Below are 64,677 nucleotides of genomic sequence, written 5' to 3' on the forward strand. Positions count from 1 at the left end.
TTCTCACAGGACTTCACGGAGTCCAGTAAAAACTTTCTTTTTCACTCATAATCCTCCATCCACTATATCCACAGATCTCTAGCTGAACCACATGTGTACAGATTCAGTGCACTGTATCTGAAATATTTAGATATTCAACATGGACAGATTTCTCCATTTACTGTTAAAGCTTCTCTCTCTGTCTCATCAGTTCAGTCGTGCATCTGCACTGCTTTCCTCAGCTTTTTATTTTTATTTAATTTCGCGTTTTTCCTTTCAACAAGTGCGCTGTGCACCACAACTGCATTTCCATATATATTTCCTACTGAACAATCATTCCCCCATCATTACTAAACTGATAAACCATTATCTCTTCAGCATTCGGATAATGATCTCACACCTGAAACCTCCTGTCCCACAATGGCCTCATTAGCCATTTAAGACATTATCTGCGTGAAGGTTGTGTAAATGAAAAATCTGGTCGCTTTTCACAAGGCATTCAGCACAGGCAGATAGATAGAAGTGCAGTCACATGGTTGGAGCGCCTCCCCTGCAGCTTGCTGGAACTGAAATATTTGAATATTTCCCCCTGTCTCAAAACTTTTTTTTTTCCTCGGCACTGCCCTCAGTCGGAGCGCTGTGTGTGATGTCGCTGAACGCGTGGTTGCAGTGCCGCGGTCGGAGCGCTCTCTCTGCGGTTCCACAGCAATAAAAAAAAGAAAGAAAAACGCGTGAGGTGAACAAAAGGACAGGAGCTCCATGATAAAGGACTGTATCTTGGAGAAAAGTGGCTGGCCGGAGCCCGTCAGCATGCGGGTCCTGTTGAGCGTCCTGTACCCGGTCCTTTCCCTCACCATCTTCGGATTGTATCCCTCTATGGTGAGTTTGATTTTTTGACACTTGTTCCGTTACAGAGCGAGGATGTCGTTTTCCGCGCACTAGCCTGCTAAGGGGTGAGGATGCACAACCTGTAGTTTCTCCACAGTAACGCTCGCACTGATAGATGCCACAGTTTGTTCTACGATGGTATGCCCAACTTCGCTCTAAAGTCGCAGTGCTTTAACGGGATTTAATGAGGTTCACGAATGTGCAGGAAGTACAGCACGTCGGTTTGGGTTTGGTGCGCATAGCTGCCCTTATTTCCATGAAAACTTTGAATAAATATAATGCCTGGAGCCATTCTCTAAAATGTAAACTGAAGCCGTCCCACATTTTTTCTAAATGCAGTGCTAGTTAGTAGAAAATGCGTATGGCTTATTACCAAATACACCGTGCGTTCTTTTCTTTCTTTTTTTAAATTCACCTGGGTCTGTTTTCCCAATAAGCCAAAAAAACGGCCACTTAGTTAATTTGTTCAATTTCTTTATGAAAATAAAAGGAAATCATTCTTTTGTGAATAATACATTTTGGTTCGTCACCCATCTTGGCCACTTGTGGATGTCATTTCGTTTGAAAGCTGAACAGGTTGTAATGCAGTTGTGAGAGAAGGTGCACAGCATTTCACCGTAAGCTATGGGCTGTTTCCTGTCTAATAGATGTGAAGCTTCAGCCCTAAGCCACCATCCGTGCCCTATATGGTGAATACTTCAGCAGCAAAATCTTCCACAAAGGAGCGTCTCGCTCTTTTGTCAGTGACGCTGTTTCTGTCAGGATTTGTTGGTTTGTCTTTGCGTTTAACCTTCAGAAAATTGGAGGAAAGTAGAATTTCAAGTGTAGTTTTTTTGCTCAAAAATTCAAGTCTGAAGCTCAGTTTATCGAGCTCAAGGTTTTCTGTGGAGCTGTCCACTCTGTGGTGCTGAAACTGTGGTTCTTCCCAACTGGAAAACCAGAAAATCGACTTCATCCAACATTTGTATGCAGTTTCCAAAAGCGCAATAAGAACACTCTATGCTTTATTCATAGGGGTGAGTTCCTTGATCCTTTACTAGTCTTGGAACAATTAGGTGATTAATCAATTAGCGCACAGACAGAAAATGAATAGGTGGCAGTTTTTTTAATGAGTTCATTCTTTATGTCATCAAGATGACAGTGTCTCCTGCATATACGTCCTCAAAATACTGCCTCATTTTTCTCCTTCACATGATTTCATGATTCCTCTGTTCTTCATCTCTAACTTTTATCTGTATACTTTATAAGTTAATCAGTTGATTAGCTCATCCCTGCTATATACTGCATATGTTTTCATTATTTCATCACTAGTGAACTCTGTAAATCTGCTCGTTGGTATTCTCTCTATATTTTAGACGTTTTTTCTGCAAAGGCAGTTGTGGTTTCCTCTGACTATCATTCAGTTCGCTCTCTATCTTTTATCTCTTTGTGATTAAATCGATGAATACACCGTTGCCATTGAGGAGATATTGTGCTTGATCAAGAGCTGCATGCAAATTGCTTGCATGGCCCCAAAGGCCTTTCAGCTTCAGTGTTTAAAAATGATCTGGAAAGGGAAACCTTTTATGGTATTACACTAAGCTGGAAATTATTAAGCTGTCACTCACATGCTTTCAGACCTTATACATAATGCTTTCTTCAGTGTAGTAAGTGGTGGCAGCTGTTACTTCTTGGCATTTAAGTTTATTTGTTCATTCTGCCTTCATTACCCCTCAAATGTTCAGTTGGGCAACTTGAAAATAACCTTTTACAAACCAGACCTTGGACAAAGAGGCTAGAACTAAGGCTAATGGTATGAATTTTCCTTTGTGGCACAATCTGGTTTGGCAGATATTACCTCTGCAGTGTAGACAATGGATCCCTAAAGAGCTTTTGTGAGAAAATGAAATATTTGCATAGTGTAGTTTTCCCTTATGGTCTGTGCCAGCCGGGTAATTACACAGTGGCTGCTAACGGCACAGTGTTACTCTCATTATGATCAAAATGATGACTGGGATTTGTGTTTTATGATTACACGTGATAGTCTGCACCCAGAGGACGTATCGATTGAAGAAGAACGAGAGACGTAATTGACCTGAAGAGTCTGACATCAGTCCTGATACCAAAAATTAAACTGCCCACTTCAAATTCAACACCCATATCTTTCCTCATAGTCCAAGCTAATAGCAGCAATTTTGTCTATAAATAATCACACAGTGCTTTTATGTAAGGTGTTACGTGTTAACATGTTTTAGCGAGTGCTTAACACGATAGGCTTTTTTTTTCATGGCGAGGCTTAAAGTAATCAATGACTGACATGTCTTTTGCGACAAAAGGGGCAATGCTGTTTCCTGTGGAAAGTTTTTTCTTGGTGAGACAAAAACAGCAAATCCCTGTCAGTTTCCTTAGAATAATTAATTCTTCTTTGGATATAAATGACAAATGATGTGCACGACTGCACAAAACATAACTGGTGTGAATAATGTGAATTTTTCTGGGGATTTTGTTACAACACCAGTGGGATGGAGCTTTGTGTAGGCACTTGCCCTCTCTGGTAGCCATTGTGAGTAGGTGGCAGGCAGGAGTACACAACCTGCAGGAACGCACACACACACACACACACACACACACACACACACACACACACACACACACACACACACACACACACACACACACACAGAGTCCAAATAGTCCCTTTTATTAATATAAATGCCAGGTTTGTCAGTTTACAGAGATGCTGTTTTCAGCCTCAGTTTTGGCTGAAATGTTTCAGGTCACTTAATCAGGTTTTGATCACATATGAATAATATGAAATGAAAAATGATCATGGGTGCATGGGAGAGCATACTGTGACTGATCCAACACTGATCATTAATCATCTTAAACACAGAAAGGCATTTATGTAGCTATTGTTTTGCGGGGCTGAAGGAGGCTATCTGTCAGGAACTGATGTTGTCTCTTGCTTGTTTGAAATCAGTTTTTCAGCTTGGATTAGCATTTATATGGATGATACACTCCGGGAAATTTGTTGAGCACAGATGCCATATCAAAAGATGAGAGGTGCCATAGGCACACACCTACTCATATCCACACAGTGGTTAAACAATGGAGGTTTTACACTTCACATGACTATTTCCACCAGGAGCTAAATTAAAAATGACATCTTCTAACTATGTGTCAACATAAACCAACCAAACTGTTAGCCACAAGTCGGCACGCAAAGTCATTAGTCTGATGCTGCTTGTTTCATGATGGAAGCAGGAAGGAGGTTGTCAGGGCTCTTGGACTGGAAATAAAGAAAGCAAGTCACCGATGATGGATGGGGACAGTTTGTGCAAACAGCAGGATAAATATGAGGCACTTTTTGGACTAAGAGATGTTAGACCCTTTGAGTCACTGAGAGGTTGTAATGACTTTTCTGTCAGTTTTTAAAAAAAAATAAATAGTTTTGTACCTGTCTGTTGAGAAGTATGTGGCAGGCTGACGGAAGAATTCAGTTGACCTTGTGTTTGTAGCGGTTGAATTCATCCTTTTGTTTAGCAGCACGGTGTCTAAATACAGACAACTATAGACACCCACAAACAAGCCCTGAAGAAGTTTTTACTTTTGCACCTTTGCTTCTCCCTTTTCTGGCGACTGGCCATCATATTCACTCAAAAACAGATACTTACCAAGAGATTGCAGTTATGTGGGCAATTATCAATCGCTTAAAGTTTCCATCTTTTTTTATATAGGTGATGATTATAACTCTTGAAGTGACATTTCCTCGTTTTATTTTACTTGTAGTTTTTTTCCCCTCTCATCTGAGTGACTGCAGCTTAGTTAATAATAAGTCTAAGCATAATTACAGGAGTTGAAACATGATGTTGAAACTACCAGGGGCATAGTTACAGCCCTCTCACTGTTCCCCTTTTGATTACTATAATTACAGCCCAAGCGGTCTGTATATCAGCTGCATATTACTGGATAAGAGCTGAAAGGCTTAACATGAGAGGACTGGAAGACCTTTTTAGCCTGGAAAAATGGATCTTATACTTTCAGAGGTATTTAGAGCCAGATAAAGACAATAATTCCTGATGTCTTACTTAGATGCTGACAAACTGGAGCAGAGTTGAGTTTTTAGACTGATGTCAATAATTTAAATAGTCATTAGAGTCAAAGTAAACATGCATCAGAATGCATGAATTTCTTTCTAAGCGGTGTTTACCAGATGTGTTTCTAAAATGGGCCAATAATAGGATTGTTCTTAGTAGAGATAGGCATGTCTCCAAAAAGAACATTTTTGAAAGAGCAGGTTTGAAAGGTTGCCTCTGAACAAACCACAAGATATTTCAAAAGACATTTGGAACAACATCCTTGGGCAGAAAAGAGCAAAGTGGAGATGTTTTAATGTGCACCACCTCATACCAGCTGTCAAGCACCGTGGTGGAGGGGTAATGATTTGATGAGAATCTGGGCATATTGCAGTCGGTGACTAAGCCTTGAACTCCTCTGTATACCAGAATACCAATGCTACAGCCAACTGTGAGGCCATCTGTGACAGTTAAGGCGTGATCTAGAGTGGGTCTTGGAGGAAGACAGTGATCCCAAGCACAGCAGCAAAAATCCAACAGCATGGCTGAAAAAGAGAAGAATCAAAGTGTTGCAATGACCCAGTCAAAGTCCAAACCTCAACCAAACTGAAATGCTATGGTGGGACCTCGAGAGAGCTATGTGCAAACAAAAGCCCTTAAACCTCAATGAACTCAAGCATCCATCCATTCGCTTCCGCTTATCCTTTTCAGGATCGCAGAGGATGCTGGAGCCTATCCCAGCTGTCATAGGGCGAGAGGCGGGGTACACCCTGGACAGGTCGCCAGTCTGTCGCAGGGCCAACACACAGAGACAGACAACCATTCGCTCTCACATTCACTTCCACTTTCACACCTATGGGCAATTTAGGTTGATCAATTAACCTAACCCCACTAATTGCATGTCTTTGGACTGTGGGAGGAAGCCAGACTCAAGCACTCAAGCAATGCTGTAAAAAAAAAAAAACAGTCACAACAATCACTTTTAGTTTTTGCTGTTACGTTTAACAGGGTTCTACTAGCTTTTGAGTCAGGGCTTTATTTGGCTTAATATGTTTTCATATGACTGTTGCCTGCTACAACACAGCTGAAACTTTCATGGACCTCAAATGTGCATCATTATAAAGCCACTCATGTGCTTTACTGTCAGTGTTTATTTAATACACTTGTTCACAAGCGTTTTGCCCAGTACATAGGCACTGGAGCAGGAGGAATAAATGTGCCGTGAAATTGGTCTTTATATTTTTGGAACTTGAACTTGAACGGGTGCTAATGTTGGAATCCAACTGGGGACCTTTTGCTTTTTAGGTAGAGATGTAAACTACCTTACAGCCTTTTGTTCAAAGTGCAAAAGAGCTGCAAGATCAGTAACATTACAACAATGAATCTGTACATTCTTTAGTACTGAACAGAAAAGATAACAATCGTTTAAAAGGTATTTCCCCATTCATCAGGTATACGAGTTTGCTCTTGGTGCAGATGCTGTAACATCTAGAATCCAGAATGATGACTCCTTATGCACGAATGGGTCACACAGCAGGTTTCTGTAGTTGCTGTGGTGGTTTGAGTGCAGTTCCAGCTCCAGCATCAAAGATGGAGAAGTGAGGGTCACCGTTGAAGCCTCTAGGTGCCACCTTGTCTTCTGTGTATCAGAGGATTCCTTTCATGGGTTCCTCAGCAGCAGCCTCAGCAGCATTCTTAATGTTGCTGTACTTAGCGGGCTTTTCCAGATAGTGTGGTTGATGACAGACCCTTTGGGAAAAGATACATGGGAATTCATATCAGTCAGTTAACATTCAGCTTGTAGATAACCTTGCCAACAGCTTTGGTGGCTTCAGTGGAGGTGAGAATGATTTTATCGGAGACCGTCTCTCTGTATTTTACCAGATGAAGTTAAATTCCAAGCCTGATTCAGCATGTTTGTTATAGTCTGCAACCAATGTTGTGCATGTAACTGATAACAGATGTTGTAGAGCGCATTACAGCAGACAGGCACACAATCAGTGTTACATGCTTGCTCTTATAATATAATTCCAGAAACTCTTCAATATCAGTGACTGATCTTAGTACAGTTCAGTGTACTCATTTTTAACATGCAACAAAATACAGAGTTTAACAGGTTACGCTATAATAGGACAAAGATTGTTTAGGGTTAAGGTTAAGCAAAGAGTCATTTGAATTAATTGTGTACAAAATAGATCAGTACAAGTCCAAAGTCTGAAGTTTAACCATCAGGTATTGCTTTTTTTCTTCAAAATCATTTCTTTCTTCTTCCACTCGTCAGCACACACACCCAGCTTTCATAAGAGAGAATCTCACCAATTCCTTCAATGGCAGTGGCCTCAGACAACCTTAAAGAGTTTAAAAAGTATTTACCAAGCTACATACTGCTATACACTGGCAGTACTGTCCATATCTATATATGCTGCTTTATTGGAGCCAACTAGTATAAGCATATTCCCAAAAAGTTGTTAAGAGACATTTTAAGGAACTCATTAACTGAAGTAGAAATGTTGGAGTTCAGTTTAAGGAAAGTAGTTAGAGCAAATAAATTGCAACACAACTTCAAAGAACCGCCTGAAATGCACTGAACATACTAATATGATGGTTTTTGTGGGTAAAAGGCAGTTTTTAGACTTCGTGCTCTCTTGCTTTTACATCAGGATTTGGACCAGAGGCGGACATTTCTCTTCCCAAGGGGTCACATGAGAAACTGGGAGTGTTATGATGGGCTGCATCAATAAGCTGAACTCAGTTCTGCTCAATGTTAATTTTATCTCTTTATAAACAGTTACTGGTGAGAGTAGATGTTACAATAAGCAAATAAAAATATGAACTAAGCAAAATGTTCAAAATTTTGAAGACTTTTAACTTTATCCAGTGTGCTATTGCTATAGTTCTTGTAGTTTAATTACTTCATCTGCTGTTTTTCAGTTCCCTTTCCTTTGTTACTGAGTAAAATACAGTCTTTTTTGGGACTGAAAAGTTCATTGTCTGAACAATATCTGCCTTCCATTCTGCATCTGAGAGCTCTGGAAATCCATAATTTCTTTCTCACAAAACTGAGGTCCTATGCTCTTTTTAGTACTTTGCCCATCCTGAGCTACCTGACAGATATGTGGTGGCCTATGTCACCATGTTCAATCTCGTAGTGCAACAAAGTATTTGTGATTCTCTTGCCCTGATTAAGTTAATTTGTTAACATCAGCGACATGCACGACACATCCTGGTGTATAATAGAATTAAACAATACCAATTTCAGGGTTCACTTCAGTCCTTTTATCTTCTATTGTATCTGCTTCAAAAGTCCTACATTTTCCAGTCAGATTCAGACACCCAGCAGTTGTAAAACCTACTAGTTTGTCCCATTTCAGCCCAAGCCTGTCCATGCATGCAGTTGAACAAATTACTCCCTGTCCTATTCTCTTTCACTGATCACACTGCTGCTAGCTCTTCCTAAAATCAAATGTTTTATTCTCCTATGTACGAAGATGAGTAACTGGGTTGTGTAATGGACACTACATCACAGCTTTCATCCAGAGACGAGAAGAAAAAGACAACATTTTCAGCTAAAGCTCCTTGGACCACCTTGTTACGCTTTGCCTGGAGAGGCAAATACATTAGAAATTCTTCTTTTTTTTCTATTAGCACATCAGAGTCCACCAAATACTCTTTGATAAATTGACCGCTACATCCCTGCAGTGCAAAGCTTGGTAAAAAAAAAAAAATAGTGCTTGCTGCTTTTACAGTTTTGCTAGCAAAGATTCAGATCTCTATTTTTGCTCTACATTATTGGTCAACTTATTCTGCTTCTCTGTCTTTAGTCTTGTAATGGAGATCCAGATTGTAAAATCCTTAAACACACAATCACACAGCGTTACCTCTTGCTTCTTTGAGTGAGTACTTAGGCCAGTGTTTCTCAACCACTATCACATAGGTGTGCCATAAGAAATGATCAGGTGTGCCGATGAAGATTGTCTGGTTCCAGCGGTTAGTACTCTAAGCGACCAGTGTGGGTAGCGGGAGAACAATTACATTCTCTACCACTAGAGGGCAGTACAACTACCTGCTCTAATTCAAGGGGATGCCAACTGCCACTAAAACAGAAGAAGAAGAAGAAGAAGAAGACGATATTACATAATTGTCATCCTGTGAGTGAGAAAATACATTATAGCAATAGATAAATATTTGAGAAGAAAAATTAGTCAATATGACCTGGATGACCTGGAAGAAAATTCCGACCCAGATGAAGGCCCGAGCTTGAGTAGTGGTCAGCAGAAAGCAAAAAAGGTACACTGGGGACAAACCGAGCCAATTCCGCTATGCCTGGTGCACGTGGTTTATCAGTATGCTTTTTGTGACATTTTTGTTTGGTGGTGTGTTTTACAAAAAAAGCAGAAAAAAATAGTAAAGCATGTTATTGTTTTGATAAATATGCAAAATTACAGTTATTTGCTTGCATTCCTGATCAGAACCATTTGGGTTAGTGGTTGAATATTAAGCTTGATTAATTTCTGACTTTTTACAGGAATCCAGTGTGGCTGCTCAAATGTTGGTATGAAAACGTAGTTCAGTGAATTCACTTTTTTGTACGTTTTAAATATATTTCAAAATGATTTGAAATCATATAAATTTCTAAAGCACAGTATGGCGAGCTCTCACCTTCAAAATAAAAGCAACATAACCATATTGTGATTGGGATTTTCCACAAAACTGCAAATAACAGTATAGGCATTCTCTGATGGGGAGTTTTTAAAAGAGTGTTTGTTGACTGAAATGGGACAAACTGCTTGATGTATACTTATTTACATTTTAATCCTAATTTTCCTGACTACACACCGACTGGTTATGGAGAATCAGAAGACCAGATGTGGTCTAGGGGCTGCACAGCACCCAGGTCTAAATTTGTACTAGAAGAATCTGTGTTGTAGCTTCAGCATCCTACCCATCCTACTGACACCACCACCACCGTAGAGCATAATTAGGAGGCGAGAATTCAAAGGGTACTAAAGAGCAAGAATTCGTAAAATGTGACCATCTACAGATTCTGTGACATTAATATGGCAGCAGTGTCCTTTTTCAAAGATTCAACCTTCTTATGTAATACTAATGAGCATGCTCTCATTTTTACCCTTAGAAGCTGCCAAGACATGTAATTGCTAATGACACAGATTTGATTTGAACATCAATTAAATGGAGATTCTTTTTGTGGCAGACTGCTTTACAAGATTTACTACACATTAACTTTAAAATAATCCTCGTTGGGTCCTGAGACTGGATGTGAGTGGCATTTCAAAAAGGCTCCATAGCTTTAGCTCTTATGAATCAGCTGAATGTGGACACTCCTGACAAAGACCGAAAGAACAAAGATTCTAGTCTTGGCACCCAGCATCCGCATGCTTTTCTCAGCGTATCCCAAAATAAATTTACATGGGAGATCTCCTTAGTATTCTGCTTGTGTATGCATGTGCCATTCACAGTGGCCTGAAGCTGTCCACTGGCCTTACTTCACTGATAATGTTTGATGACCGTTTCATTATCATCCTCCGTGGTGCCTATGACTGACATGTCATCATATTCAGTAAGAAGACTCATCGAAGTACCCCCCCGGAGAAGAAGCACAGGCGTGTGAACAAGATAATGCTGTGGTTCATTCAGAGACTGTCTAGGGCAAAATGTGCAGAGCGCCTGCAAAATTATCTATTCAATCGTCTCTTCACTGGGGTCAGAAAAGGCAAGAAGGTAGCACGCCTCTAGAAAAAATAATCTCGCTGCCTTTCACTATAGTCACATCTGAGAGAAAAGATGGCTTTTGCTTTTTGCTGCGTCTTCTTTTCCTCCCTTTTTTACTCCACAGTATGCGGCATCTCTTTGTCACTATCTTTCCGAAACCCTTTTTTGGTTTTAGGATTATTGCTGCTCTTTCTCCTGTGTTTTGGGGCGTCACCATTTGTCAGCGCTGTTTTGGATGTCTGCATTAGACTGCTTACAGACTGCACATGCAAGTTCATCTTCCCGTGCCATTAGAGTTAAAATGTTAAGTCATTTAAGCCGTATGATCATCAGTTACAGCACCGACATGCGCATTCCACTCCACTTGCCTCCAATACCCTGGTGGCTTTTTGTTTGGACAGGCTGATAGATGACTGGAGAGATAGCATCTGTTTAGGTCTCTGTCTTGTCGCAGGCAGAACGGCAGCCTTATTGTGATATGAGATTTAGCTTTGCCGGTATCACTGGCAGCTAGATTTGTTTCTATACATATTTACGGGTCTTTTAATGTCACACAATGCCAGCTTTAATCTGAGTTTAAAGACAGGAAATGCAAAGAATATGGGAAACTTTTCAAACATGTATGTTTGCCGTAACTTCGTGGAATTCAAATGTTCGACAACATAATGGACAAAGACGAGCTATAGTGACAACTAGTAAAGTTAAGGTGTGTGACAGTGAAGGGATTTCCAGTCTGTCACCTTCTTCTGTCAAGACTTCACACTGTGGAGATGGAAGTGCCACTTCAGACATTACCATCTGAGAATGAACCTCATATAGTCATAACTCCATATTTTACAGTACTGTGACAAACAAGTGATGACAGCTTATCAGAATTAGACTATTTGTGGCTTTTCTGCAGCTCTGACTGATACTGTTGAGGGAGTCAGTTACCTTGCTATTAATCTGTATTTATAACGCATTGATTTCTGCTGCTGTCAATGACAAGCTTTTAATTTTTTCAGCCCCAGCATCTCACCTGGTTTATTCCTCTGAGGGGTTGCTCACAGACTCATACTGCTAGAGCGTAGCAAATAGAATAAGCCATCATGAAAATGGCTAAAGAAATTATATCAAGAGACCAAAGCGATACACAGCAGGGGGAAGGGGGGTTCATTTAGTGCAGACAGTCAGCTATGGTATATAGACTTGCTGTGAATCTTGGCAGCGGCTAATACAGATCTACTCAGCACTGAACAAAATCATTCCGCTGCTAGAGCCCAGCTAGTTTTGCACACAAGGGTGCACTTGAAAAAGAGCTACAGTATCCTCTATCAAGTTATACCTGCTGTGACTTTATAGAAATGCTTGCAAAGAAAAAAAAAGTCCAGAATTCAACGTGCAAATTTATCCGGATAAACTGATCACAACTCACAAACAAGGGGAAAAATTTTTTAAATGCAAAAGAAAAGTGCAAGAGGGCAGAGACCAGATCAGGACAGAAATGCAATCATTAATGGAAGTGATTGAAATCTAATGACTCTAGCTAAGTCTCCCAAATCTTTTGAATTAAAAAGGTTAATGAAGAAACAGTTAAAGGCAAATGAGTAGTAGCCAAGGTGGAGGTTCAGTTAGGTGTGAAGCTGGCAGAATGTATGATTACACTATTCATGGTTATACCAACTAAACTCAAGATGAACTCTGTTAAGATGGAATCAGTTTTGCTCAAAATTATTTGATCTCTTTAAGTTTATTGGTCCAACCACAACAGTCCCAGTTTCCCATATGGCACTTGTTCATCCATGACTTGATATATTTACAGCACAAAGGGAGCAAGACAGAAACATTCACAGACAATGCAGAAAATACTTCAAGTAAGACAGGACTATCTACACTGAAGGCTAAATTGAGAAGAGGATATGGGGAATGCAATCAATAAAGTCCAACAGGGAGGTGTGTGGATCTGTCAGTTACCCATATACAGGGGTTAAGGTTAGAGGGTTAGGGAAAAGTGTGGACCGGCTCTCTATTTAAAGGGAATTTCTGATTCCAAGGGGTGTTCTTCCTTGGCAGGCCATGCAGAAACTGGTTAAAGCCAGTGCTAAGGTGAGTCTACCTCTGACAGTCTACCTCTGGATGCTGACCCCGCTAATCTTTTGGCGAAACTCTCCCAGAGTAGCCTTGCTGGTGAAGTCCAATGCATCAGTTCCTCTCCATGGCTGCAGCTCAGGAGGTAGAGCAGCTCTTTCACTATTTGACAGGTTGATAGTTCAATCCCTGGCTGCTCCAGTCTGCATCCTAGATCCTTGCACAATACTGAACTTCTACTGCTCTCTGTTATGTGTATCAGGGTATGAATGTTAGGAAGCAAGTACTTGGGCATTGAAAAAACTGCTTGCATAAATGGGGGGCAATGAAGTATGTTGTATTGAGTGCTTTTTGTAGGATAGAAACGCACAATACTATATGAGAACCAGTGTATTTGGCTAGCTTATTACTTTAGTGGCCAGGAAAAGAATAAGCCCCAGGGATCTGTTTCTTTTTAAAGGGAATCTATAAAGACCATTGAAGATATGTCATAATTATTTGGAATCATTTAACCTTAAAGGGTATCCAAAAGCAAAATGCAAGAGAATACTAAATATTAAAGGAAAACAGGGAGCATTAAACTAGTACTCAAGCAAAAAGTCACAAATGCTAAAAATGAATGGGGAACTCGTTATAAAGACAAAACAGAAGAGAAGCACGTAAAACCAGTCTAACGTAACCTTCGTAATCATAAAGTAATCAAGCAGGAAATAAACAAAAGATAACTGACACCAGAGGCTAACCTAAGAGTGATAACAGACAGTGTCGCACAGAAGACACAAACAGACAAACGAGGCCGAGGAAACACAAATAGGGAGATCTCACAAGGCTCGAATGACAACAAGAAGCCAAACAAACATCAGAACTCAATAATTTCACAAGAACTAAGACTCAGAATCACTAAAGTCAAAAATCATCATTAGAATGACAAACTAAAGCAAGAATCAAAATTCTAAAACTATTTGAAACACTAAATCCACAACTGAGAACCAAACAGAAACCCAAAACTCGAATACAGTGTATTAACCAAGAATCCAACAGCAAAGCCCTTGGACCATGAAAGGACAATACAATTACGCATTTCAACATACAAACTTGATTCTGGTGGTGCAAGGCAACAAACAGGCAATTACTTTTTTTCTCTTTGTGATTTCTCGTGAATTCCCCATGAGGTGTAGAACAAACTGTATGCACTAATGTGAGATGTGACTGGAGGTTTGTGTTGAATCATCTCCTTGTTTACTCACTCACTGTTCTGTATATAATGGACACACATTGGTTCACTCAGCAGCGACAAGTAAATTGAGATGTATTAACCATGATTAGTTTATATCATTACTGTTTGCAATTTGGTGGTCGCGTTGAGCTTTTGTAAAGCACAGTGTATTGTACTGAGGTATTTTAGGCAGATGACACTGACCTGCTTTTTCTGTGTATACATTAACCAATTACTATAAATATAAAGAATCATATTAGAAGGTTGTTGACCAGCATATGTTCAGCCTTTACTGAAAGCCTTGTTTTTCTCAAACTCACAAATGTCAGTCCCACAGTAAGAAAAGGGCAGGGGATCATTAACGTAATAACTAAGATTCATAATCTACATTACATTTTAAGAAATCCCACCATTCTTCCATGAGATTGTGAGATGTTTTGTGCTGAAATTATCAAACCATTGTAATTTCACAGCCCCTTGCATGAGCAGCAAGCTTTGTTTCAGCAGAAGATGCAGCTGTTCAGGACCGCTGGGCAAAAATAAATATTGGTAGCAATATAAGTGATAAACAAGCAGTTACAGTAAACTAGTCAATAAACCATAAAAACAACAGACAAAACAATCAACATGAAGCTGGTGAAATGACATCAGTATTGCATGTCATATTATGTGAGGGGTGCCTCCATTCTTTTCCTGTCATCGGCTTATTGCTTGTTGGCCTGATGACGGATCCAGTACTGTAAATGTCACTCTGGAATTCACTAAGACATAAAAGGTTTAGGGGCAAATTCACTGTTCATTCAGGCAGCCTGACACAAGTCCAACAATAAAGAGGACCAGAAGTGAGACTGATTTTGTGGGCGGCAATAAAAGCAACGAAAACAATTCATTCATTACTTAGGTGTTGTGTAATCTTTGAGTCAGTAAATCAAGACCAGCAAACATTGTTTACATCTATGTTGAATGAACACATTTGTAATAAAAGTTAAAATATTACGAGTTTTGATGATTGCTGATCTGACTTGGAGACAGGTACATAGTTGTTAAATGGGTCCAGTAAAGGTTTGTTCTTTCATTTCACTGTGTTATTATGTCATGATGTGTTTTCTGCATTGAAACACTCTTCTACATGTTGTGTTTTAGTGCAGAAACTTCCAAATCTCCCAGGAAGCAGGAAGCTGTAGTAAACAGTCTAAATCTGTCAGTAGACACAATAAAATGTCAAAAGGGGCTTTCTTTCAAATGACATGAACCGAGATTTGCTATTTATTAAGGACTTTCTTTGGATTTGTGAGGTCACTCAGAGAGTAGGAGGCTATAGAGACAGTTTCATATTGAAACATATTATTTAAAAGCTCAGATATTATTGAAAATCCTCAATCTTAGTCACATAGAAAAATAAATGTTTATAACAGGTTTGTTAAAAATTGAGTGCTTTCACAAAATCGTCTGTGCCTATGTTAGCATGTGTCATAGGTTTTTACTCCGGTTTGTTATAAATCATGGGGAAATAACAAACTCTGGGCTTGCTTGCTGGTTTCGACTGTAAACATATTGAAAGCTGGCACAAAATAGTGTCTGTTGGCAACCTAACTCCAGAAATATTGATGACTGCTGTAAATCATCCTTTCAAAAATCCATGAGTCAAACCTTGGCAAAGACACATAGGGAGATCAAGTATGAGAACAACTGCAGGAAACAGTTGTTCTCATACTGTGTCTTGTGTGCGTGTTAAATACTGCATGTGACCACTCATGCAATTCTGCGCTCATGTCTATGATTCCTGCAAGGAGAGCGATACCTCGCTGGATGAGCGGGCAGAGCTTTCGGCTGCTGGATGCTGTTTTGTAAGGATGATAAATGACTGAGCTTTGGTGTGCAGAGCTGTGAAACCCCATGTAGCCTTGGAGCAAGATCTTCTTGTATTTAGTGTTTTGGAGGAAGAATATATCGGAAAATTAGTGTTTGCCTCATCGGCTACACGGCAGCACAAGTAAAACACAATGTCACTGTGCTGAACAAGCTAAAAACATCGTCCCTTATTAATGATACGGCACCCCTGGTGTCGTTGCCCACCTCTCAATTTTAAATACACGTAGACGTTGAGGCCTATCAGGAGGGGCTATGCGCTTACCTGCTGCTCTCTGGCAGGTAGCTCCATGCGCTCCTGGGTTTTAAATGCACCTTAGAACACACATGCATCAACACTACAATGAGCGGGTGGAGGGAGGTTTGGAGTCTTCACACACTCCCATTCTCTGCGGCCTGCTGGAGCGGGGGGGCTGGGAGGAGGAGTTGGCCATCCAACTGGGATCTGGAGTGTGGGGCCTCCCTGCTGCTGCGGAGTCGGGGCGGTCTGCCTCTCCCCACTGCAGGGAAAAGGGTAACACCACCTGGGTCTGGGTGCAGTTCCCCCCTCCAGGGGCAAGGGTACCTAGACCCGGTTTGTAGAGTACGCTTGGGGAGTGTGATCGTGTGTACAGCGTCTCTTTATGTCTGTCTCCACGTTGGTTGAGTGTGGAGTAAGTGCATATGAGAGCATGAGGGTGGGAATGGATGTTTGTATCTGTGTGTGCCTGTATGTCTGTGTCTATATGTCAGGTTGGGTATCAGACGCCACCTCTCTGGGGACATCTCAGGCCCTCCAAGGTATGGAGGCCTATCTCCCCCCACCACCACTTCCCCTGCCGGTGGCAGACGCCCTCAGACATCAGTGCGTTGGTGGTTCTTGGTGTCCGGGGATGGGCGTCCACAGGTGTACACACGGGGGACTCACACACACATACACCCTTTTGGGCTCCTTCCTCAAAGCACACTGTGCACTGTCGATCTTACGTGCTGCACAATAATGTTTATTATTTAGTATTTACTGTTATATTCCCATAAATCATCATGATGTTGTTTATTGTATTGCTCTCGTTTTCTTCTGCTTGTTTTCTTTTTTCTTTCTCAACAGGTGATCCAGGTGATTGATATATGTATTTTTTTCTCAGCTTATTCTGTTGGTTTTTGTTTTTTGCCCTTTATCCCCGTCCCTCTTCTCCGCAGTTTTTCCCCCTCTTCCTTTCTCCCCTTTCTTTTCCTCATTCAAGTCTGTCCCGTATCTAGCAAGTGAAAATAAAAAATAAATAAAATAAACAAATCAAATAGAATCAAATAGACCATCCCAGGCTGGGATGGTCAATTTGGTAAAGTAAATAAAGTAAATCCGTTGGGCATCTTTCTTTGCCTTTAGACAATAATTCTGATGGCAAAAGAACCAAACGGGACAGGCAAAAAAAACCCAACATTTTAATGATACGGCAGTAGCTCGCCAGGTTTAGATATGTACATCGTGTTGGACGTTACTGTAAAAGATTTGTCTTGCATTAGTAGGCAGCTTTAATAAATCAATATTTAGCAATCAATAGTTAAGCATCAGTGAGATGGACTGCACTGCCCTAGTTTTTTAATGTTTTTGCTTTTGCAACTTTTTGCAATTTTCTTTCATTTTTCCTCAGTACATTTTGAATGCCTACCTGTTTATTCCTCATCTCAGCATTTTGTGCTTACTGTACAAAGTACTTCTTTGTCAGCAATGTTCTGTTTTCTTTCCCTTTTTCAGATGTTGTTTACCTACATAACCACCTCTTCAACTCTTCTGTCTATTCATATCCCTCCTCTTCCCATTTTTTTTTCTTCAGATGTCAGATTACAGTGAATGAGAAGGTTTACAAGCACATAAATATTTATATCATTACAAATGCATCTTCTGGCTCCTCTGTCTGTTTGCTTTACTGGAGAGTCAGCTAAATCTCTATAGCTAGAGAGTGCATGGCCCCGAGTCCTATGAATAATTGAAAAAAGGTACTTGAAGCTACGTAAGTTACACACAGTTCAAAGCTGTCAGAGTTTCATAGATGACTTTTAGATCTGTTGTGTTACTTTATTAAGAGTATTTGATTCTGGTCATATATTATGCATTATACTGAGATATTCCCATAGTTTAAACATGATAACATAACAGTTCAGTAAAAACTTACTTAAAAGTTGGGGAATAGTGTCAAAAAATGTATCCACGCAGAGATTAAACAAGAAAAGACCGAAGGGATTGCTGACAAATCGATGTGTTAGAAGCTATTCTGACAGATGTGGTGAAAAGTATTGCACTCAACACAGGTTAATTGACATCCTTGAATTGCCTTATCCAATCATGGCAAGCATGACAGCAGGCTAGTAAGGGCTTAAGTTTCTCCACACATTGATGTTGACGTGTGCACAGGCGCAGGAGCAATACTCTGAATACTGTACTGTGTGTATAGGAACCTTGCAGAATAGAGGCCTTTCTTGACCTTTCCAAAAAAACAGAGTTGCTATGTGTGCTCTAAATGTAAGTTACTAATGTTTAGCAGTTTTATTTACTAGCTTACTGCTACCAATAGTGACCAAACCCAGTATCAAGATTAATTCCAAAGCTAAACAGCATTTCTTTTTGATTTTCAGGTGTTATTAAATTCAGAGTGGATTACTATACTACACACCAGCGTAGCCAACACAAGCTTTAGGTGTGCGACACCTGCTCAGACTGGCCAGACAAACTGCACATCCCCAAAAAATAAAAGTCACAAATCTGATTACTGATATTGGTCCATAAAATCACAGAAAGTGCAAAAGACTGATTTAGCAGCTTTAGTTGATGAAGCAATGGACACATGCCTCTTAAACTACCTCTTGTAAAATTATAAAGTAATATTTAATATTTTTAGGCTTTCTCTCATTCCCTTTCATTCTACAACTACCTGCACTTGATTACAAACTTACATTTCTATAAATGTTCGTAAAAATCAAGCTGAGCGTCACTTCGGGCAAGTCATGTAGTCATGTATCATATACTGCATGGGACATAGGTAGTTACAACAAGTGAAGGATGTCAGACCTTAGTCTATACATATTCCATATATATACTAGAGTATATGTAATATATTATCCATCCTTAGACTCTACATATATTTGTTGGGTCTTACAGACTATCGGTCCAAAGGAGGGCTGGCAGGTGTACAGCTCAGCCCAGGATGCTGATGGGCGCTGCATCTGCACAGTGGTGGCACCAGAACAAAGCCTGTGCTCTAGAGACGCCAAGAGCAGACAGCTCCGCCAGCTACTAGAGAAGGTAAACACACGATTTTACCACACACCTGCACACACACGTTGTTTTATAAAGGATAGGAATAAAGACGTAACAAGTCTCTATAAGCTTTATTTTCCTTTCATCTCCCGATACAAGGTATTTTATTGTGAAATTTAACTGAAGTGGGGTGCTGCTAGGCCTTTCCAGGATTTTTTTTTCTCTTTTCAACAATAGCCCATTACAAATTTCAGGCACACACAGGCTCACCAGGGAAACCCATCAAAGTGCCTTTCAGTTAGCTGCGCTGGCTGGAAAGAAGGAAAGAACAGAAGACGTCATATATTTACTTTACAACCATATCATGGACTGTAGCTAGCGTCTCAGTTTGTGCATTGGAACCCCCGTTCCAGTTTTAACGTGGCTTCTTTTATTCTAGGTGCAGAACATGTCTCAGTCCATTGAGGTGCTGAACCTGCGCACTCAGAGGGATTTCCAGTATGTCATGAAGATGGAAAACCAGATGAAGGGTCTGAGAACCAAGTTCAGACAGATTGAGGATGACAGGAAATCCATCATAGCCAGAAATTTCCAGGTGTTTTATTTTTACCTGGTTAATGTTCAGTGGATCTTTGTGTTTTGTTTTCATTTATGTGAATTAGTTGTTTTTATGCCTTTCTGTACCATGAATCTGTTAAAGTGTAAACAGGCTCAGTATCTTTTCTCATGCAAGTCTTTACATAAGTTCAATCTAACAGTTCTTTTAACTTAATATATTTCAAAGAAGAGAAAACCAAGAAATACTAAGTCATGAAAGGGTTTACTAATTGAGTTAATTGACACTGTGAATAGAAAGCCACTGTTGTCCGAGGCTTAATTTAGTGCAGTTGGCTAATAACTACCCTACAGATTCCCTTGAATTTTCACCATAATAATAAAAATGTATAGCATATTTACCACAAACCCTTCAGAAATCATTCAGAAAGGGTTCAAATCTTAGATTTCTTTTCGCTGCTGTCACTGCCCCGTGTGGATTGTACTGGACAGCTGGTAGGGGAGTAGGATTATTTCTGGTGTGGCAAATTGTCTGACACCAAATGAACTGAAAGATTCGCAACAAGCAGCTGGAAAATCAGAAATTGAGCTGTTGGTTGACCACCAACAAATTCCAATGTCATTGTATCATTGCAAATAGGAAATTGGTCCATTTCCTTGTGTTTAATAGTACTAGATGTCAGTGCTAGCATTACTTTATTCTTTCATGTAAGGCTGACTGTTCTACTACAGTACAATAAAACTCTACCATGGACATTTCCTGACATACAGTAATTTCGTTTCTTCCTAACTTTTGCACCTATCCGCGATCTCCCACCTCTTCCCCTTTGTTTCTCATCTCTGCTGCTGTCATTTCTGTAGGAGCTTAAGGACAAGATGGACGAGCTGAAGCCGTTGATCCCTGTGTTGGAGCAGTATAAGATGGATGCTGCACTCATCTCTCAGTTCAAGGATGAGATCAGAAACCTGTCTGCGGTGTTGACAGGCATACAGGAGGAACTTGGGGCGTATGACTACGATGATCTTTATCAGCGAGTCCTGCGACTAGACAGTCGGCTCCGCAGCTGTATGGGCAAGCTGAGTGAGTAGTGTGCACTGCATTTTGCTGATAGTACAAAAAGTTTGAATTCTTCTTGTTATCACAATAAACTAAAATAAGAAGCCACATGTGTACTGAGAAAACTGTGCTCATCTAAAAATAATACTACTGTGTGTGGTAAAAACAATGGCATTAGTATGTTGTAACAAGTTCACATAGGAGTATTGATGTTATAGGTGTTGCCATTAGGGCTGCCACAAACGATTATTTTGATAGTCGACTAGTCACCGATTATTTTTGCGATTAGTCGACTAATCAGATCATCATCCATTGGACGTACAGCGTACAGCTTATTGCACCAGCAGCATCTGGTCTTATATAACTATCATTAGCTTACAGCTTGAAGTGTTTGTGCTAACTAAAAATAAAGACAAGATGGTAGTTTATTAATTTTTAATGAAATTTGCAGATTGTTTCGGTGAAGTTTAATAAACTCCTTGCTTTCTAAAATATAACAGGACACCAGAGTATATTCTCCAGCGTCTCACACTTCTGATAATCAGCTGTCTGCTTGACAGTTTTAGCTGTGCAAAAACTATAACTTTAATCTCAGCCAAACCGATTTACTCAGGAACAAATAAAATACTAAAAGCCAAACAATAACATTTTTAAGTTATCTAAGTGACTTATATATATGTTTAACCTGACTAGCGAAAGACGGCGGTGGGTTTGAAAACGATTTGCCGGGAGTCCGGTGTTCTCACGGCTCTAGTTAGCCTTGCCCCCGCCTAGCTAACGAGCTAGTGGGTAACAGACGTCTCCGAAAACGTCGGAGTGCTTTTGAAAATATGTGGTGTCTTGATAAACTGAGCAGATATTTGAGGTTTACACAGCTACATTCAAGCCTGAAAATATGTTAAACGTTTATTTTGTGACCCAGAAAGAATAATAAGAGTAAAGTTAAAACTAACTAGCTGCCGCCATTGTTGACAACTGCGCTGGGCTGCGCTATGAATTCTGGGACACAGCTTCTTCTTCTTCGGGGTTTAACGGCAGCTGGCATCCTTGTACATGCAGTGCTGCCATCTTCTGTTTCAGTCCGTTATTACACTCTTAAATCCTACTACCGGTACTCATTCCTGCGTCCTTTGTGATCTTACAAAGCTTCAAACGATGCGTCGACTATTAAATTAGTCGTCGACGATTTTAATAGTCGACATAATCGTGACTAGTCGACTAATCGTGGCAGCCCTAGTTGCCATCATGGTGTACTTGTGAGTAATCCTGCTAAAGAAATTAACCACCTAGGGAAATGCACAGTGCTGTGCTTAAGTCTAGAGCCATCGCTCATTTCTGTGTATGTTGCTAGGACAACAGGAAAATAGTGCAGCAACTTATTCAAACATGTGGAAAACAAAAGTAACTAGTTCTATTTGGTATGACCACCTTCATTTTTCATCACAGTCTGAACTGTCTTAGACAAGTTTTATTGTAACTTCTTTAAGTAGTCTTCTTGAACTAATACTGTTACTGTTTATGAGAAAGACCCGAGATGCAAGCACAGGCTGTGATGCGAGTGAACTTTATTCCAAAAGGTGAAAATGCAAGCAGAAGCAGAGAATGTCCAGGACAGAACTAAGAACACAGCCCATTCTCACTCCTGACGCATAATATACCAACGATTTGTCACATTCCAAGGCGTTCCATGGAAATGCGAAAGGTGACCTTCTGTGTTCCTATGCTACGCGCTGGATTGTGGATGAAATCGAACAGAATGACACTCCCGCAGTAAAACACGTTCCAGCCGTGTAACCCTAACCATAACCTTATCCCTAATCTTAACCACCACATTAATCGTGTTAGATAGTGTTTTCCAAAGTGATTTAAGTAACAGAAACGTAAATGTGTAGATTCATTTCTCTCATGTTTCCTCATTTTTCCGAACTCGTAAAATAGGGACCTGTTGGGTGACCGTAAGCGCAATATACCGATGATTTGTCACCTAGCGTAAAATGTTACGCTTTGGGAGTGAGAACGTGTTGACAGACTGACAGAAATCAGAGACAAGATACTGACAGGGAACAGAGGGAACATACGGGCAGGGATGACTAGACTAGACTAAAGAGAAGAAGCTCAGAACCAAAACCGAAGAACTAGGAAAATTTTACCAGAATACATAACCAGAATAAACAAGAACATAAGATAATGTTAATTAATACAAAACACACAGTTACATTGTGTGTTTTCTTATGCAGACATGCTTTTACAGCAGTTTTAGAATCACTGTCATGTTGAAAAATGAAGCCTTTACCATTTAGATGTTTTCCAGATGGATCAAAATCCAGCATCACTTGCCTGCATCAATGATTGCATCAGTTCTGAAAAAATCCCCAAGACCACTGAAATGCAGCCCAAATGACAGAGCCCCCACGGTGTTTTACAGATAGCTGTACCTCTCTTCTGATCTCCTCCATATATATTGACAACATATTGAACCAAAAATGTGGATTCATCACTCCATCACCTGTTGCGTGAGATTTTCAGTCCAGTTTTTGTGTAACGTGGCATACTGCATTTTCCTTCATTAAGAAAGGCAGTCACTCTTCCACTGAGACCATTGGTGATGAGGCTTCACCAAACAGTAGATGGATCAGCTGAACTGCCAGACGCAACTTGAGGGTTGTATCCTGAAACCCTAGAAAATCAGTGAGGTGCAGGAAATGGACTGAAAATGAGTGGGGGGGAAAAACAGCCAATGTCCAAAGAAAACCTCCCGAAGGCTTTAAGAGAATCTGGATTAAATTGTTCAAGATCACTTAAAAATGACACAAACATCTGGCTCTTTGGAAGCAAAATATATAAAAAATGAGCAGTGGCTTTACACTTGCACACAGTTTCACAAAGTACTTTAATATAATATAATTAATATAACCAAAGCTTCAAAATCTTTGAATGTCCAACTTCAGATACTTTTACTTTTCTTTGCTTATTTCTTGTTACATCTCAGAGTGACAAATGTTGCTCTGAGATATAACAACTGTGAGAAATAAAAAACCTTGTGAATGTCAGTGTGTTTCATCTAGAATTCATGCTGGTGAAAGACATTTTTTAAGGACTGCTGTAATGTTTGGCCTTTAACATTAAATGTTCTAAAATCTCTAACTGAGGGAAGTGAGAGTAATGTGCCATGCCTAATTTCTTCCTAATGGGCCAAAAAGGAAGCACTTTGTGCCTTTAATATCTACAAGCACAGTTTCTCCCGGGAAGTTAAGCTATTAATTAGTGCAGTAGGCAACATTCAAATTACATGGTGACTTTCAGGGATCTGTTTTCTTATGCTTTGAGTGGGGGGGCAAAGTGAACAAGCAGAAGATGGATTTCTTAATATGATGGCAATTTTAATGACACTTGTTCCGTACTTGAAGATCAACCATCCATTACTAATTGTGCTTAAATCAAGCCTGTTATAACTTACCAAAATAACAGGTGGAGGAGGTCTGCATAGAGAAAGAGATGTGTACATTTTTAATCTTCAGATACTCTAAAGAACTGTGCACTAGACATAAGTTGAGTTTCCTTTAGCTACAAACATCAGTTGTGTAATTCTGTTTTAAGTTAAATTAAGCATCTTGCTTCCACTGCTACCTTAGTATGCACGGAGGGCACACTCTGTGGTGGAACAGGCATGAAATTGGCTTCAGAAATCTAGTTAGAGACAAAAAGCACCACAGCACATCTTATCGCTGCATTTCTTTATTAACAGCGTGTGGGAAATTAATGAAAATCACTGGACCTGTTACAATAAAGACATCTGGAACCCGGTTTGGGGCATGGATGACTGATCCTCTCGCATCAACCAGAAACAACAGGGTGAGTTATGAGAGCATGAGGGTGCGATGCATTTAATATCAGCGATGTGCTCTGTTGTTAAAGTGGGCAGAATATCACAGCAATTTAAGAAGAGGCTTGCATTTATAGATGGGGTTTTGATTTATTTATTTATTTTTGGGAGGGGTGATTTTAAAAAGATGTACGATGTGGGTTTTTTTAATAATATCAAGAATGATTCAGATTTGATTTTGTATTGCTGATGGCTGATTCTAACCATCTGTCCTCTCCATCATCTCTTGTTAGGTTTGGTATATGGACAGCTACAGCAATAGCAAGATTGTACGTGAATACAAGACAATGGAAGACTTTGTAGCAGGGGTGGTTTCTCGAACCTACAGCCTCCCCTTTAAATGGGAGGGAACAAATCACATGGTCTACAATGGATCGCTTTATTACAACAAGTACCAGAGCAACATCATTGTCAAGTATAACTTCGAGACGGGCAGCGTGCTGGCCCAGCGAGCTTTGGAATTTGCCGGCTTCTACAACATGTACCCATATACGTGGGGGGGATACTCTGACATCGACGTCATGGCTGATGAACTGGGAATGTGGGTTGTGTACGCAACCAATCAAAATGCTGGAAATGTTGTCATCTCTCAGATCGACCCTGACACTCTGCAGGTCCTAAAGACTTGGACCACCGAATATTCCAAAAGGAACGCAGGTGAATCTTTCATGATCTGCGGGACACTTTATATTACTAATTCTCACCTGTCGGGAGCAAAGGTTTACTACGCTTACTCTACCAAGACTTCAACCTATGAATACATAGACATTCCTTTCCACAACCAGTACTTTCACATCTCCATGCTCGACTACAATGCCAGAGAGAGGGCGCTGTACGCTTGGAATAATGGGCATCAGGTAATATTTAATGTGACCCTTTTTCATGTCATAAAAACTGATGATGATTCTTAAGTGTGATACTTTTCAACTACAACTACAGCACCATCGTTTGTGATACAAGGACCTCCTTATTGACCATGTTTTCTTCTATTTGAAATGGACTGTGGTTTCTTTACTTCGCATTACTTGAACTTTTCTAATTTTTGCCTCTGGATTCTTGGCTGACTTGAGCATGGACTTTAATGCTTTACTGAAAAACATGCTATACAGTTTATACACATTTCCGTTGCTGCTGATCAGACTAGTATGCCTTATTTGCTAAGTGTCAGGTCTGCCAGCACAAGACGCTTTTGCATGAATGTTAACATTTTGTCCACAGTGATTTGCTATGACATGACTGTGTTTTGTTGCAAAATTGTTACTTGCTTTACATACAGTGTTTGCTTTCTTTGTCTTATTAAAATTCTATTTAAAAGTATTTAAACCTTGAAAGTAACGTATTAATGATTGTAAAATGTAGTTGCCATTCTTTTAAAGATGGCCCTGTAAGATATTATTGTTATGTATGTCTCTGTGGAAGAACATTTGTAGTTTTTATAAAACCAAAACCATGAGACGATATCGGCGCATTTTCATTAAAACGAATTATTGTACATTTCATTCAAATTATTTTGTCTGCTAAAAATGAATATCGCCCCTGATCTGATGAAGAAGCAGTCAGCACCCTAGTCTAGTCATTCGGCTTATTCCAATCAGGAAACGATGCATCCCACAGTGGAAGCCATTTGCCTTGTTTGGTTTGTGTCCATCATAGGCATGCAGTATTCATATTAGCATATGAGCACTCATCTAAAAGAGTTTGAGGTATGCTGCAGATGACTCTCCCTTTTGAAACCCAACCTGTATCATCTTAAACAGGACAATTTGATCAAATGACTTCTCCTAAAAGGTGATGGAAAAATAGAAGTATAGTACTGCACACAAGTCTTAACCTTCCTGCCTTCTTGGGACCTTTTTGTGCCACTGCTATGTGTTAAATGGCTGCCATTTCCACTGTGTTCAGTGGAATATAACCAAACTTGCCACAGGATAGTTTTTACCTGTCAATGTTAATATTCCAGTGTGAATTCCTTAAATCAGCCTAAAATGGCTGAGCAGCAGAAATCCCCACACCCATCACCCTGGGGACCATTTTCTGCCCATTGACTTCCATTATAAACGCTATTTTTCAACCCCAAATTATCATCATATGATTTTATTTTTTCTTCTTTTCTTGGATGTCAATGAAGACTCAGGGCCTTGAAGTTTTAATTTTTAAATTGCAAAAAAAATGCAAAAAAAATAATGGCAGGTCAAAATGTATGTTGGTGCCAATCTTTGGTCCATCTAAAGGCCTACTTATAATGACAATCACATATTACTTCAACTGGTTTTTTGTGGAAATATTTAGTTTCGTTTTTTGGTTTTTGGGGCTTATAACACAGGGCGCTCATGTAATAACACTGGGATTTGAAGGGTTAAAACAACGAAAATATAATTAAAACTTTACATGAATATTTCAGGGAGAAGTAGTTTTACAAGGTTGGCTAATTTAAAGTGGAATAAAATATGGATATATGGTCTTTTTATGGCGTGGCTGAGAATGGTCCCTAGGGTGATGGGTGTGAGTTTTTTAAAGGATGGCAGGAGGGTTAAGCCGTACCTCATTTCTTTATACTGTATTTTTTAAATATACATGGAAATACAGAGTATAAGGCAAAAACAGTTTGTACAATTCTTAAAACCTTGAAATTCAACGACCATCTTTATTCTTTATATTCTGAACTTTCTTAGTCTGCTTTCTTGTTATTTCTTTAAGTAGTCTTCAGAAACAGTTCTCCAAGCTTCTTGAAGGACATTCAAAGCTTTCCTTTGGATGTTGGTTCCCTTCTGTTCCTTTCTATGTCAAAATGATCCCACACTACTTCAATAAAGTTGAGATCCAGGCTATGGGGAGGCCAATCCATGACTCTATTGTGTGTTTTTCTAACCAGGTATGTTTTGTTATCAGCAGTGTGTTTGGGATCATTGTCATGACTAGAAGAGTAGAATTTTCAAGTATCTGCGCTTTATTTGAGTAGTTTTTCTCTGACAACTTTTTACTTTCACTCCCTAAATTTTTAAACAAATATCTGTACTTTCTACTCCTTATATTTTCAAAATGAGCTAGTTACTTTTGGTTTAACAAATTTGCAGGGAGTTATTGTTTCACATCACTGAGAGCCTTCAAACATGAAACCGATTTGAGCCTAAACAGAAACACATGAAAGGTAGTCCTGTTTGTATATTAATCACCAGGGTATGTCACATAAAGACAAATGACGTGTTGATAAACTGGAAATGTAAAGCTTACATGTAAGTCCTCATGGTTTTAACTCAGATATTGAGTCTGTAAATTTGAACCTAGTTTTTCATATTGTGAAACATGCTGCAAAGCAAACTGAGGTAGATCAACTGTGTGCAGGTTAGTGCAGGATAAACAGGGTAGTTTGCTGTACTGTGATGGATTTAAAGTAAAGAACAGTGTGTGACTGAACAGCTGCCTCTTCTTCTCTCATTCTCCCCCCTCCCTCTCCTGTTGCTACTTCAATCGTGAAACTGATCAATGATCAGCTGATCGGCTTTTCTCTCTTGTTTGTTTATCGCCTACTTTGCGCCAGAAAGAAGAAACCAGCGGATGTCGCGCTAAACAACAGCAGCATGTTTAAGCTTGATCAGCTGTTGTTAGAATTTATTTAATCTTACTTTCTAGTATCAGCTGATGTTTGTTGGAGCCACAGCTGTAAAAGCTGCTGGTCATGATGTCGGTTTGGTTATCTGGTGAGAGGGAAACATGAAGATGAAACCAGGAGATGTCCTTACTGAATCAGAGCTGTGATGGAGAAACAGGTTTACCTTTTGGGTGACATGAATGAGTTGAAGGGAAGTTATGAACTGTTTCTGAGAGACAAATAACACCAGGATCCTTTTTCTATGTAGCTGACAGCTTGTAACTGTGCAGGGGCGGGTCTAGCAAAGTGTTGCCAGGGGGGCAGGTAGGGCATTAACAGGGAGAGGGGGCACAAAGTACTTTTCTTTCTTATTCTCATTTAAAATGTCTCGCTTTTAAAAAATAATTGAATCTTACAACAAACGATTGATAGATTGATACATATATACCATCAAAACAGTGTACATCACTGTCACAACAGCGTTTGTTTTCATTCAAAGGCTTTATGATTTTTCCTATAATGGTGGGCCAGTCTCTAGTAAAAATGCCTGGGCCAACTTTTTGTCCCACTCCAGCCATGTAAGCAGCTCATCTGCAGTCTGGTGTTGCCTACATCTTCCTATTCAGAAGGCAGAATTTTTGAGTTCCGAGTACAATCGAAAGCACCACGACTGCAGTTTTCGTGTTGGATGTAAAAAGCGCACATGACGCTATGACGTAGGCTAGAATCATGGCGGCGGTCAATGGCGGTCTAGGCGTGGGATTTCTCTTGTGGAAATATGCAGATTATTTTTTCCTTTCTATTGGTAGGTGGCACAGTGCACTTGTGGCAAGTAAGCAAGCTAGAAGACTGGCAATCTTGCTGGGTATCCAGTTAAAGAAGCAACACATTAACAAGAGAATTCTGAGTAAAACCAAAGTTACTTTCCCTAGTAACTAGTTACTTTGAAAGTAACAAGTAACTTGAAGTAACTGAGTTACTTTTGATAGAACTAGTAATGTAACTAAGTTACTAATTTAAAAGTAACTTACCCAACACTAACGGTTTTACTTCTCTCCTAACCTCCCTCCATATATATTGAAGTCTAATAAGGGTTTGGCAAACACTAAATGGATCAGCTGACAGGCTGCATGCATCTCTTAGCTCCTGTATCAGGCCTTTGCTGGATTTCTTTTCAATTTCTTAAGGACTTGACTTTCAGATTGTCAGGGGGCCGAGTGGCCTGTACTGAACAGGACTCAGGTGCAGAAACCCAGAGCAGAGACAGCAGATGATGTAACAATTTATTAGGCTTAAGTGCAAAAAAAGAAAACGTAGCAAAGACAAAAAAACAATAAGACGTGGAGTTTGACGAGGCGTGGCCTTGGGAACGTGGCTAGGGCGAGGGAATGAGGCCTGAGATGCAGAGTGGAGCTGAGCAGGGAACAGTCACGCTTAAGAGAGAAGATAGAGGAGTTAGGGAGGTAGTGGAGGCAGCTCTGAAGTGGCCAGTTGTAAGAGTAGCAATTCTTACTTGCAGTAGGGGACATGGAGTGTTGAGAGGGGGGTGATGAGAATCCAGGGGAAGCGGAGTGGCGTGGAAAGGCTGGCCTGAGATCCGGGGCTTCAGATGGAGTGTGATGGCAGGAGGGCAAGCAGGTGAGGCACAGAGAGATTTTCAAAATGATTGCTTGGTATCCTGAGTCCAGAGGTGGAGCATGAGCCAAGGTGAATACAGCAACTGCAGCACAAGAGAGTCCTGTTAACAAGATAGAGCACAGCAAGAACTTGAAGTATAAGGCCTGTTACCAACATGTGTTGATGACGAACTGGCAGTGAATGAACATAAATGTGTGGTTTAAATCCCTCTGGCTTGATTGCCTGCAATAGGCTCCAGGTGTGCAGGAGCTGGAGTTGGCCCTGCCCAGGGGCGGATCCCAGGTCAGTTCAGGAGCCTTATGGAAATTCCAGCCACCCACCGCAGACCATGACACAGATACTGTTCAGTTGCTGTAGATAGTTTTTTAAGCCTGCCACTTCTTCTTTTCTTTTTTTTGACCTTTTACAGTTTTTTATTGACAGATACTGTAAAGAAACAACAAGAAAGCAGAGGGAGAAAGAGAGAGGGGAAGATATGCGGCAAAGGGCCATGTGTTGGACTCAAACCCAGGTTGGCCACTCCCAGCCATATGGCATGTAGTTGAATTCAACCAGCGCCCCCTGCCACTTCTACTTTTGTCCTCGTTTCAGTTTCCTCAAATATTTTTAGAACACACTGTACACCATGTTGAGATACTATATGACAAGTTTTCAGCTAATAACTAACTACTACTTTATGCCTGTCAGACTTCATTATCTTTGCCATTTGTATTACTTAACTATAGAAATAGGAATAAATTAAGTAATTTTGCAACAGAACACCAGCAACAACCTGCCTGAAGAGGCAATTTAAAATTTGCTCTTTGCTAAGTTGTCTGTTACATGTGGAAACAAGACTGGTTTATTGCTTGTGTTTGTTGCCTTTTTGTGCGATTCATAAGTCAGTATTAAATGGCTTAACAAGCAAAAATAACTAAATAAAACAAACATTCCTCTGAAAATGGTCCGGTAAAAGAGCTGGACTGACAATGAGTGACAAGCAGCCAAACCTACAAAAGACCTTCAGAATGCCTGGAGAAGTATTGCTGAATACTTCTCCAACAAATGAAAAGAAAATCTGGCTCCTTGGAAGCAAAATATGAAGAAATGAGGAGTGGGTCGAGACTTTAGCACAATACTTTGGATTTTAGTAGCGAGGGAAGGAATTGTTTGCACTTGAAGATAACCTAAACTAGAGTATTTCAGATTGTGTTATAGCTTAAGTGCTTCTAATAGAATATATAAAGTAGCTAAATATGCTTAGCTATTTTACAGAGACACTTGCAGCATACCATTAACTCGTGTGGATCCCACTTCAGGAAAGGAATTGATGGAAGCTGCAAGGTATTGTGGGGCTTAACGTAACATAAAAAGACTCCTTCTTTTCATTCATTATAATGAGGGGTAAAGATGAATAGATATGATGATGCTGGTAATGACAGCATCTCTCAGTAAGAGGGAAGAGGATATTCATGCACTCAACATTAGACTTTCTAATGGCTTAAGAGTTATCCTTTGGCATTTCAAGCAGCATAAAAAGGCAATGAGCTGCTGGGATGTTCACTATCATTTCCTTCTCCTTACCACTGTGTCTCTATCTTCAGTAACAAAGAATATGTTTACTTTACAGTCCCCAATGGTGAGTTTTGAATATGTCACAGTGTGGTCTATCTCTTTTTAATGGGTAAACAAACAGTCATGTTTTCATGCACACATAATGAAACAAGCCTGAGGCAAAATACATTTGCACTGGCACACATAAACAAACACAGACACATGCTTGGGGGTGGACTGCAATCAGTTAATTTCATCAGCAGCCATCAGAAATCACAGGCATCACTGTCATCTGCCTGACACGACCTACAAGAGCCACTGTGTAAGCAGTATGTTTGGACACTACAGGTAATCCATTGTCGCTGTATTGTACAGCTCTGCAATTCACTTCTTGGGTTTTAAAGTGCTGCAATTTAGCTCGAACGTGAGACACAAGAGTCACTCTATATATTACAGCTGGGTCATTAAGGTCTTGAACAATGAAACATGTTTTGTAATTTCACCCCTGTACACCACCAGAGTTAAATCAAACATCAAGATCTGCTTCAAGTGCAGACTTTCACATTTAATTCAAGTGATTTAACACTTTCCCACACCAGAGTAATATTTTGAGCTTATCAGTGACTCATAAATCATCATTGATGGTATATATTCAAAGAGCAGAAAGTTAGATTTCTAACACTACATCACCACCTGAAAACACTGATTGCTGGACTATTTCATCATTGCCCGGGATAGTGTTAAAAAAGCATTGCTTGAAGTCTTTTAGAATTACATTACACATTGTTATCAATGGTCTCCCATATTCAAAGCCTCACAATGAACTGAAAAAATGAACATTGTTATAAGTAAGAAGATTGATTTCAATATTTGGATGAAAATCTGTTGCTCTCTATAACTGTCTAAAGTCTAGAATTCATGGACATCACTGAATGCTATGTTTCTCTCCCAGAGATGCTCTGCTATCCCTTCACTTGAGCCACTTTCGGTTGTTGCTGTTTGAGGTGCTCACTGCATTCAGTTTTATCTCTAGTAACTAGAAACTCTGCTCTGTTAGGCTGAGATCAAGTGACTGAGTTGGCCATTGAAGAATATCCCATTTCTTTGCCTTGAGAAATTGGATATTCAAAAGCAACCCATGGCTAGTATATTGGGTTGCTTTTGCAGTGCATTATCCCTTTTCACAGTGAAGCAGCATCTAATCATTTTTGCAGGATTAGTCTGAATCCAAGCAGGGAGGATAGACCTATACACTTCAGATTTCATTCTGCTACTTGAATCAGCAGTGAACTGAATCAGTTGGCAGGAATACACACCCATGCCATTACACACTCAGCACTGCGCTGTTTGGCTGATGATGTGATGCGCTTTGGATTATGAGCATTTCTTTTCCTTCCTCAAACTTTCTTCTTCATTTTGGTTTCATCTCTCCAAAGAAAAGGTTGGTTTTTTTGCTGGAGGCAGTGGGGGGGCTGACTCTTTAGGAATTTGACTGTTTGTAGAAAAACATTAGCAGTGTGGTTGATTAATCGTTTCATGCTTTCATGTTCGGAAACATTAATCATCAATAATCACATACAGAGCAAGCACTAGTTTCTGCCTTCTATCTTGCCTGTTCTGTGTGCACAACCTCTAGTTGCTGCATGTAAATATCCATATAAGTATTTTGCAGAAAGCTTTATGATTCTGCGATAATTGTAGAAACCCTGAGCAAATTTAAAAAGCATGAATATTCAGTTTAACAATCATTAAATGAAGCTTTCTTTGTCACTACTCCTTCTGGTGCATACACAAGGCATTACCACCAGTTTTCCTAAATGCTGTTTGGGGTGTTGCTATTCGAGGTGATAATGACCACATCACAGGCAGGGGATCTCGTTACGGTTAAGGACCGTCCAAGGATCAGCCAGGGATTAGGTGACTGGATTGGTGTAGTGAGGCAAATTTACAATATATGTCATGGATGGATATAACTGTATATGTACCTTGCAATATGTAACTCACAGTGTATGTATTTAACTACATTACAGAACTATGTGATTGGGTTTTTAATAGCTCTCACCACTGCCTTTCCTCATTTATTGACTGCCCGTCAGGGGTTTGAGGCGAGTGCCACTTAAAAAGAGTGAATGAATCATCATTGTCTACTCAAGTTTACCAATAACAGCAAAGAAAAAAAAGACCAAAAACTTCCCATCAGCGTTTTTTAATTGAATCAAAAATGGCTCATGCAGAGAACTCAATTAGTATTGATCTTCCCACTGTTCCTCGCTGTATACACCATGTGACTGCTTGGACAGCTAGCTGCTTATTCAGAGAGGTACAAACATCAGATCCAAATCTGTATGTTTTACCACACACATCTTTTTCTGTGCTCAGCGGCTGTTACAGGGTACAGGGCACAGAAAGGTCCAGAGGCTGTCATATCAAAGTATATCACAACAAGTCTTCTTTAGCTTCAGACTAGCAGACTGACCGGCGGCGTGTTTTTGATTCTTTTATGGTAAGTAAGTAAGTAAGTAAGTAAGTAAGTAAGTAAGAAAGTAAGAAAGAAAGAAAGAAAGAAAGAAAGAAAGAAAGAAAGAAAGAAAGAAAGAAAGAAAGAAAGAAAGAAAGAAAGAAAGAAAGAAAGAAAGAAAGAAAGAAAGATTTGATTTTTAAAAACACATTTATTCACTCAATAGTGAACCATACAAACAGTCAGCTCAAACCAACACATTGCTAAATACAAGTTCAGAGTTATTTAAAGTAAACAGACTACCTTTACAATCCCAAAGATTTTGAAAAACATCCAGTCCATTCATATTGAAACAATATTTATACTCTAACATCACTCTTGCTCTCGACATACTTTTGAAGAGCTCAACACAATCAGTATTTCGTCCATTATCAATCTTGTACTTTCTACTCAAGTAGTTGTAGAAAGTAGTCCCTTTTTCTTCTTCCCTTAGTCATATGAAAAACCAAAAATAAAACACTGTTGTGTAAAACAATGAAAAATAGTTTCTCTCATTGAACAAAAAGGACATGCATCTGAAGACCCAGGCTTAATTATGGACACAAAAGCATTTACCGCAATGATACCATGTAAAATCCGCCACTGTAAATCACCAGCTTTCTTGGTCAATGGTGGCTTGTACAGCGACCCCCATACAGGGCCCACATCAAAACCAACCTTAAAATGTTCTCTCCAAGGCGTATCAGTTTTACCATTTAACTTTGTTTTGTTTATTGCCTTAACACAGCTTTTATACAACACCTTCCCAGTCACCGAATCCAGTGGTGTCCAGCGGTACTTCTCCTTCTCCAAATAAGGACCAGGGCTGTCAAAGTCCTTGAGCTGCTGTCTATAGCACAGGCCAAAGAAACTGTCCGTTTTATCAGGAATCTTTTATCATCATCTGAGAGTGCCTGCTTGAATCTTGTCAACATCAAGCCCACAATTCGGAGAGAGCGAACCTCAAGTTTTCTTGCCAAGGACACAGCATCTTCCATTTTGGCTCCAGCAAGTTCAAGCAAAAGCCTTACCGTTGTAACTCCCCTTCTCTTCAGTAGCTCTGACATCATTGCTGCATCATCCCAGGATGAACCCAAACGAGACCCTTTGAGAATAGGTTCCATTAAAGCCAATGCAAAGATGTAGACTTCCACCGTCGTTCTGTTTCCATCAGCCCCCAAGCCTTTAGCACACTAACATAGAAAGGTGACAAACACTTTACACCATACCTTGAGTGATTGCAAACAAAGTCTTACCAAACCCCAAATTGCCAACTTTAGAAAATAAGTGTTCTGTAACCTGCCTCCACAAAACATTTTGATCCCCATACAAAAAACTCTGTAAAAACTGTAACCTAAAAGCTGCTTTCCGACTTTCGAGATGAATCAAACCCTGCCCTCCTTCCTCCTTTGACAGGAACAAAACGCTTTGAGGTATCCAATGAAGCCTGTCCCGAAAAAAGTTCAAAATAATAGTTTGTAATTTGGCCAACAGGTTAGGTGGAGGTTCCAAAATTGATAGATGGTGCCGATAGATAGATTATTAATAATAAGTACGCGACCCCTGTAAGACATTCGTGGTAAAAGCCAATGCCATTTCTGTAACCTACCCTCTACCAGTTCAACAAACCCTTCCCCATTTTTCATGACCTCCATGTTATCCCCTAAATAAACACCCAAATATTTTAAACCAGTTTTTGTCCATTGTAGGTCATCAGGTAAATTGGGTCCTGCTCTTGTCCATTTACGTACTAACAAAGCTTTACTCTTACTCCAATTAACTTTAGAGGATGAAATTTTACCAAAACATTCAATGAGTCGTGTTAAAGCAAGTACATCTGACTCTCCCGTTATAGCCACAATAATATCATCCGCATATGCAGAAAGTTGAAAAGGTAAAGAAATGCCATTCAGTTTTATCCCATGCAGGTTATAATAAAGGTTCAATGCTTAAAGAGTACAACATACACAGACATTGCACAACCTTGTCGAACACCTCTCTTTACATTAAAGGGAGCACTTAAACTACCATTGACCTTCAAAACACTTTCAATGTCACAATAGAGGGTCTTAATCATGGCAATGAAACCAGAGGAGAAACCAAAAGCCTTCAAAACATTCCAAAGATATTGGAGCTCCACCCGATCAAAAGCCTTTTCTTGGTCGAGGGAAATCAGACCAAAGTTCAAGCCCGATAAATTAGAGACATCCAAATAATCCCGAATTAGTGCTACATTGTTTCCTATTGATCTGCCAGGAATACAATAGGATTGATCCGCATGCACAACTTGATCAATCACTTTCTATAACCTGCATGCCAGTGCTTTTGAGATGATCTTATAGTCAGCACACAAGAGGCTGACTGGTCTCCAGTTCTTTATTTCATAAAGATCCCCCTTCTTGGGAAGAAGAGTGAGCACAGCTCTGCGACAGCTTAAGGGGAGCTTTCACCTAGCCACACTGTCATTAAGAACCTCCAACAAATCACCAGCCAACACAGACCAGTATGATTTATAAAATTCCACAGGCAAGCCATCTATTCCTGGATCTTTACCATTTTCCATACTTGACAATGCATCCTGCAGTTTTTGCAGAGTTAAGGCAAGCTCCAAGATGATATTGTCTTGCTCTGAGACCTCTGGCAAGTTACTGAGAAACTCAGCACCTGCCACGAAGTCTTCTCTAAACTCGCTGACATACAGCTTTGAAAAGTAGTCAACAGCCCTTTTTCGTTTATGCAGTGGGTCAGAGAGAGAGAAAGAAAGAAAGACAGACAGATGTTTTATGTTGCTCCTTTTCATCGATTCAAATGTAGCTTAGCAATCCTGCTGCATGCTGTTTTATTTAAGCTAAATTAATGGAAGTTGCCTGAGAAAAGTCATTTTGTTCACATAGTTAAATGAATATATAGGTGGTGTCTGTCAATAACCCCACTGGGCTAATAATTAATTTTAAATTCACCTCATCATGGAGTACGCCTACAAACCCGGGTGCTTTGACATTTCCTCTATGATTGTCCTGTAATGGTTCTGTGAAGGTGTCTATTCACATGTTTCAGTTTTGTGCTTCGCTTTGTATTCTGTGTCATCTGCCCACATTCGATTGCTCCGGGCTGTTTGATTTATGCCAATTCCCTTAGAAGCCAGGATATAAAAGTTGGTGTGAGCCACAGTTTTGCCTGACTATAGTTTCCATGAAGTCAAGGAATGATGGTGGGCCTCCTGCCAGGAATAGTTTATGTTCACATAACAGGATGCAACCTCTATGTAGGCTGGCACATCAACAGGAGAGGCTAAACCATCTTAGATAAATTCTAATTGCATCGCAAAATCCCACCTGTTATCTTCTCAAAGCCCAGAAGTAATATAGATTTTATGAGAGACATCCACAACTACTTCAGCCAAGTGAGTTTAGTCACAGTGCCGTGGAAATCGCATGCTAATTTTTGTCTCGTGGATTCTTTCTCTGTCTTGGCATGCCTTGAGATGGAGTGATGATACCATTCCCCAAAGGTGGCAGAAAGTAAATAGGTAAAACAGCTAAAAAATGCTTATTACACTGGTTTCAAAAACAAGCTGTTTAATCACTGATAGCCTGGAGGTGTTTGAAACAGGATTTTGAGTCACAATTGTTTAATATTTAAGAGGAAAAAGAAGTTGAAGACTGATTTATATTTCCCCGGCTGAACCTACAAATCCATTGTGAATTTCCATAAATGTAACATTCCCCCTCGCTCTCTAAAATTCATTCTTATCAACAGCAGGAACATTCATTCATGTACAAGACAAGAAGGCGTAGGGATGGATGACAAATTCAAGGAAATGTGAACCTGACTGTTACAGCAAGACTGATGGGAGTGGTACCTTCCAGGATGACATCACCCTAAATCTCACACAGATACACATAATGTTGTAATGTTGTGATTTTTATACAGTAAATAAAACTGAATTGAATTGAACAATCTATCTAAGAGTAGTTTCTCAAGCCAACAAAGGAAAAGAAAGAGTAAAGCTCATACTCGTGGATAATATAAAACATGGAAGGTTGGAAAAATGAAAACACTGTAGATAAATCTGTGGTCTTGGACAGGAGACACACAGGAAATCAACATGCTAACCACACGGCCGTTGGCTCTACTTTCACAGCTAACATCTGCGTCTTCATCTTTCTCTCTTTTTTAGAACTGTCCAAAGAAGAAAACTCCATTAAACACTGTCAACAACCCCTTAAACAGGATGCATTACATTGTAACTGTCTTCTAATATTGTGTGATTGCATTGGGTCAGTCAAACACAGGTGATTTGTATAATAATGCTTCTTACGACTGTCTTTTCTTTCCTTTAATTTGTCACTCAGCCTCAGCTGACCTCAGCTGTGACACAAGCTTTTATCAAGAATCCTTTGGTCTTGTAAATTGGCTTTCTGAAAGCATTCATCAGAATCCCCTAATAATCTAATGCATCGAGTCCTTTGGGAATGAAGCAGTGTGTCTCAAAGGATGCATCAAAGTTTATGTTGGCCTTGAAACTACAGCCACAAGGTTGAAGAAGATACGTCAGCTGACTCCTAGTTTATTACCGTTCGCTCTGAAGATTAAATAAACAAGCTTGTTTTGAAACCCACAATAGCCAAGTTTAACTGAGCGCCATTAATCTCACTGGCACATTTGGATCTGGATGCCAAATGAGTTTTAAAAAGCTCATTCAGTGGAAGAAAAAAATACAATGTTTCTTCTTTATTCTTTAGACAGCAAACTCTTTGAAAGCAGTTAACACTAAAATAAAAGAGGCAACATTTGTTTGAAAGGCAGCATGCTGCTCTATTAGCACCCTTTGCAAAAACACGGCTGGTGAAATGAATAAAACAAGGTGGGAGATATTTCTACCTTTCATGATTTCTCTCGTCCCAACACTAGAAAGGGAAAGTGTGATTGAGCCCTACCTAACAAAAACAAAGTAATTGAAATCTCATATCAGCACCGAGATTCCATTTTTGTTGCATAGTCTAGGTCTTGTGCTGATTTCCATATAAATCATAGAGAAACTTGGTTATCTTGCTCTTGCGGTTGGCCTGTGCAGACATCTGCTGGTCTTAGTGCAGTATCTCTGTTTGCACACATTGTGGACTTTGGGGATTGAACTTGTCCATATTAAAGGATGCTGTGTGTGTACACTGTAAGGGCAAGGAACACATTTGTTGGAAAAATATGAAGAGTTCGAGTAACCCATACAAACATCTTGAAGGAAGCCTTGTCCCTGGGGAGCAGTCGGATCACTGTCATAGACTGATTTTTAATTAGGCTCTGGAACATTAAGCTGTCTGTGATTCTGTTGCAGCATCCTAAGTGGTGTAAACAAGTTTCTGAGTAGGTGCCAAATGAAGGGCTAGTAAAAAGACAGGGGAAAAGACACAGCTATGTGTTAAATTACTGATGAACAGGTTTAAGCTCAAAGTTGTAGGTAACATTTACAAAGGTAACATGGTTTGGCACTTCATTTTACCTGTCAGAGTATGTTTCTAGCTGTTATTCACAAAGGTAGGATGGTTCGCCACTGAATTTTAGCTGTGAAAATATGCTTCTAGCTCAGATTAACAAAGGTAGAATGATTTGCCACTAAATTTTAGCTGTTAGCATGCTTGTATGTCACATTCACAAAGGTAGTAGGGTTCTCCACTTAATTTCGTGTTGTGCGCATGCGCAGAAACAACGGATAAGATGGATTCCCAGAACACCGGCGTTACGTATTTAAAATACAAAATATGAGTAACTGTATTCTGTTATAGTTACCATTTTAAAAGGTGGTATTCAGAATACAGTTACTTTGTTGAAATAAATGGATTACAAGGCGGTCTTTTCCTGTTTCATATGTTAGGCTATGCCATCTCTATTTTTGGTAATTCCACGCTGGTGGAAACCCAAACAAAACACGCATTGAGAGGCTCCAATGCCTGTGTTTCAACCTATAACCTATTTGTGGCCCGCATAATGACGTGAAGGAATCGTTTTTCAAATTATTGTTCAAAAAATTATTTAATATAAAGGCAATAGGCAGAGTGTTACAGGCATAGACCTAAAGAATGTAGCCTCACGGGCAGTGTAGCCCAGTTGTAAGTAAGCTATTAAGACTCAACTGTACACTGTGTTCGTGTTTTCCTCCGAAACAAGAAGTTCAGTTGGAGCAGCCATTCAACGCCTCTCTCTTTCTCTCGCTAGCAAAGTTGACCCACACAACAACAAAGTAAAGCTAGTTTTCGGCTATAAGCCCGACACAGAACCCGACGTATTAGCCAGAGGTCCCTTTACTACGGTTTGGAGCCGCGGACCTGTTTTATATACGTGCAGAATAGTTTTGTGCAGCCTTACCTAATGTCCACCTTGTTACTCATTTTATATTAAGATTTAAACATCTAGTTGGTATTGGTATGGCGAGTAACCTTCAGTAATAGTAATAAATCACACAGCAATAGTACATTCATGTAGTTGTAAAAAGCATGATAATACATTAAGTAATCCAAAGTATTCAGAATACGTTACTCTCATTGAGTAATGTAATGGAATACGTTACAAAATACATTTTGGGGCATGTATTCTGTAATCTGTAGTGGAATACATTTTAAAAGTAACCTTCCCAACACTGATAAAGAGTAAAGAGTGGACCATTCCAAATGCCATTTCAGTGGTGTGATTGTGCAGAGTGAGTACTTGCATTCATTAAAGTGCCTGTGAGCTGGTCATACTGGTAAATAAGAGTTCAAGTGCTCTGAAAGACTATCCATGTCAATAAACCCTTCAGCATGGAGAATAAGTGTGTTTACTTCCGTTTTTGTCAACATGTCCTTTTAGGACACTGAACCAGTGTAGCTGATTCAATTTTTCCCCAATATTAGTAAACTAGTAAAACTGTAAAGGTTTACACTCTCACTTCCAAGACCAAGACAGACAGCATAAACCTACTGTAACTGTGTGTGAACATCTACACATCCGTTTTCAGGGCCTACAGCCTAACCCAGCCGACACTGGGCAAAACACACAGCTAGTCCATCACAGGGATTTATCACATCTATGGCAAAAGTACGTTTAATCACCTGTTAACTTAACACAGCTATCTTCAGAAGGTAAGAGAAAATCGGATCACCCCAGGAAAATCCACGCAGGCACATAGAGAACATGTTAATGCATTATCTATACTTGTTCTGGACACAGGTACACCACGGGGATATGTGCTCAGCCCAGCCCTCTTCACTCTATTCACACATGGCTCTACTGCCTTCTACTCTTCTAATACCCTTTAGGTATTCAGACTTAGTGGGTCTCATATCACTACAGGGAAGAGATCCAGCACCGGACCCAATGGTGTTCAGAAAACAGCCTGATCCTGAACAGCAGTACGACCGAGAAGGTCGATATGGACCACAGAAGTCCGGGGAAAAGACGACATGGAGGAGATACAAAGCCCAGAAAAGGCTCTTTTTCCACAGGAAGCCTTAAAGGGCTGGGCTCTCCTCTGCAAACATCTACAGAACTGCAATTGAAAGCATCATCTGTCTCAACATGACAGCTTGGGATGGCAGCTGTATGAAACAGGACAGAAAGGACTCGGTGCAGTTAAAACAGGAGAGGGGATTTTGGGAAGTCCTCTCCCAAATCTGTATGCTGACTGTTTTTCCCCAGAGCTATTAACTCTATCACCTCGCTCCATAGACAACAGTCTTTTAAGGCATGACATGTGTATGCGTGTGTGTTTGAGGCATGCACAGGACAGCTGCACTTTACAAAAATATACTTAATACTACTTTTTAAATTGTCTCCCTATTGTGTATATTTTCCTGTCTTTGTTTTAAATACTTTCTGGTTTTCAGCTGAAAACTACCACTCAGTTTCATTATCTGACTGTATAATTACATGTTTTAATATGTAAACAGCTGAAACATGTCAGGGTTTTTTTAGCGTTAGCATTAATCAATGGATTTTCTAGTTACTGAACTTTGAACAAAGCCGTTACTAATTTCTCATCAGAAGCCGAAAAGTTAAAATTTACTACTCAAATCCAAAGAGCCTCCTTAGCAGGTGCAAGTTGTCACTCTAAAACCACAGGCATGTGACTTGAACATAGCATTAAGACGATATTGAAATGATATTGGGCAGTTTAATGATTCAGTCACACTGAGGAAATTAATCTTTCACAGGCTTTGTAATCATCAGTTTCTTGTGATTCTCAGAAAATGACTTTATGCTCTCCCATAATTCATTTCGCAAGGGTAACTCCAGATATTTCACCTTCATTGCATCAGCAGCTCAATCTTTGTTCCTCGATGTTTTCCTGGAATACCGATTGACAAATATTAATATAACTGTCCCAAGTAATAACTTTAATCCACAATTCCACTGTTTCATGTACTGCTGTCTTTCCAATCCACATTGCTTGTGGTGCTTTTATTATTAGCTTATCCAACCTCACCTGTTGTTGCCTGGATCAGGTGATAAATGGCTTTCATATGGTTAGTAGCACAGCAAGATATACAGCGAGTAATAAGATGTGCACCTCTCTGGAGCAAAAGGAGGGAAATTAATTAGCAAAAACAACCATGGACACAAATCACTCTACCAGCAGCCGTGGAATTATTTTTCTACATTTCAGTTCCATAAAAAATAAGCAGCTGTCATTGCAAACATTGATTTATTCCCACAGGTGTGCATTAGTTTCAGAGCCAGTACTTCTTCATGGCAAGCTGCCAGAGATTAACCACAGCACATCAATATCCTTCGTATAGAGACATCCTCATTGGATTTCTTCTTACTTTGCTGTCTCAGCTACGGCTCTGCTTTCGTTATGTTCATTTCTACTGGCTTTGTGGAAGGGTAAGCCTGCAGTCAATGTCACTGTCACTTACTGTAGCTTAACTTTGTCAGTCACAGAGTTGGAAATTAATCTGTAAACCTAAATCCAGACGGAATTACATGGAAACATGGATGATAACGTTTTGGAAGAGTTAGTTTTTTCTGTGTTACTCACTGGTGCAGATCCACTGAGTGTGTGCTTTCTGTGAGCAATAAAGTCACTTATAATTACTCGTTTTAGTAAAATGTCAAACTCAGCCATCCACCATTTTAATCAAATCGCTTAAATTTAATCTCTATTTTTTAAATATCTTAACATAGAAATGTAGTCATAGCTGAAAAGGGTTAAGACAACAAAACAGTGCATTTTAAAGACAGCACTTTGGTTATTTTGTAAAATAATGAAGGCCCAAACAGAAAATCCAAAAATGTCCTGCATGTCCTGTGTCACAGTCAGTCGAAGCAGACTATGTGGAGTGAGGAGGGGGACCCAAAAGCAGACATGCAAAACTAAAACTTGATTCTTAACTGAAAGCGAGCCGTTTATTGTGGATGATTTAAAAAACAATTCAACGCTGCGCAAAAACCTAAACTGGGTAGACTAGAAAGAAAACATGAAAGATCCTAAACATGAAAACCTGGTATGGAACATGAAAACTTGACGAGAACATAACAGACAGCCAGACACTGAACAGAGGGAGACAGAGGAGGAGGGAGCAGAGCTCATGAGCACGTCACTATAGCCCACTGTGGCTTCTGCACCGTGGCTGCTGGGTGACCCCACGTCTGGGGCTTTCCTCAGTTCTTTCCAGGAGGGTGGCATGGTTGCCCCTCCGATGGTGCTCCTTGGGCTCTCGCACTCTGGGGGCCTCTGGATTTTCTGGGGCCAGGATCTCCTCCATGCCTGCCTCATGCCCTGGGGGACAGGCCTATGGCTCCCCACACCCTCTAGCAGATCATTACATGGAGAAACCTTTTGAATACAAGCACACTCATCCACACAGGTGTTCGCAGATACAGACTACACCTTTCTTGACTGCTACCTCAAAGCACGTTGTGTGCTGTCGGTCTTGCGTGCTGCATATTTACTGTTACTTACATTTATTTAGGTTATTGCAATGATGTTGTGTGTGTTGTGTTGCTCTCTTTTTGCTTGTTTTCTATTTTTTTCCCCTCTCAACAGGTGATCCAGGTAATTTTTTTTAAGTGTCCTCTCTCCCTCTTTCACTCTATTTTTCTTTCCCTCCCTCTCGTTCTTTCTTTCTCTCTTCCCTATCCCCCAGTCATGTCTGTCCCGTCTGTAATAACTTAAAATCAAATCAAATAAACTCTCATAGATGAGCTGCTCGTTACTAGTCAGGATATTTTGCAGTATGATTGACATCATATCATCTGCAAATGAAATGAAACCCAGCGGAGCCTCTGTGGTAGGAATCAGGTTTTGGACCACCTTCAAGGGCAGAAAGCAACAACAGGGAATTGGGCATGAAATTAATAACGCTTCTGAGAGAGGAAAAAACCCCAAGACGGTTGCCTGGGATGTGATTAAAAATAACAAATAGCTTAATAACTATGACAGTTATGCTAATTAAATGTTTTCTTGAACCTGTCTTAACACAGACACGTCTGGCTGCACGCAACATTTAAAGTCTGATGTCGTGTGACCCAGTGTTTGATTTTCATTGTGTTTTGTTTTCTATTCGTGTTCTGGTTTGAGTTTAGTTTACCTTATTAAGTGCTACAATGCCTAGATTGCTGCGTTAGTCATTTGCTTTGCAGATCCTTTTGCGTCTTGTCCCCTGTTCTAAGTCTCCCAGCTTCATGTCTACCCGTCATGCTTTATGTCTCTGTGGTGCTGGTTAAATTTATGTCACGTCTGTGTCTCGTAATGTTTCCTGCTTATTAAGTCTTGTTTCCATGTTCTATGTACTTAGCTTTCGCTTCCACTGTGGCGCCATTATGTTCATTCCAGTCAGCTGTTTTCCTCATGTTTTCCCCTGATCACCTCACCCTCAGTCTTCCTGTGTTCAGTGTGGTTTCGTCTGTGTTCCCTTCCCCATGTCTGGTTTAGACTTCATAGTGTCCCTTCATGGTTTATAGTATTTTCAGCGTTCATAGCTTTCACAGTCTCTCTAGTCTTGTAATAGTTTATACATGTTTTTTTTAATCTGGTCTCAACCAGTTTGTTTAATTTTTGTATGCTCTCTTATCAGCCACAAATAAAGGCTTGTTTTTCGTTAAAGTAATTTCGTCTCCTCATCAGTGTCCACACCTGAGTCCTCCACTCATTCTCCATCGAGACTGTGACATCTGATCATTGTAAGAAAGAACAAAAAAAAACAACTGCATTGTCTTGTTATGATAGATTACAGTTCAAAGTTATGTCTGACCTGATATCTTTCAGCCTGTATGTCTCAGCCCAATCTAACAGCAAAATGCGCACAAGCTAGATCAACAATACACAGCATAGCATTTTCAATTTTACAAGCTGTAAATTATGAGCTGGCTACATTTCTTAGGAGTTTGTATAGAAACAGACCCATCTTTATGAGTTAACCCTTGTATGGTGTTCGGGTCTGTGAGACCCGTTTTCACTTTTTTTCAAAAGAAAAATGAAACAATTAATTATTTTTTCAACCTGAAATTCATTGGCTTTGGCTTATTTTCTGTGAAGAACATAAATCCGAACTAATTTTCAATGACCTCATACTGTACCTCCCCCCACGCATTTACATTACATACAAGGTGTTCGGGTCCACTGGACCCAGGTCTAATAAAAGTGTTGAAAGTGAAGGTCCTGTGTTCCCACACTCTGTCTTCCTCCTTTCTGGTGCTGCTGATAGTGTTTTCTTCCCCTCCTGCTCTCGCAGAAAGTTGCAACATTGTTGAAAATTCAACTATCAACACCGTCTGCTCTTACATTCCCGCACATTTTACCCTCTTTCTTGAGGGATCCAAATTTTATTTTCTCATTCCCTGTCCCTCCTGCTAATTAAGGGCATAATACTATAAATAAGACTTTGCCAGTGTGGTTCTTTATCACAACTGATCAAGATGGCAAAAGATTATCTGCTGCGAGGGCCATCCAATTGATTTTGGAAGAGAGAGGAGCTTCGGATGTTGACAAAGAGGTTTCAGAATATTTCACATTTCTGAAAATTCAGAGTCTGACAGTGACTTTGAAGAAGAGGATGAGGTTGAGCACCATTTAGTAACAAAATGAAGACGAGTACCCCATCTGCAGCCAGCTCCAGGACCAGAACAAGCCCACCAGTCAGCAAGTGAAGAAATATGGATGTCAATAAGATAAGATAAGATAAGATAACCTTTATTAGTCCCACACGTGGGAAATTTGTTTTGTCACAGCAGGAAGTGGACAGTGCAAAAGTTATGAGGCAAAAATTAGAATACAATAAGAATAAATACAGTACACAACTGTACAGAATAGAATAAAATACTATATACAGTAGAATAAAATAAAATAAATATACAATAAGATAAAAATAGAATACAAATACAAATACTATATACAACTGAGTAAAAATACAACGATGACAGAAAGGATTATTGCACTTAGTATTATTGCATATGTATGGATGTGTGTGCTTGATCAGTTAAAGTCTTTATTATGGAGTCTGACAGCAGAATTTTGAGAAAAGTAACTCGAAATTTTGAGTTATATTTCTCGAAATTTCGAGTTATGGATACTAGCTGTTTTGTTTTTATTTAGTGGCGGAAACGGGCTTCCATAGGGAACACACTCTTTAGCCTCATTTGGAAATTCTCTGCCAGTGTACTAGAAAGAAGAGTCCATCTATTAGTCATCCCCATTGTTGTGGACAATTTAAACCCTGTGCAGTTGCACTGAAAGTTTGGGTCACATGGGTGTGGGTAACTCTGCTAGAGTTGGCCTTTGTCACTGATTCTAGTTATATTTTTACAAGCAGAATTTCTAGGCCTACCCAAGCAGTAGAGGGTTTTTGTTATGGTGGGCTCAAACACTCATCTCTGCTTTTTGCAAATGATGTGGTACTGTTGGTACAGTTACTAACCTCCAGCTTGCACTGGAGTGGTTCACAGCTTATTTGAAGTGGCAGGAATGAAAATCAACACTGATGGATTGACTGGTGTGTCGTCCCCAGTGGTGCAGATGCTGTACTGGTCTGCTGTGGTGAACAGAATGAAAAAGATGAAAGAAAAGTTGTCAGTTTACTAGTCGATCAATATCCCCACCCTTAGCTATAACCACAAGAGATGACCTAAGAATGAGATTATAAATACAAGCAGCAGACATCAGTTTTCCTCATAGGTAAGGTGAGGAGCTCGTCATTCAGATTTAAAGTCACCACTGCGCTACTCCTCTACAGTTAATGTGCACCAGGCATAAATACTTTTTTAAAACTCCTGCCCTCATTTTGTCAGTGTTTTTATAGTTACACAGTGCAATTGCCCACACTAATGTAATTTAGCCATCTGATTACAAAGCATGGCATTGCAGAAGAGCACTGGATGAGTTCAGCAACCTTGTGGCTGGTCTTTATCGCACTATAATAACAGAGGAGAGAGTAATTCCACTGATAATGAAAAGTGACTCAATATATTCACCATGCTACTTGCCATTCTGTGCACACTCTGCTCCGTGTGTCACTTTTTGGAGTAAATTAATCATTCCAGCTGTTATTTACATCCAGTGTGTCCACTTTTGTATCAGCCAAATTATTGTCATAAATCTCACTAATTCTGGAAACTCTCCAGCTTGGAGAAGTCATGGGTCTGCATGAGCCCAACCTCATCAAAACTTCCAAGTCTAGAGATGTTTTCTCTTCCTGTTTGCCTTGATAAAAGCCAACAGTATTGATATAAGGCTTTACATGAGTTTAATGAGCCCTTTGTTCCTGTGAAATATCCCTGATGATTAAGCACACAACTAAATAAGCTTACAGAAACACTATAAATGCAAATTTGGGTGGCAACAATGCAAATAGTGTTCATTTCCTCGTGTAGAAAGCCATATCCTAACTTGTTTCTTTCTTAATTAGAAGAGAAGCTTGATATTTTTCTTTTCTAATTGATAGAAGCAAACAAAAGTTGCGAGTTGAGAACACAGGAAAGGCTCCCTGACAAACATGTCTTACATTAGACACATGGCCTACTTGCTTACTGCATATACCAGGCTGGGGCAGGTAGTACAGGTCTCCAGCTTCTATTCTTCTGAGCAAACCTTAATATTTTGTACACGTTAAAGAAATATTTAGTACCAGATTTAAATGCATCCAACCTACTGCTGCAATCTGCATGTAATTAGTATAAAATTTACTCAGGCAGCAGCCAAATTCACAGTCGGCCACTGGGACTGCCCTCTAGATGCATTCTTAGTGAAGGAGAGCTCAAATGATGCCGATTAGTGCTGGGATTTGACTGAGATCAACAATGTCAGAAAAAATGATAATGGTGGTGATTCACAGTGATAGTGATGAAATGAAATTAACAAGTTTTCAAATTCTTTAAAAACATGACCTTTTTCCTTCTGTGTTGTGTTTATAGAAGGATACTTTAAAAAGCATTAAAAAAGTCAATAAGCATCAAGTTTTAAATAGATTTCGTTTAAACTGTTTTGATGTCAAAGCTGATCCAAGCAGCTAAAATATATCTTTAAAATGTAAGAAGAATCTTTGGATTCTAGAAATCTTAATTTCACAGTCATCTAATGCCCAATAAAAAGACATTGATGTAGCTTTGAGCTAATGTTAACACCCCCCATATGAATAAGAAACAGGGAAAAAAAAGGTTTTAAAGTTGATATTATGATGCATTTTATAGTAATGGTTAAAATAAAAAATGCATCATCTGTCAGTTTCAAGGATTTACAATTCATGACATAATAACAACAACACTTAACATATTGCACTGTGTCATTATTTATTTAACAAAAATTAAGCCAAAAGGCAAAAGCTGTGTGTGAAAAATACATTACATGCCATTGTGCAGTAGCTTGTAGAACCACTTTTAACAGCAATAACTCAAAGTAATTATTTATCAGCTTCTCTCTTCATTGTGGAGGAATCCTGGCCCTTCTTCTTTACAGAATTGCTTTAGTTCACCGAGGTTTGCAGTCCACAGCTCACAAGGTCCCTCCACAGGATTTAAGCAGATTTGAGGTCTGGACTTTTCCTTTTCAGGCTTTCTGTTGTAGATTTGTTGCTGTGCTTGGGATCACTGTCCTGTTGCATGACCCCAGTGTCAGCCACACTTTAGCTGGCAGACAGACAGTCTCACATTAGAGTCTAGTGTAACCACTGACTCATTTTAAATAGTTTAGGACAGCCAAACTACGGACCAGTTGCTAGGTTCGGCAGGGCTACAATAGAAAGCGAGGCGAATGCAGAATGAAATGGCTGGAGACAGGAATTTGAGCAGCAACAGTTATTATTTTGCACAAAAATGAAATAAACAAGACACAAATTCCACATTGACAGTAGTAGTGATAATAACCATAACAATAAGAGGAAGAAGCCGGCAAAACAAAAATAACCCCAGAAATAGTCGTTTGAGCTCAATATTCAATTGTCTTTTTGTCTTTGGTCATTTGTCAAGTCAAAAATTCTTAGTCTAGTTCTTGTTCTCTTTCGTTTGTGGTTTGTGTGTTACCACTTGGGAGTCTCCGTCGAGGAAGAAGAGTAAGTTCCTCTGCAAAGTTCAGTCTGGGCTCAGGCTCGCCATCTCCATCCGGAGAGAATCCATTGGAATCCAAAATCTTAGTTCCTTCCACACGGACAAGGGAAAAAAACCTAGCCTGCACAACAATATTAACATTATTGTACACAGCCAGCTCCGTTTCTTCTCTTGTATCACAGCTATAGCTTTAGTTCTCTATCTCTTTTCACATTTCTTTCACATTACCACAGTAATACATTACATGCATGCTTTGAATATATCTCTCGTTATACATGAAATTATTTTAACCATGTAAACAACAAATGAATTTCTTGTTCTCTTTTTAACCATGAAATTATGATTAATAGGTATAACCAGCAAGATAATACATTTTTCCAATCATCCTTCGAGTATGCTAAACAAATCCTACCACAACAGCATTTCAACCGTTTTTAAACAGCAAATTACCACTCGCGAATCGGTATGAACAGAAGAAACAACTTTTAGCAACAGACTAACACATTATTAACTTTTCAAACCCATGGGCTAAACTCACCAAAATGTTAGAAAATTCCGCACGAGCTATCCGTGACCTGTCTCATCTATTTCCACGTGCGAAAAGATCTAGCTCATGTGAAATGATGGTCTGGTGTTTCGGAAGACGGGGCTAAAACCACCTTCAACCAATGAAAAAGGCATTTATCCCTTGTGATCCAGCAACAGAAAATAAAGTTTGCTAGAGGATCACACTTCCTTTTTTCAAAATAAATGTTTCTTTTCAAAATAAAATAATGAAAATACATTTATACAATCAAAACGAAAACAAGAAAAAAATAACAAAAGGTAGTTTTCTCTACTGGGTTACACTCTCCCCAGCTAAATGTCATGCACGTCTCGTTGCATGTGTAGCCAGTACTGTCCCTCTGTACTGTTTAGGGACTCAGAAAAGGCTATGCTCAAACCCTGGAAAAGTGATTTCACAACAGTAACTAGAGGGTTTCCTAAATCAGGATAATCAAGTCTTTTAGGTGGATGTCTGATTCTTGTTGACTGTCTTACTGGTTGAGTTGTAATGGGATCACAACTGTCCATCTCATCAGGTGCGTTAACAGGCTGGTTTCCTGGTTCTTTAACCAAATCCTCAGGTGATTCATCCAATACGGTTCCCGTTCCATTGTCCACAGGATCGTCAATTCCAATCTCATCTCCATCTGGTAAGTTTTCAACAAGCACATGATTGGTAAGTTCGTCTTTGCTTGCATCTTTATCCATATTCAGCTCCTTGTTGCTAGCAATTTCAGAAAGGTCACAATCAGGTAAGTTTGTAATGTCTGGTTCATGAGAAGGTTTTGGATATTCATGTACAGTAGTAAATCTGGTTATTTCTTCACATGGGGAATCATCAACCCATTGAATGAAAAGTTCATTGTCAAGTTCCATTGATTCTTCATCCTCATTGCTTTCTGTGACAACGGTTTGACGCGTTTTAGGACGGTGAACCTGCTGTGGCTCAGATGTGTCTGCGGTGGCAACCGGGAGGAAACTGCAGGGAAGCAACAGGTCTCTGTGTAAAGTTCGGGAGGGACCTTGCTTGGACTCGGGTTTAACAGTATAAACGGGTAGGTCGCCTGCACGTTTGACTACCACATGGATGTCTGCCTCCCATTTATCAGCAAGTTTATGCTTGCCACGCAGCCGCACGTTTCTAACTAAAACCCGGTCCCCAGGTTCAAGTTCTGAAACAGTTATTTTGCGATCAAATCTGGCCTTATTCTTGTCTGCCACTTTTTGTGCGGTTTGAGAAGCTAACCTATAGCTTTCCTCTAGCCGTTTCTTGAGACTTTCAGCATATTGCGAATGTGTCACTTTTTGATCTTTGCTGAGAGGAAGTCCATATGCAAGATCAACAGCTAATCTGGGTTTTCTGCCAAACATCAACTCGTAGGGTGTAAACCCTGTTGCATCACTACGGGTGCAATTGTACGCATGTACTAATGGCATAACATAGTCTTTCCAGTGAGACTTTTGTTTGGATTCCAGTGTTCCTAACATACTAAGTAGTGTTCTATTAAATCGTTCAGTAGGGTTACCACGTGGGTGGTACGGGGTAGTTCTTATTTTCTTTATCCCAGAGATCTCACACAGATCTTTTATCAGTTTTGCCTCGAAATCAGGACCCTGATCGCTGTGCAGGCGCTCAGGTATGCCGTAGTGGACAATGAACTGGTCCCACAGGCACCTGGCGACCGTTCGTGACTTTTGATTAGAGGTGGGCAACGCGAGGGCAAACTTAGTGAAATGATCGGTTATCACAAGGATATCCCGTGTGTTGCTACTGTCTGGTTCTAGACTGAGAAAATCCATACAGACGAGTTCTAAAGGTCTGGTTGTTGTTATGTTGACCAGTCTAGCTGCTTTTTCAGGGGGACTCTTTCTCCGTATACAACGATCACATGTTTTCACTTTCTGCTCAACCTGTGTCGCCATGCGTGGCCAATAGAATCGGGTTCTGACCAGATCAAGGGTTCTGTCGATACCTAAGTGGCCCATGTCATCATGCAAACTTTGGAGCACTGAAGCTCTGAGCTCCTCAGGAAGAACAAGCTGGTGGGTCACCTGGTCTCCATCTTGTCTTTTTCTGTATAACACCTCATTGTGCATTTCCAACCGATTGAGTTCCCTAAGCAAAAGAGGGAGATCTGGGAGTTCTTTTCTAACAGTCGGTGGAGGTGTCTGACCATGTTCGATTTGTTTGATAACTTGGCTGATTGTCGAGTCTGCTCTCTGCTTATCCTTAATTTCTGATTGGGACAAGGCAGGGATGGTTGGTAAGCCATGATGTTCTTCTGAAACATAGATGTCTGGAATCGCGTCAGCTGAGAGGGTAAGCGATTCTACAAGTGTAACACCACTATCCTGACAATCATCACTGACTTTTACAAGGTGATTTTGACAGATTGCTTGGACAACATCACTATCTACAAGCTTTATGGTGTCAGTGGTGTCAGTGTCAGCTAGGTGACGCTCTACAAATTGGCTTACACGCTCCTGCTCTTTCCTGGACTGGACATCATTTACGAGTTCTCCATGAGGACGTCTAGACAACCCATCTGCGTCTAGGTTGTGCTTGCCTGCTCTATACTGTAACTTAAAGTTGTAGTTAGATAAAGCGGCAAGCCACCTATAGCCAGTGGCATCTAACTTAGCAGAGGTCAATATGTATGTGAGTGGGTTACTATCTGTAACCACAGTGAACTGACCACCATACAAATAATCGTGAAACTTTTCAGTCACTGCCCATTTGAGTGCTAAAAATTCCAACTTGTGGGCTGGATATCGTGCTTCACTTCTTGATAACCCACGACTGGCAAAAGCTATGGCTCTGAGCTGACCCTCCTGCTCCTGGTAGAGTGCTGCACCTAAGCCAGTAGTACTGGCATCGGTATGGAGCACATAAGGCAGCTTCGAGTCTGCAAAGCCTAAGACGGGGGCTGACGTTAGCTTTTCAATGATGGAGTCAAAAGCTTTTTGACACTCTGCGGTCCATCGGTCCTCAAATGGCAGTTTGGGATCAAAGTAGGTCTGGTTGGGTTCTTTGGACTTTGATTTCTTACGTAGTGGTGGGTAACCACGAGTGAGGTCATTGAGTGGGCGTACTATGGACGAGTACCCTTTTACAAAACGTCTGTAGTACCCCGAGAACCCCAGGAAAGATCTTAGTTCTTTGAGATTCTTGGGCCGTGGCCAGGTCTTTAGGGCCTGAATCTTTTCGGGATCCGTCTCAACTCCGCTTTCAGAGATTACATGCCCAAGATACCGAACTGTGGTTTGGAAAAATTTACATTTTTCCAGCGATAACTTCAGGCCATACTCTTTAAGGCGATGGAGTACCCGCATAAGTCGGCGTTCGTGTTCTTCCAAACTATCTGAGAAGATGATGAGATCATCTAAAAAGACGAGCACTTCATGTAAGTTCATATCACCAACACAGCGCTCCATCAGCCGCTGGAAGGTGCTTGGGGCGTTGGTTATGCCCTGCGGCATGCGGTTAAACTCCCAGAACCCAAGCGGTGTCACAAACGTGGTCTTTTCTTTGTCTGCCTCCTCAACTTCTATCTGGTAATACCCAGATTTCAGATCGAGGACCGTGAACCACCTGGATCCTGAAAGGGCAGAGAATGTCTCTTCCAGATTTGGAAGTGCGTAAGAGTCTTTTATTGTTTGCAAGTTCAGCTTGCGAAAGTCTATACATAGACGCACATCATTGTTCCGCTTTCTCACCACAACAATGGGAGACGAGAAAGGTGATTGAGACTCTCTTATCACACCTGCAGCAAGCAGCTCCTGCAGGTGTTTCCGGACAGCCTCAAGATCTTGAGGGTGTATAGGGCGTGCACGGTGCTTGAAGGGAGTCGGATCATTAAGCTTGATGGAATGTTTCACCTTGTTCGTACACCCAAAGTCAAGATCATGAAAAGCGAATACTTCCGGAATGTCATTGAGTTGCTTGGTTATCCTCTCTTTCCATTCATGTGGAATCGGAGAGTCACCAAAATTGAAATTCAGCGGTGTCTTACTTGTGGCTGACTCATTAACACTGGTGACATTATGCTGGGACATGATACAATGGAAAGCTCCCAGCTCTGCAATGACACAAGTAGACGGGATAGTAACATCTTGTTCTGTTTCATTTGTAATCATAACAGGCACTTTGTGTGGAGCTCGGGAAGGAAGTGTTATCAAGCAAGTTTTAACACAAAGGCCACCAGGCAAGGAAGACTGAGAGGGGTGTTCAACTATGGCACACGTGTCTGCTGCAGTACAATGAACGTTAGCAGATCCCTCTAAAACTACTGTTTGGCCTGCTGGAACTACAACTGTAGCCTTGCCTGACAGGGTAACTAACCCAATGCTCCCATCTTTGTTCTGTGTATGTCTTAGTTCTAGAGTTTTCAACAGGGCTCTAAACCCGCAAGGACTAGGTAAGTAGTCAGAAGTCTTAAGGTCCAAAAATTTTTCATAAAGGACATCAAGCGTGTTTGTTCCCACCAACACTGGGGTCTGACTGTTTGGATGAGTGTCTGGAACAACAAGAGCTAAGGTTGGTATGTCCATCTCTGCATCTAAGAAGTCTTTTGGAAAAGTAATGCATGTCTCTATATAACCCAAATAGGGGACGGGCTGACCTGCAGCACCCTCCACTTCCAAAAGATCATAGAGTGGGTTAAGATTTTGATCTGGAAAGTTCTGTTTGTAGAACGACTCAGCGACTGTGGTCACTTGTGACCCTGAGTCCAGGAGACAATTTACATTAACGCCAGAAATGCTAACTACTGCTGTGCATTTAGAGCCAACCAACCCTTTTGGCAGACTATACTTCTGTGGCTTAGTGACAGATTGCTTACAGTTAGCATGTTGCATGTACTTAGTGGGACATGATCGCCTGGCTGCAGTCTCCATTTGCCCCGCAATAGAGACTGTTTTCAGTTTAACTGTTCCTTAGTGGCTGGAGGGTTCTCAACCTCCCATTTCCTCTGTTTCTCTTTAAACAGTTTGCGCTTTTCAGCAACTAGGGCTGGGTTTGGTTCATTTTCGCAGTTTGGCTTGATGTGGCCATCTTCTCCACATTGGAAACAGTACCACGGTTTGGGTGGGGTACTTTGAGTTTTAATTGTTCGTTCTGAGGGCTCCTTGCTCACTTTGTCTGGCTTTCGGTTTTCTTTAGACTTGGTATGGGAGGCATATCTGGAATTCTGCGCTTTTGATTTCGCGGTCAGCTGCACCAGTTGGGCCTGGAGCTCTGCAACTTGCTTTGAGAGTTCTTTAATTGAGCTTAAGGTGGTTGTGTCTTCATTTTCGTCTAAGCAGCCTTTGACTGTTTGGAGGTGGTATGTCGCTTTTTGTTTCGTGATGTTCAAATGTTGCTTCATTCGCATTGTTTTGGTAGCATTTTGGTCTTCTTCTGTGCGTAATAAGAGAAGCAACTCAGGAAAAGATGGGGGGTTTATCCGTTTTTGTTTTAGTTGAAGTGCATTTAAAAGGGAATCATCCCAGCAACCACGACAGAACTGCGTGACAAGGAGTCTGTCAACATCATTGCTTAAAGCACCACCCCGTTTTACAGTGTGAGTTAAAGCTACCTGAAGGCGTTGTACGTATGACGACGGTTTCTCACCTGGATTTTGGAAGGTGTCAAGAAATTTGGCGTAAAGCTCTCCACCATCTTGAACTGTCCCATAGGCAGAATCCAACATTTGAAGGTAGTCTGCAGGTGAGCTGTCTGGGTTCAAGTGCTTAACTACGTCAGCTGCCGGGGGTAAGAGAGACTCAAGAATCTTTCGCGATTGTTGCAGTTGCGACATGGAAGTGTCACTCAAGATTAGTTCAGCACTGGAACGCCAAGTATCATAATCTGGCTCATAGGTTGGCCGGGGGTCCTTGCCAGAAAAAGCTCTGAGTTTTTGTGAAAAATGTTGCACTGAATGATCATCTCTTCTCACAATGTGCTCAACTACTACACGCTGCACCTCAGGAGGGTTTAAATCAGGTGCAGGTATGGTGGGTATACTATGAGCTGGGTTTCTTGCAGTGTGATTTGACTGGTTCGATTGCTGTGCACCATCAACACTGGGTTCAACAGCTGAAGGCTGAAACTCAGCCAAGGGAGATTCAGGTAAGTCAATTCGCTCTGATTGATCATGTTCAGGCTCTTTGATTGATTCAGCTATCTGTGACATCATGTCTTTCAGAACATCTGCAAACCCTCGGCCGCTCATTTTGGCTAGGTTTTTTAACTCAGTGAGATATGACTTGGTTGTATCATTCCCCACACATCGCGTGTATACGCTTGCAAGAGACTGTATTCTATACTTAACCCCGCTATCGGATATGTGGTTGTAAGGTAACGGCTCAAGAGCATCAACAGCAGTACCTGAATTGTACTCAACAACAACACTCGAGATAAACTCAGATTTACCATCATCTACCTTTAAGACTCTTGAGATTGACCCATACTGTTTTAGGAATTCAGTCACCTCATCAATTTGCTCATCTCCAGCTATTTCGCTCACGATCACCGAATTTGGGACTTTAACAGATTCACGTTCAACAAGACGGTCCATTTGGGGTGCGTTATATACTTGTAATCACATGAGAAAAAGCCTCCTGGCTGGCTCGCCAAGACTTACTGTAACCACTGACTCATTTTAAATAGTTTAGGACAGCCAAACTACGGACCAGTTGCTAGGTTCGGCAGGGCTACAATAGAAAGCGAGGCGAATGCAGAATGAAATGGCTGGAGACAGGAATTTGAGCAGCAACAGTTATTATTTTGCACAAAAATGAAATAAACAAGACACAAATTCCACATTGACAGTAGTAGTGATAATAACCATAACAATAAGAGGAAGAAGCCGGCAAAACAAAAATAACCCCAGAAATAGTCGTTTGAGCTCAATATTCAATTGTCTTTTTGTCTTTGGTCATTTGTCAAGTCAAAAATTCTTAGTCTAGTTCTTGTTCTCTTTCGTTTGTGGTTTGTGTGTTACCACTTGGGAGTCTCCGTCGAGGAAGAAGAGTAAGTTCCTCTGCAAAGTTCAGTCTGGGCTCAGGCTCGCCATCTCCATCCGGAGAGAATCCATTGGAATCCAAAATCTTAGTTCCTTCCACACGGACAAGGGAAAAAAACCTAGCCTGCACAACAATATTAACATTATTGTACACAGCCAGCTCCGTTTCTTCTCTTGTATCACAGCTATAGCTTTAGTTCTCTATCTCTTTTCACATTTCTTTCACATTACCACAGTAATACATTACATGCATGCTTTGAATATATCTCTCGTTATACATGAAATTATTTTAACCATGTAAACAACAAATGAATTTCTTGTTCTCTTTTTAACCATGAAATTATGATTAATAGGTATAACCAGCAAGATAATACATTTTTCCAATCATCCTTCGAGTATGCTAAACAAATCCTACCACAACAGCATTTCAACCGTTTTTAAACAGCAAATTACCACTCGCGAATCGGTATGAACAGAAGAAACAACTTTTAGCAACAGACTAACACATTATTAACTTTTCAAACCCATGGGCTAAACTCACCAAAATGTTAGAAAATTCCGCACGAGCTATCCGTGACCTGTCTCATCTATTTCCACGTGCGAAAAGATCTAGCTCATGTGAAATGATGGTCTGGTGTTTCGGAAGACGGGGCTAAAACCACCTTCAACCAATGAAAAAGGCATTTATCCCTTGTGATCCAGCAACAGAAAATAAAGTTTGCTAGAGGATCACACTTCCTTTTTTCAAAATAAATGTTTCTTTTCAAAATAAAATAATGAAAATACATTTATACAATCAAAACGAAAACAAGAAAAAAATAACAAAAGGTAGTTTTCTCTACTGGGTTACACTAGAATATTTTGATATACAGAGGAGTTCATTGTTGAATCAACAACTGCAAAATATCCAGATCCTGTAACTGCAAAACATATACAAGTCATCTGTCATTTACCACCATGCTTATCAGGTGTTTACAAAGATATCCTGTGTTGGGTATTCAACAAACATGGTGTTGTGCATTATGGCAACACATCTCTACTGTAGCCTGTCCAAAGGGCATTGTTCCAGAAGTCTTGTGGTCTGTTCAGATCCAACTTGTCACGGTCTGGAGGGCAGACCGTGGGGGATGTAGGAGAAAGGACCCAAAACGCAGACTTAATGGAATGAACCGTGGGTTTATTTACAGTGAGGTAATTGTACACCACACATTAAATCTCCAAAAGTGCTCCCTCGACTCCCGTGACGTGTCTTCTCCCAAGTGCTGGTATCCCGTGCTCTCTGCCCCTGTGCCTTCACACACCCCGTGTGTCTTGCAGTCCTGTGTTCCGCTGTCCTCATGGAGTCTCCTGCGCCGGAGGAAGCTCCATCGCTCTGTTAAGTAGCTCCCCCGACGATCCTGATCAGAAGCAGGTGTGTGGTAAGCTAGGCGTGACCAGCAGCTGGCAGGGCCACACCCATCAGGCCTGCAGGTGGCTGTCCTTCATCCTCCAGCCTCACACACACACACACACACCAGCATGGAACACAAGAGCACAGTGCAGCAAACATACATCCAATACACTAATAACAATAAAGGTCCACACTGTTCACGAACCCCGAGTCCCCGGCACCGGGTCCGTGACACAACTTTGCAAATCTAAGACGTGCTGCCATCTTTCTTTTAGAGAAAATAGGCTTTCTCTTGGTAACCCTTCAATTCAATTTTATTTTATTATTATAGCACCAAATCACAACAATGTGCTTTGTATTGTAAAGTAAAGAACCTGCAATAACAGAGTAACAACAGAGGAGAAAACTCCAATAATCAGATGACCTCCTATGAACAAGCATTTCGTGACAGTTTGAAGGAAAAACTTACATTTAACAAGAAGAAACCTTCGGCAGAATCACGGCCAGTATTCAGTCACCTGATCCAGCCCTAACTATAAGCTTTATCTAAGAGGAAAGTTTTAACCCTAATTTTAAAAGTAGAGAGGGTGTCTTTGTCCTGAATCCCAACTGGGAGTTGGTTCCAAAGAAGATGGCCCAGTAAGCTGAAGACACTGCCTCTAATAGTACTGACTTACTTTTACCTGAGGAACCAGAAGTAGGTGAAGAGGTGACACGACACTAAATGAGCCATTTTCCAAATAAGCCATACTTTTCAATGTCTTTTTCTAATTGTACTGGCAAGAATTTTAACATTCTAACTGAGGTTTGTAAAGTTTGAGATTTAAATCTTTTTGGTTCTTTCCAGTTTGTCATTGCATGGTCTACCCTGAGGGTGAATTGTTCTCCGATCTTTGCTAATGTCAGTCATCACTGGCATTGTGTTAACACGCACCTGAATGCTCCAGAAGAAGAAACTGCAAACTTTTATTGTTGGTACCTTTGATCAACTTTAAAGACCTGCAAAGCCCAAGTTAGGAGGTTTGATGGGTATCAAGAGTCAGTCAAGAGACCATGGTTTGTCCCATGCTGTGTTTTACATTGAGATTTTGCTCGGTTCTGCTCCCTGATTCATTTTATTTCCACTTACTCTTGATTTTGCTTCTACCAGCTACTTTGGTTTAAGCACTAAAGAGTACCTGGTTAGAGTGTGAGAGAGAGAGAGAAAGATTTGATTTGAATTCACACTAGAAACCTTTTAGCATATCTCTCTCTATAGATATAGATATAGATAGAGAGAGGGGGAGAGAGAGATTAAAAACACTCACACACACAATACTTTTTTCCCTGAAAACTTTTCTGCATGCATCAACTCAAAATGGTATACAATATTGCTGGACTACCTAACATGCTGAAGCATTACATCTCCCTATAGGCTGTAATGCTGTCATTGTGAATTTAATCCAATGATCCAATAAATGTGAATTCAAAGTCCATAACTGTATTTATTTGTGGAAATCAACTTGAAACTTTGTATGCATGCGTGTAACTTTCCTGTATCAGTACTGGACTTGGACACCATGGCCCAATGGCATCCTGTGCTAATTCTTTAAAGTCCTTATATGCCGAGAGGCTCGTTAAATGCTTTGACTTTTCACCTGAGAAGCCTGTTGAAGGCATTTTTCTACACCAGCCCCACAATCTGTCAGGAGCATGTAGGGAAACACTCTATCTTCCCGTGTCCTCTGTCTCCCACAAAAAGCACTTGTCCACAGTTAGAACCACAGTAGAACAAAGTGCACATCGAGGCTATTTGAGTTATTCTTACACATCTTACCCACTACCCCTGATAAATACTAGAGTTTAACATTCAGTGCATGACTAAGTCACGGTGTTGTGAATCCTCTTTATTCAGAAACCTATCTCATTTATTCTGCCAGCACCACACATCAGCCAGAGCTTGATGATAACAATTTCAGTGACAAAGCCCCATTATTAAGATCCCCACAGGTATGCAAATAAGACAGAACAATAGCACATGTGAAACAAAGAATAAAGTTCAAAAGGCAACATGCTGCACTGGACATAACATTCTGCATGGTGCAAAAGTCCAAAAAGCAATCATAGCTTCTTCAGCTGAAACCACTATTGTATTAAGTCACTGTCATCACGATTTTGGCAAAAGGAGGGAGATCTGGATTAAACATGTCTCACACTCATACAGTAAGACAGATGGTGGGGGTGTAGTAAGGAAGTTGGGGGGAAGCAGACAACTCCACAGGAAGAGTCTTTTGTCTCTTCGAGGACTCTGGGAGGTAACAAGGGAGTGTGAACCTTAAGGTGTGAAACAGCTGTGTGCTGCCTTTTGTTCCTGGAGAAGGTATTAACTGAGAGCCATGCTGGGCTCAGGGAGACTCTGCTGGACCGTCTGTCCCGCGGTCATGCAGGGACTTCATCAAGCTTGGTTGTCTGTTCTTGTGTGTTTGATTAAAGAATGTTAGCTACCGCTCACCGCTCGTCTGCAGGCTTTATTTAATGGAAAACTTCCACAACAGGCAAAAAAAAAGCTTTTTGCTAAAAAAAAGATTTAGAGCAGAAGATTTTTGCTCTGCATCTTAAAATGAAAACATTGCATTTATTTACAATTAAAGACACAGAGCAGGAAGTGTGTTACTGTTTTACATCCACAGACACACAAGAAAAGAAGCAGGCAACATGAGGTCAAGTTATGGCAATTTTATTTGTGTGTTTCAGTACATGTATTTAGATTAGAGTTTTTAAAAAACAAGCAAACGTCCCAAGAAGAAGGATGGGGAGAAAGAAAGGTGGAGAGAGGAGGAAGAAACTATTGAGATGCTGCTGGGTCAGTTCTTCCTCAGCAGTCTGCTCCAGAATCCCCTCCTGTCCTCGCCTTGCTTTTCTTTTGCCTTCAGTTCTTTTAAGGTCTTGTTGAGCTGCTCCTCGGCATCTTTAAATGTTTCTTTCAGCTGCTGTTTGGCCAGTTTCCCTTTGTGTTTGAGGAGCTCTTTAGCTTCCTTTTTGTGCTTTCGTAGTTCTTTCAGTGCGTCTTTGCAGCCTTTCTTGGTCACCGTCATTTCTTTCTTCAATACCTTCACCTCAATTTTCTCTTCTGCAAGTTCTTCTTGCACTTTCATCAGTTCCTTCTTCATGTTTTCATTGTGACTCTTTGTATCTTCCATTTCTTTCTTTGCTTCCTCTATTTTCATTTTCTCTTCCTCCAACACTTTTTGAGCTTCCAACAATTCTTTCTTCATATTTTCAATCTCATTTTCTGCCTCGTGTTTACGTTTTTTCTCCTCTTCAAGTTGTTGCTTCACATGCAGTAATTCCTTTCTTAGTGTTTCAGCTTCAGCCGTTACATTTGCAGCTTCTTGTGTCGCCAACTGCATTTTCCTTCTTTCCTCTTCAAAAGCTTCCTGCACCTCCTGTAATTCCTGCAGCACATTTCCTGCCTCCTTCTTTGCAGTTTGATATTTATTTTGGCTTCTTGTGCTGTGCTTTTCTCTTCCTCCAATGCTTTTTGAGCTTCCAACAGTTCTTTCTTCATCTTTTCATTCTCCTTTTCTGCCTGTTGTTTTCCCATCTTCTCTCCTTTAAGTTTGAGGCCCACATGCAGTAATTCCTGCAATACTACTTCAGTTTCAAACTGTGAATTTTTAGCTTCTCCTCTTGATTTTTCTGCCTCTTCTTTTAATTTGACATTTTCAGCCTGTATCATTTGAAGTTCTTCTTGCAGGTTAATCAGCTGTACTGAATTGTGAGGTGAAGCACTCGCCGATCCTCTTCTCGTTCTCCCCTGATTCATTTTGGCCTTTTAAACAAAGGAACCAACGTTTTGTAGAGGAGTGAAGTGAAGTTTTCGATGTTTCTTCGTCAACTGTCGTTTGTCCTGCACAGAGATGCTGCTGTAGATGTGTCTCTAGCTGTGTCTGGATACAATGAAACATGCTGGAACTAAGTTCTTGTGTTGCACAGTTCTACTGAACATTCCATTTCATGCATGCTCCGCCCACATGGTCAGGAATGTCAGGTGCTGCATGACCAAATGCTGCTCCCGTTGCCTAGCAATAACAGCTGTTTACTTTTGGGGTCTGGTTCATTATTTAATAAAGAAAACATGTCCAAGTATTGGGTGCTGAGGCTCAGCACATATTCTAGCCTGCTGTGTGGGTGGGCAGCTAGAAATCACTGGTGGGCAACATGAGTGAGGAGAAAACTGGAGCAGCCAAGCAGGGAGCTGCAGGTTGCTGGTTTGAGTCTCTGTTCAGATGCTGGTGTCTCCTCTCTCTGAGATGTCTGCAAACAGTCCCAGATAAAACAATAAGGATAATAAACAACGTGACTAAAATAACAATTATGACTCTGATGTGTTTCATGTGTAGCAGGATGGCCTCTATACAGCAGTCGCTGCAAGCATCCACATCGCCACACTCACTTTTCTTTAAGCAGGCGTGCTGGGCTCCTCCTAAGGAAAGTTTGAAACTTCATTTCCTTCATGCTGGTGAACTTTTTACCAAATATTTTCATCAAAGCTTCTCCATCACTGACAGGGATTGTTTGGATCTTCACACTCATCTCCACCAACCCTAAAAAATGAGTCTCACTTTGCTCATATAATGCCAGGAGTGTCTCCATATTCCACAAAAGTCTATGCAAACATGTAACAGTATCCCATATTCATATGAATATTATTGATATTATAACAAAAGCTGTCACCAACACAATTGTCCCAAGTGCTTTTTTATTAGTTATTGCAAATGCTTGATCGCAGTTCTTGCTAGATGACAAAACCACTTATTAGGTTTAGAAGGAAATGACTTTTTCTACATGAGGTAAAGTTGGAGCTGTTTCCCCAAACTAAATGAAACCATCATTTAAAAAACTACAATCTGTATTTACTCTGAACATCTGTGTTAACATTTGAAACTGGAAACATGTAAGTGTAACAAACATGTTAAAACATAAGAAATCAGGAAGGGGCATGTATAGGAATTTCTTTTACTTATGTATTAATCAGATTATTTTATTGTATGATACCTTGGTGCCACTGGATTTAAACATGTCTCACACTCATACAGTAAGACAGATGGTGGGGGTGTAGTAAGGAAGTTGGGGGGAAGCAGACAACTCCACAGGAAGAGTCTTTTGTCTCTTCGAGGACTCTGGGAGGTAACAAGGGAGTGTGAACCTTAAAGTGCATCCTGCAGATAGCGTCTGTGGTTTGATTTGGGTAGAGAAGAGTCCTTGTATTCTTATTTCCTTGTTGAACTGGATGCTTGCTGCTCTATATTCCTCTCAATTTTCTGCCTTGTGAGCTCCCTCAGTGTGTCTTCTCTTGTCTGAGCTCTTTGGTAAACCATAGCTTGTTGCTGTAGCACACATGAATGCAAATGAGCTCGCTGAAAACACAGGCGTTTGCAACAAGAAAATTATACAGCCCACCGCATCATGTTGTATACTAGTAAGCGAATGAACAGACCTATTAAAAATGGACAAACTCACCCTTTTCCATGTTTTCACGGACAGTCTTCTTTGCGTTTCTATGTTTCCACAGCTTATTCATTTGCAGCTTTTTTCTAATATCTGCAGCACAAACTGTAAAGACGCATCGCATTTATTATTTAATTATTAAAAAACCCTCTAGTGTCAGAATCTGTATGTTTTGAGCCTATTTATCTCTTTTAATACGACACAGATCAAGTCCAAATACTTGGACGATGTTTTTTTGTTGCCATCGTCTCTGCACAGAGGTTCAGTTTAGTATTTTCACATTGTGGGCAAAGCTTTCCAACTTTGCCTGCTCGTACTGAATACAGCAACCCTAGCTGTCATAACATTTACTGAGGTCAAAGCTGCTAAATCAGAGGTTAGTGTAATCGAAGTGGTTGCGGTTTGGGAGGAAGCCTTGCTCTAAACAAATCGGAGCAGGAGAGCAAGTGATTTCTAGAACCCTTCACTATTTCTGTACTGTATGTGGGAGGAGCAGGCTGAAGAAAAAGAAATGCTACAATACAGGGACCCAAAGCCAAGTGATTTTGATCTTAAAAACCCAGAATATACATGAGAAACATGCCACAAGAACAAAACATACAGCTGGAACTGTGGATGTTTTATTAGTGCTTGTGCTACAGCTTCCCCAAGTCTCCAATCAAAACCATTGCAACTTTAAACATTGATCATAGAAATGCTAGCAGCTATCTTCATTATATGATGCAATTTTGCACGACTATTTGTACACCCAGATTTTGGCATTTTTCTAAATAACAGCAAAAATGTGACTGTGGCAAAAATCTTTTATGCTTTTTCATTACGACAGTTTTTGCATTTCAGAAACTTACACTGGGTCACTCTGTTGATTTGATCTGATTCAGTGAGCTCATTGCACATTAGCCCCTGAACTCAAACCACAAAATGAATCTCCTTTACTTTCTTTTAG

The 64,677-nt window shown here is 40.3% G+C and overlaps 1 protein-coding gene and 1 long non-coding RNA gene across 2 annotated transcripts; one reads left to right on the forward strand and one right to left on the reverse strand.

Moving 5' to 3' along the window:
- The first annotated feature begins 604 nt into the window (after window positions 1–604).
- olfm3a (olfactomedin 3a) lies at window positions 605–26,411 on the forward strand. The gene is made up of 6 exons (XM_026180760.1): window positions 605–858; window positions 18,941–19,084; window positions 19,479–19,634; window positions 20,456–20,675; window positions 24,397–24,503; window positions 24,768–26,411. The coding sequence occupies exons 1-6, from the start codon at window positions 739–741 to the stop codon at window positions 25,443–25,445; spliced, it is 1,425 nt and encodes a 474-aa protein (XP_026036545.1). The 5' UTR covers window positions 605–738; the 3' UTR covers window positions 25,446–26,411.
- A 22,626-nt stretch (window positions 26,412–49,037) lies between these two features.
- Window positions 49,038–50,047, reverse strand: LOC113029364 (uncharacterized). Its single transcript, XR_003273395.1, has 2 exons — window positions 49,840–50,047; window positions 49,038–49,422 (listed from the first exon to the last, which is right to left on the reverse strand). It is a non-coding gene; the product is annotated as an uncharacterized LOC113029364 (long non-coding RNA).
- Window positions 50,048–64,677: the final 14,630 nt, after the last annotated feature.

The sequence above is a fragment of the Astatotilapia calliptera genome, chromosome 9 (assembly GCF_900246225.1).
Source record: "Astatotilapia calliptera chromosome 9, fAstCal1.2, whole genome shotgun sequence".
Classification (NCBI taxonomy): Eukaryota; Metazoa; Chordata; class Actinopteri; order Cichliformes; family Cichlidae; genus Astatotilapia; species Astatotilapia calliptera.

Excerpts from the sequence above, each read along its gene's own strand:
- olfm3a (XM_026180760.1), top strand. The coding sequence starts at position 739 with ATGATAAAGGACTGTATCTTGGAGAAAAGTGGCTGGCCGGAGCCCGTC. Across the intron at positions 859-18,940 it reads TCGGATTGTATCCCTCTATG|ACTATCGGTCCAAAGGAGGG; the intron begins GTGAGTTTGATT and ends TGGGTCTTACAG. Across the intron at positions 19,635-20,455 it reads TCATAGCCAGAAATTTCCAG|GAGCTTAAGGACAAGATGGA; the intron begins GTGTTTTATTTT and ends TCATTTCTGTAG.